This window comes from Aricia agestis, chromosome 6 (assembly GCF_905147365.1).
Source record: "Aricia agestis chromosome 6, ilAriAges1.1, whole genome shotgun sequence".
NCBI lineage: Eukaryota > Metazoa > Arthropoda > Insecta > Lepidoptera > Lycaenidae > Aricia > Aricia agestis.
In genome coordinates, this window is record NC_056411.1 from 8,195,841 (window position 1) to 8,253,490 (window position 57,650).

The following is a 57,650-nucleotide window of genomic DNA, read 5'->3' on the forward strand; positions in this document are numbered from 1 at the left end:
CTGGAACCTTGAATGAAGGTTGACGCCGAGGCCGGCTACGTATTCGCTCGAAAGATTAGTTAATTATGATTATGTTATTGTTACGATATGTTACGTAAAAGTGACGCGTCGTGCGGAAGTGTTTCGCGCAGCATACGTCAGCGAATGGATTATATTATATTGTCATCACTCTGAACTCTGATGTTAAGCCAGAGTTGCGATTACTTTACTGTTGAGTGTTGTCGCTATCTTTTAACTGGATGTGTTATATTATTACATCAATATAAAGTAGAGAAAGATTAGAGGAAAACATTTTAGAGGTTTAAGTGCAAGAGTAATCAATCCTTTTTGCACTTTTGCAAAAATAGTAACTTGTTTTTTTTTTTCAATAAATACTCGTGACTTTTTATACTGCTCTAGCCTCTATGTTCTCTACTTTCTCTATATGTATAAAATTTTATTATTAATATTATAGCGTGATAAAAGATAATAATTATTTATTTTTTATTTTATAGTACCTAGTGACTAGTGTAGTTAGGAGTAATGACGGGTATTATAAAGGGGATTAAAAATAACCACTCAGAAAGCGACAACGTCCCACGCCTCTTCCGAAGAAGAGGTGAACGATCATCGAGGGCTAACGGTAGTGGAACCATCGCCCGCCTCACGCTCAGGACGCCGCGCCACCTCTCATCTTCGTGGCTAGTGGTGATCTCACATAGTGTGATGATCTCGTGAAGAGCTTACTATAGAAATGATCCTATGAAGTAAGGTCTTGTCGTATTATCGCAACTCAGACTATATATCCAATACAGAAATGTTTTCGATAGCGCGATCTAGAGCCCGGATAGTGACATCTGTTGGAGCACAATGTAACTAATTTACAAGTCTCTACATTGCTCTACATTCATACAGTTACGTTATTGTGTTGTAGAGTTAAGAGCTCACCTGACTCTAAAAATCAAACATCGTCCTTCTCTCTTCACACTCACGCCCGTCTTTCATATGCCAGGTGAAAAAGCACGGCGCGGAATCATCGCCGAGTTAGTTTTACTTGAATAAAAAACGAACTATAATGATTATGAAAAAAGTGTTTTGAGCAAATTTAGGTTTTATCAATACCTTTTTAGATATTAAAAAATATTAAAGAAAAAACAGCAAACTTCGAAGAGAAGAAGAGAATAAAAAAATCAGTTTTCTAGACCTTACAGATTTTGAGATCTAGGTTAATGTATGTAGTCAAGTTAGGGTCATAATATGGGCTCTTAAATCTACGAATAATAAAAACTAACTGCCGCACTCAGAGTGGAACATTATTAACTTAATTGTAATTAATTCAAAATTTTGACATAAGCCCCATACATTATCGTTTATCTGTCAAACTCTTCATTAAATTCAAGGTTAATCGTAATTAAATGTCTCTGAGTACGGCGCGGCGGTAAGTTATTATTGTTCGTAGATTTATTATTAGGAATTATTATGTTCATAGGGCTGGTAAAATTTTCGAATCCAAAGGGAATTATTATGTTCATAGGGCTGGTAAAATTTTCGAATTCAAAGGGTATGTAAAAAAATAGCATTTTATAAACATTTAATTTAAAAATTCATAAAAAAAAAACATTTTATCTGTCCTTAAAATAACGAGCATTTTGATGGTAACTTTTGTTACAATTTTTTATATTATATTAAGCCTAAATTAGGCGCAGAAAAAATATAAAAAATAAATAAGTATTAATTAGTGAACAATTAAATATTTATACAAAGACTAGATTAAAGTAAGTATATAAGAAAGTAAAAAAAATCATCGTTAATAGTAAAAACTATTTTATAGCAAGAAAGGTCAATAATAATTTTATTTTGAAAGTAAAAATAGCATTAGAAGCTTAGAAGTAATAAAACATCACAATAAAGAACAAGGAAAGTTGTCAATTAGAATGAAGAAAAGTCAAATTCCAAGCCAAATATCAAAACACTTCTTTGCAGAAGTTGAAGCCGAATTGATCGCATTTGACCCTCAGTATCCGGGCGAGTTGGGGGGGTCCGCAGTAGAAGACCGTGACCTTGCCCTTCCTCTGCTCCTGAAGCCGCTGGAACACCTTGTCCCAGTTGGGACGACCAGCGTTCGTTCTGGTCTTCAAGCCGGTGATCAAGTCGCGTTTCTCCTGTGGTCAGAAATTCTTTATTGTTACATGGATTATGAGATATTGCTTGTATGTGTATTCAGGGGGCGATTTATTCAATAAGTTATTGAATTGAAACAAACGCTACACTTAGCATAAACTTAAAAGATTAACAATACTGTCAATAACTATTATAAGTATATATTTTCAGTTCATTCATGGCATTTAGCTAACAGCTCTTACGTATACGTATAATATCATAATTCATAATAACTCCAACCCTCCTAAGTATATTCCACCAACCTTTTGATGCAACAGATCCAAAGCCAGCTGAAGGCCAACAGCACGCATGTCGGCTCGCTGTAGCGCACTGGTCACGAACATGTGCAGCTCCAGGAACCGCTCCCCGCCCCCCTCCGCCTGCTCCATCTCCAGCTGCGAGAGGAGGGACACGAACCACTCGAACGAGCGCTGCTCCCGGTTTATCCAGAAGAAATCCACCTGAAAGATCACTTGGGTGAGTTGGCCAGGTCTAGTATTGTAATTGCTGGATAAAAACCTTTGCTGGATGGTACATAGGCCACGCCCACGGAGCAAAAACAAATGTTTACCTCCGTATTTAAGATTGCTCGGCAAAACTGTAAGGCGCTCAAGTTCAATGTCAACCAATACCGTACAGCATCTACTATAACATGTCAAGATCTTATTGTGATCTAGATTCTAGACCATAATAATAATAATAATAAGATTCTAGACAATACTTATGACTAATTGATCTATGTTTAATGTTACGAATAACGAATCCCTATACGCGAGCACCCGATCCGTTAGTAAATGGACTACTTGTCCCACTAAACCTAAAAATCGAACACATTTGCAGTTTGCCTGTAATACGAGTTTATTAGATATTGTCTGAATTTAGATGCTTAAGAAAAGTTTTTGATCGTGTCTAAAATATGAAGAGGGTCCACGAATCCAAGGTCTTCAACTAACGTTTTAATTAACGATAAGATTTCCCGTACAAAATTTTACCTTCCGCAAACTCATATTATGATGTGGCAGCTCCTTAGTCCAGGAGTGCTCGCACTTGGGGCAGGTGGAGCGTGCGCTCCTGTACCGGAACATGATGGCCTGTAACACCGACGCGAAGGGCGTCACACCGATACCAGCCGCTATGAGCACCGCGTGCTGCGCCCGGAACATCCTGGAGGATGCTGCACCGTAAGGACCGTCGAGGTAGATCTGTGAAGATGAAAAGTTATGGCTATAGTAGGTAAAGTAAAGGGTCCCATTGACTTTCGCATCAATAACCAAAAAGCAAACCTTTATAGTTTACACCACGGCCATGTTTAGCTAGAGGGGGGCATTGGGGGGCAATGCCCTACCTTAAAATCATAATGCCCGACCTTAAAAATACCAAAACCCAAGAAATCAATAAATTATGATTATTTTTTTGTACTTCTGCCCTACCTGTAACCAATGCTGCCCTACCTCAAATCTGACTGTAGCTACAGCCCTGGTTTACACCTTATATAATATTGGAAATCTGATGCCCGTATGCTCTGTTTTCTTATACATCCTTAGCAGATGAAATATTGAAAGTAGATGTTGCTCTCAAGTCGCAACTATTCACTCGAACTTCACAGAAATTCGTATATCAAACAGAATCTTACCATCCCGGAAGATCTCCACATGCATTAAAAATTGGTTAAGCGATTTGTGCGTAAAGACAAAAGAAAAGAACAGAATTAAAATCTTAGTATGGATATTAATTATATAAATTGAATTATGAAGGTTACCTCTAGTGGTCTTCCGACGGGATAGTCTAGATGTTCGTCACTGGTGGACTCTATTATCGCAGGGTCCGGAGCTACTACTACTGACTCCACATCCTTTTCCGGTGTCAAGCCTTTCGATAGACGACGTCTAGCTGCAACACAAAATTGATGTAATCAAAACGCCTCCATACTCTGATATTAGGCATTAATGTCTTTTACTGTCCTTTATTGAGCCTAAATATAGCATCCAAAATACCATACCAGCCTGAAATCTTTAATTACCTATGCTCAATATACTCTCATTAGACCGGCGTCGTATCTCAGGTACTGGGGGTGCGAAGTCCAACACGGTGGGCTTGGTCCTCATGTATCGGAAGCTCTGAGCCAGCGCCCCCTCTCCCCCGCGCGCCACCCGCCGCCCCCGCCGTGGTTCCACCAGCTCGCGCTCAGATTCCCACCGGTGACACTCAGCTAGGCTGTGGGGAAGATGAAGAAGTTAAACAGGTACCGCGTTGTAAAGAAAGTTTATGAAAGCAGGAGCTAAGTTGCTTTTTGCGTGATATTCAGCTACATATCATTGACTCCCGATCATAGGCTTCGACTCCTGTCGATTCTGAGGCTTAACGATATTTCTTTAAATTGAATGCACAATAATATGAGAGTTATAAAATAACTGTATAGGTTCAAAGGGAATGCCTTTTTACTCTCATTTGCACGTAGCAGAGGTAGGCTCTGATAGTTCTAAAGTCGAAAGTCGAAACGTATCTAAGTAATTGGTAATAAATTATGATAGAAGCTTACGTAAGTTTATTTTCTGATTTTTTTATGTTCTTCCTCATATCGGGCACTGAGCGAGATTTTTCTAGTATTCTCAACGGAGACAGAAATGCAGATCGCGCTGGCTTCGCAGGAGTGTCTGAAAAAATAATATTTACAGTTATTTTTTTAATTACATAATATATGCCTGTTCCTATGTCCCTGACAGCATAGTATCCAGTACTTGCTATGTAACTGAAGTGGGGTGCTATTGTGGGACGCCTTCGTGGTCCAGTGGTTCAGAGCATCACTCTTGACTCGGAAGTCGTGGGTTCGATTCCCGCGTTGGAATCATGCTATTTCCAAGTTAGGTTAGGACAATGCACAATGCAGGCTGATCTATTGATGATTGTCTGACAAGTAAGATGATCCATGCGTCGGATGGGCATGTAAAAAGTCGGTCCTGCGCGTGATCTCTTGCCAGCCGTGTCGGTCTTCCGTCCCACTGGGTTATGAGAGTGAAAAGAATAGAGAGTGAAGAGCAATGCTGCGCACACACTTGAGCACTATAAAATTACTCCTGCGTAACCGGCCTGGTTTCAATAACTGGCCACCGTCACCGAAACCGGTGTGGGGAGTATGATATTATTGTTGAATTCCACTTTTCAGAAGCACTCAGTATTGTGCTCGCCTCTATTTTACGAAGCTACGTCAGTGATAGAGAGACAGGACCTATGTATTTCCAAGCCTTTAAAATATTACCTGACGCCTCCATGGGTTTTTCATCTTCCATATTGAATGCTGTGTTAGTGAACGATACTGGTGAGAACTCCACCGATCTCTTCTTGGCGCTTGCTATGGATCCATTCCGCTTGCTCTTATTGCTCTGATTGGATATGGTCTTCACCAAGTTCCTGTTGATTAGTTGTAGTCAATTATAAGATCAAACAAAACAAATAAAGATACATTGATTAATCAATAAGGTAGATCATCACTCACGCATGTTCTTCTTCATTGCCATGTAGACGTTGCTGTTGTTCTTCAAAGTATGAATAAAGCCGATTCGTCCACTCTCCAACCCCACGAATGTGCAGCCATAGGTAATCTGCAATCAATATGCCCAGAATTTAGACTCCTTTATCCCAAGATTTTATCCTTTATTTCGAGACGAATAAATTAAAATAAAATGCTAGCTTACTACTACATTTTTTATATGCTTTTAAAGAAAACGTTTAATTTAATGTAGTGGCACATTTTTATAACGAAGACGAAGTTGGTAAGCAATTGTTTGACTAAATTGCTGAAGTTAGGTAAGGACTATGGACAATCCATATTAATATTTTAAATGCGAAAGTGTGTCTGTATATCCGTCTGTCCGTCTGTTACCTCTTCACGCCCAAACCATTGAACCGATTTTTCTGAAATTTAATATGTTGCCTATGTAGTTGCCTTGAGTTTTAAGAAAAACTGCGGTAGCCTTAACCATCGCAAAGTAATAGTAACCTTCTTGCTCCGGCGCACTGCTGATGGTAAAGGGATGCCACTCGTACACCGCGATGGCGGGAATGTTGACGAACACATAGTCTCCTGCCTGGAAGTCGAACAGCGGAGGTCGCTTGATGACCAGGTGAGTGACTCGAGAAGGCAGGAGTATGCCTGATGCGATATAGGTTTTGCCCTTTTCTGATCTGTAATTTTTTACAACTTACAATTTATTTTCAATAATAGTCCAGGAAAGATAATTTGTTTGTACCCAGCGCCCAGCGGGAACTGCGCGGTTTGGATTCGTGCGTTTTAACCGTTTACAGCTTATTGCAAAGGCGTTGTATAACCGCTCGGTTTCTAAACGGAAAACGTGCAGTTCCCGCCGTGTCTGAACAAGCACTTAACACCAAAGCATAAACAGTAGTTTATGATTAAAAAAATAAACACTGCTATTACATTCACGATATTATTGAAAGGCAACATTTTTTTTTTGGATTTAATCCATATTTAAAATTCGGGATTTACCTCATCCAGTTAAGCCTGACGATCCTCTCGATGATGTAAATAGTCCCAGGTCCGATGAACCACTTCCAGAAGTTCGGAGCGTGTATGATGAGAATCACATAGAAAGGGATGTACAGAAGATGGGTGAAATAGAACACCTGCAATGAAAAATATACTAGTGCTACAAAAATCATGAAGATGCAATTTGCATTAACAAAGCAGTTATTTAATTATATAGAGAATGTAACAAAACTAAGTGATAATACTTCAGGGTATGAATGTGTCCCTTATATAAAGTTCACTGTGAAAGTAACAGCGCTAAAAGAGCAAAATTTTTCTTTGCGATTTGTATGAGCAAGCGCTCCGCGTAAGCGTAATGAACTTTTCCATACAAAAGCAAAAAAGAAGTAACTCTTTTTCAGCGATGCTACTTTCACAGCGAATTCTTTATACACCCTTAAATATTATCTTACTTACTTACTTGTAACACCCTCTATAGCCAGTCAACAAACACAAGCTATGCCAAACACCATGCATATTACATGGGTGTTATGTATGTTTGATCACAGATTAATAATTATTTCTAATCTGTAATACGCCCGAAGCGTGCACTCCCCCGCGCGCCCGCGCACCCCCGCGTGGCAGAGCGCCGATACGTTGTCCCAATAAATGACAGTGCGAAATTGACCACCTGTTTCATTAGACGCGTCCTAAACCCTAATTGCCCGCTTCCGTACGTAACACGTGGCGACGAGGCAACCCGCGAGTGCAAAGTTTAATTATTTACCATGTCGACAGTTTTCGGAGTTTTATCTTCGTTCGATCATCGTTCTCAAGAATGGAGTAGCTACAAATCACGGATAAATCAGTGGTTTATAGCCAATAACATCGATGATGAGACTGACAAAATGGCGGTCAAGCGGCGGGCGATTTTATTGAGCGCTATGAGTGAACAAACATTCATGTTGGTCAGGGATTTGGCTTTGCCGAATAAGGTGGAGGAGATCACCTTTACAGCAGTCATCGAGCTACTGGACGGGCACTTCACTCCAAAAAGGTTCGGCTTTGCTGAGAAGTCCATATTCTACGCGGCAGTGCAGCACCCTGGGGAAACTCACGCGCAGTGGGCGGCCAGGCTCCGAGGACTAGCAGCGCACTGCGCATTCAAGAATAAGGCGGAAGCGCGGAAACGCGTATGGTTCCCGGGGCTAGACGCGGCGTTGGAGCGACTGGCGGCGGGGTGCGGGGTGTGCGCGCAGCTGCGCCCCGCTCCGCCGCACGCCCCGCTCCACCCGTGGCCGCTCCCGCCGCCGCGCCGTGCCCGTTCTATAGGTTGCATCTGGATTTTTTAGGGCCGTTCAGCAATATGATGTTTTTTATCGTCGTGGACGCATATAGCAAATGGGTCGAGGTTTATGATGTATCCTTAACGTACAACACTAGAGCGGTTATCACAAATTTATGTGAGTTCATGTCGCGGTTCGGAATTCCGAGCGTAGTAGTGACCGACAATGGGACTTCATTCGCTTCTAAGGAATTTAATGAGTTTTGTTTAATTAACGGTATAAAACACGTTTCTTCCCCGGCATATCACCCTGCCAGCAACGGACAGGCTGAAAGTTTCGTGAAAATTGTTAAAAAAGGGTTAAATAGTTTATTTTTAGAGGGTTGCAACAAAAAGAATATTCGCGAAAAAATGACAAAATTTTTATTCGACTACAGGAACTCTAAGAACAGTACCACGGACAAGTCACCCGCGGAATTAGTATTCGGGCGCGCTCTGCGCTCGCGGCTAGACCTATTACGCACCGTCACACCGCCTGCGTCGCCGTCGTCCGCAGCGCTCGCCTCAGCGGTGGACCACAAACAGTGCTTGCAGAGTAAGAACTATAAAGGTGTGGAGAGACCGATTTTTAAAGACAATGACCCGGTATGGGTGATTAAAAATGCGAGTGCTAAAAGAATATGTTGGGTAGAGGGCATAGTTTTAAGTAAAATAGGAAACGTTATATATAAAATTTTTGTACCGTGCTGGGAGGCCGAGATCACCCGACATGTGGATCATATGAGACCGAGACGCTTGAGTGACAATTTCACTTCGAGTGGTAATCGCTGGGATCTAGACCTGGTGCCTGATGTGGCGCCTGACATTTATTCCGCAGCGCCGCCCGACACAGGGATTGCCTCCGACTCAGAGGGGGGACAGGAGGCTGAACTAGAGAGTCCGAGGTCGTCTGAACGAGTTGTCGGCGGCCGGCGACGTGAGATAAGTCCCGTGTTTTCCACACCACCGTCACGGTCTCAAGATTAGTCGTAAGGTTATGTTCTTAGGTTAAGTTGTAGAGTTAAGTTAGTTAGATACTTCACTTGTGTTAACTCGTATATATCACTTACTAAAAGGGGGAGAGATGTTATGTATGTTTGATCACAGATTAATAATTATTTCTAATCTGTAATACGCCCGAAGCGTGCACTCCCCCGCGCGCCCGCGCACCCCCGCGTGGCAGAGCGCCGATACGTTGTCCCAATAAATGACAGTGCGAAATTGACCACCTGTTTCATTAGACGCGTCCTAAACCCTAATTGCCCGCTTCCGTACGTAACACGTGGCGACGAGGCAACCCGCGAGTGCAAAGTTTAATTATTTACCATGTCGACAGTTTTCGGAGTTTTATCTTCGTTCGATCATCGTTCTCAAGAATGGAGTAGCTACAAATCACGGATAAATCAGTGGTTTATAGCCAATAACATCGATGATGAGACTGACAAAATGGCGGTCAAGCGGCGGGCGATTTTATTGAGCGCTATGAGTGAACAAACATTCATGTTGGTCAGGGATTTGGCTTTGCCGAATAAGGTGGAGGAGATCACCTTTACAGCAGTCATCGAGCTACTGGACGGGCACTTCACTCCAAAAAGGTTCGGCTTTGCTGAGAAGTCCATATTCTACGCGGCAGTGCAGCACCCTGGGGAAACTCACGCGCAGTGGGCGGCCAGGCTCCGAGGACTAGCAGCGCACTGCGCATTCAAGAATTTGGAGGAAGCACTACTAGACCGGTTCATCATGGGTATGGCCGCAGGTCACGAAAGGGACAAACTGTTCACGCAGAACCAAGAGGATTTAACCCTGGCGAAGGCTATAGATCTGGCGGAAAGCGTCAAAAGCGCGCGCCAGGCGTCTTCTGTGGCTTCACCGGGGGCGAGCAGCGGCATCGGCACGGCTTCAGGAGCAGAAGGAGTTTTCCATATCGACAAGAAGGATAAGTGCAGAGTGTGTGGACTCGCAAATCATAAATCAAGCCAGTGTCGGTATAAAAACTACAAGTGCAAAAAGTGTGGTGAAAAAGGTCACTTGCGTAAAATGTGTTCAGGAAGTGCGACAAAGGTCAACTTTGTGGTGAGTGGTGCGGACGATGGAGATGATGGTAAGTGCTTTAATATACGGTGCGTAAAGGGCAGGCCTATGACAGAAAGTGTAAAAATGGGTCAAATGTTCTTAGAGTTTCTAATAGATAGCGGTTCGGCAGTCAGTTTAATACCTGAAAAAATATATTGTTCGAAATTCAAGGAATTTAAGTTAACGTTGACCGGTAAAAAGTTATTTAGCTACACAGGGGAACGTATCAAATGTTTAGGCACAATTTTTGTACCGATAACATACAAAGGGGTTACGCGGGAATTAGCGGTGTATGTTGTTCAAAATGGCGGACCGCCGCTCCTAGGGCGAAATTTTATTCGCGAATTTAATTTAGAGCTGGCCCCCGCCGCCTCGGAAAATTATGTCCGAGCCATTTTTACGGAGTCGCAAGAATATAAAAATGTAACGGAGAAAATTTTAAATAAATTTCCGAGAGTGTTTTCTAATCAATTAGGATTATTTAATAAATATACGGTCGAGTTGCGGGTAAAACCTGAATCGAAGCCTATTTTCTTTAAAGCTAGACCCGTGCCGTACGCGATAAAAGAGAAGTTAGATAAGGAACTGGATCGGTTATTAAGTTTAAGTATCATTAAACCCGTCGAACATTCGCAATATGCATCACCTATAGTGCCGGTTTTAAAAAAAGACGGCAATATAAGGTTGTGTGCCGATTACTCGGTGACTATTAATAAACAATTAATAGTAGATCAATACCCCCTTCCTACAGTGAATGATTTACTTTCAAAATTACACGGAGGCATTAGGTTTAGTAAAATTGATCTTTCGAGCGCCTATAATCAGCTGGTTCTAAATAAGGACTCACAAATGTTAACTTGCATAAATACCCACCGTGGGCTTTTCAAATTTACTAGGCTCGTGTTTGGTTTATCTAACGCGCCTGCAATGTTTCAACGGGCGATGGAGTGCCTTCTCGCCGGTATAGACGGGATTATATTTCTGTTAGATGATATATTGGTGACAGCGGCTGACACTGAAAAACACATAAGTCGATTGGTGACTGTGTTAGAGCGATTGAACGACGCGGGGCTCACGGTTCAGCGTAGTAAGTGCGAGTTCTTTAAAAGTGAAATATCGTATTTAGGTCACGTAATAGATAAAAATGGAGTTCGGAAACAACGCGTCTCTACTAGACTACAGCTAGTCTACTTATCTATAACGTATACCTCAAAATACCCTCCAGCTCTCAGCTTAGGTCTGCTAGCAGCTGCAAGCGCGATGAGGGCAGCCAGCAGCACAATGCCGCTGGGGTTGGCGCAGCCGCCGCACAGCCCGAACAGCCCCGGCCGCGAAGTGCACACCCACTCCCACGTCGTCCAGTTCCGAGCGTTCAGCACCGGGTCGTTCACTACTACGAGACCTGGAAGCAGGAGCGGCGTTTGAAGGGGTGGGGGGGGCAGTGGTAACGCTAGGCAACCGCCCAGGGCGCCCAACAAAAGGGGAACGGAAGGCGAACAATGGCGTTGGCAACCCTGGTTGCCGAAGAAATTTCGCCTAGAGTGCTCGTAGTGCTAAAACCGGCACTGCCTGGAAGTTTGAAGGTAAAGATGTTAGCTGGAGCTGTTCCAGGGGGCAAACAACAAACGGGCCAAATGATGGAAAGCAACTTCCGTCGCCCATGGACACTCGTAACATCAGAAAACTGCAGGTGCGTTGCCGGCCTTTTAAGAGGGCATAGGGAAATAGGGTAGGGGAGGGTAAGGAAGGGAATAGAGGAGGGGAGGGTACGGAAGGGAATAGGGTAGGAGAGGGTAAGGAAGGGAATAGGGTAGGGGATTGGGCCTCCGGTAAACACACTCACTCGGCGAAACAGGACTGTTTCACCATGTTTCACGCCTGTTTTCTGTGACCCCGTGGTATTTTTCCGGTCGAGCCGGCCCATTCGTGCCGAAGCTTGGCAGTATCAAAATCGGTTCAGTGGTCACTGGCCAGATAGACTTAAGGGCACACTTTCGCAAGTGCACTATTAAGTGTAGCTGATATGAAACTATGAATTTGTTGTTTTAGCAAAAACGCTTTGTCTGTAACAAATCTATTTAATTTTGCTTGCGACATATCTATATGTTAATACGTGAGAGAAAAACTTTGTAACCCTTTTTACGAAAAATGGGGAAACGTAGGTGCATGAAATTTCGCAGAGTTATAGTTTATATGGTGAAGGAGTGCATCGAGCTAATATTATTTTAAAATGATGCTTTTATCATATATATTTTTAACAAATAAACGTTACACACACAACGACACTACTACTAGGAAAAATGACAGATTTTTGAGTGACAAGCCTATATATACGAATTATACTCTTTCATTTATGGTTGAAGTCTGTTGACAACAAGTTGACAAATTGAAAATGGTCTATACCTATCCCATTTCCTACTTCTGTAAATATATTGCTAAGTTATAATAATAAACATGTATATATTTGTTTAAGTAAATACTTATCTATAAATAATATTAATATTTAATTTTTAAAGTTGTATTATATTATTACTCTTTTGTTTTTTAAATTTATGTTGTATTTTAAAAACTATAATAATTAACTTTTCCAAATTCCGTTCCTGTTATTCCTTCCGCTAGTTCCGTACCTTTTACTCGTCTGTGGCACAACATACGCAAAATTGTGTCAAGTAGCCAAGAAAAAAAAATTGAAAATGGATTATTGTTTTTTTTTTATTTAATTTTAGATGCTATTAGACAATGCTTAAACGGCCAGTCTGAGATCAGCTGAGTCCCAGAGACAAGATTGAAAAAAACTATGATGAAGTCAATATTTTTTACAAAATATGGATAGTAGTCCTAATGTCGTTGCAAGTAAGGTCGAATTTCGACCATTGGGCGATCTCTAGTTATTATTATTCTCGCAGAAATTACGTCACTATAATGATTAGAATAACATATTTCTTTGCAATGTATCAACTTGATTTTTTTTATTTACTTACTGAAGTTACACAAGTGCATGATAGTGTGTATCACACTGTAAATCACAATCAGGACTCCGGTGATCTTATGGAGGTAGACGTGGTGGTCCAGCGGCAGGACTTCCCCCAGCCCGCGCGTCCGGAGAGATGTGATACAACGCCTTAGCATCAGGACTAACGCCCATGTGCAGTTGAAGTTTAGACATTGACCTAGTAAAAGAAAAATAGAATCGATTTATTAAAACTGACTTATTACAGTGTACGACGGTAACAAAGTTTCTTTTTCGGGATGAAAAGTACTTCAAGTAAAAGGTGTTTTCATAAAACTTTGTATAGTCTGCCCAGCCCTAGATTTATAAAAAGGCCGCATAGGCCGCGGCCCGGGTCGGCAGCATCCTAAGGAAGCGGCTTAAAGCTCCTAGGGCACGCGCAGATTTCTTACAGGTGGTGGCGGAAATAAAAATATAATAAACTCATAAAAATGTAAATCTGGCACTGAGTCTGCCAAACAAGAGGTTTTCGTGCGGTACAGAACCGTTCTCTTATAATACGGAAAACGTAGGTAAAACACAAATAAAAGCCTCTTTAGACTAGGAGGAGTCCACATCGCCCTTTTTTTCCATACAAACGTTGTCCCCTGTTTCCTCCCTGGATAATGCTAGTAGAGTTATAATTTTTTTCCTGAATATCTACGGCCACTAATACAATGTCCCTATGTTTTCTTTATTTTTTTTTTCATAAATTAATTATTAAATAAAATATGAACGTTCAAAAACCCAAAAAAATTGCCAGATTTTTCGCTGTGTTCAAACATCCAGAAAACAGATTTGGCTGCTAGATTTTACGAAAAAAAAAATAAAACATAGGAACACAGCTCAAGCCTCTTTAATGAAAAAGTATTTAAATCGGTTAAGTTTTGGAGAAGGAATCAGGGGACAACGAATCGTTGATTTTCTGCAGTTGTCTCTATCGCGTTCTGCGGTATAGGCTTGAGGTAAGGGAGACAGCTATAGATATTATACGTACTTTTTTTCATTTCTCTAGCCCCTGGTGTATCCTCTTAAGCCAGAATCTAAACAAATTACATGAGCTATTTTTGATCAAAATCCATAAAACTGATTTTGCGTGAGCCGTGATCAAATAACGAATTGGCTTTTAAACTTTCCCCTTTTTAATATAATTAACATTCTTAAAATATATCACGACCACTTCGGCGCAGTCGCTTATAGAACTTACCACACGCTCTTGCAAAGATGACAAAAACATTGGAATTCCAGTACTCCACTATCCTCGCCACGAATAGACCGAAGTTGATGATGAAGAAGACAAATAAGTAGCTGACGAAGACGTAGTTGTTCCTGAAGTAAGGTAACGACAGTTGGTATGGCTTCATTTTGGCTAGCCTCTGGGGGAAGGATTTTGGCTTCGGTTTTGGCGGAGGTGGAACTAGCCAGCGATCTATACTGAAACAGAAATTAGGAAGTATTAAAATTGGTAAATTATACAAAATAAAATTCAGATAATCTTTTGTCCTTTCATGCCTATATCATAAACGAATACAAAAGTATTAAAAGCGCGGTTTGTGTTATCTCTGCTAATATAGTATTTGTGTCTGTCGCTGACCTCGTCGCTCTTTATCCCCTAAACAAATTTTAATTAAACTTGAAACGGAGATACTATAATGCCACCTGGAAAAGGATAGCTTTTAATAATTTTATCACTTCCTTCGTTCCTCTGAGATGTACGAATTTTCTGAGCAACTCAACTCCGTTGCAACATCTAGTTGTATATAAACCTACTAACGTTATCGAAAGGTTTTCAAGCAGTCCCTCGTGTTTGTTCAGTTGGTCCCTCAGCCCCTCGTACGTAATAGCACCCCGACCCTCAACGTCCGCGTCTTCGAACATCGCACCAGTGAGGTCCATGAGCTGGTCATCACTGAACTGCATGCCGTTCTCCTCCATGCACGCCCGCATCACGTGCTGTAGCTCTCGATGCTGGATTAACCCATCGCCTGTTTGAATAAAGTTAATATTCGATTTTCAAATAAATTCCAAATTCAAAATAAAATAGGAAAACAGCAAAGCTTTTATCGAGAGAAAATTTATAATTCCAAAGTTTTAGCAGCCATTAAATTAAAATAAGAAGCGACAAATATAAAGAAGAGAATAACAATATTACAAAGTAAAGATGCTTTAGGTAGCATTAAGATGAGACAAGTTAAAATTGAAAAACAAGAATAAGATAACTTTTTAAAAGTAAACAAGATGCAATAAAACAATAATTTTACAATACCATCTAAGTCATAAACTTTGAACAGGAACCGTATTTTGTCTTCAGGAGTCTGTCTTCCGAAGCGATGGACTGCCGCTATGAACTCCTGATGCGAGATTGTACCAGAGTTGTCTTCGTCGAAGATTTGAAATACTCTCTCCGTGAAAAATGGCTGAAATAAACATACCGTTGTAAGCCTAATTTTCATTATTTAAAGAGAAAATACTTTTTGTCCAATAAGATAAGTTTTTGCGTCCTCTACAATTTGGTCCATGATAGACCAATTCAAGTGATTATGGACGTGTCGAAAGGCATTTAATTAGTTTGTAATGGGCATTGTCCAAAAAAAATCACATGTACTTTTTACATTTTTTTTCGTTAAAATAGGGTATTTAAAGAATATGAATTAAATAATTTTGAAATTCATTGGCTAGTTTTTTCTCAATAAATTTTTAAAGTTTCGCTCTGACGTCATCATCGGCGGCCAATTGACCTCTGCACTATGTTTTAAATTTCCTTTCAATCTTATTTATAATGGCTGGTTCGTCAAATGCAAGTTCTCATTTATACTGATACGAGAAGCTTACCAAAAGTTCGAAACGTAATGTTGGTCGAATTTATTGCTAATTTAACGCCATTGAAGGTCAAACTAAGGTTAAACATATTTGTTCAAAAATATAAGTAACTAATAGGTATTTTTTTCGTTTATATACAGAAAAACGATCACTGACCTTATTCCTCGAAATGTTTTTGTAATGAGCAAAATTAAAAAAAAAATGGATAATCCCCATTGGGGGAATAAGAATATGTATGATACAGATAGGTTCATAATCATGGTGGTAATCATGATAATTCATCGTGGCCCAACCTGAAGACTGGCTTTAAACCTTACATTTTTAGAAACGACAATTTTCTGAAACTGCTCTCTTGTTATTTCCTTCTGGTCACCAACTGTCTGTTGAAACAGCTGCTCTAGTCTGTCTACACTCGGTTTGTCTATTCCCACTCGCGGTCTGAAAACATAAAGTGCGTTATAGTAAGTTCAACTGGATTTAATAAATTGAGTAATACAAAATAAATGAGAAAGATAAATGTTTTTAAAGAGAGTGTTTCGAGTAAATCAATATTATAGGCCGTGAACAACTTAAAGATCACTTAGCGAAACTGGAGGGGACGAAAGGCGCACGTGACCAATATCAGCTAACAATAACATGACATCTAATCTCGATGTTGCGCTTTTACAATTTTGTCGAGAGATCTCAAAGTTGTGCGAGACCTACCTGCAACTGGAAATCGCTGATATGAACTCCATGATATCGTCAGCTGTGACAGAGCCGTCACCTCCTGTGTCCACCACTCGTAGCAACTTATTCGTAACCTGAAAACATGATGATTGCTGGAAGGTATATTTTTACCCTAAGTCGATGGTAAACAAAATATTTTTAAGAAGTACTTAGTTTTTTTAATTAGTCTATTAACGTGAATAACGTGATAGAACGTGACACACAGAAATTCATGAAATCTTGAAGGATATGTACCCTTAATGGCCGCTAGGGGAACACTTAGCGTTAGGAGACCGTTGCATTGGTGAAAACAGGCATTAAAGTTTTTTACAAAGTACGTAGTCCTAGACAAACTTGGAATTTTAAGAGATCAAATCGTAAGTGTACAAAGCGGGAGGGCAGACAAGACAGACCTCCAAAATTAAAACTTTTCATACCACTTTGTTCTTTAGTATCAGTTGAAAACTTTCAACTGTGATAACATTCTCTCCGCAGACCACATAGGCCACGCTTTCAATTTGCTCCACGAAGTCTTGTTGCTTCTCATCTCTGAAAAAGTATATTACCGTGAGTAAACAGCACTGAATAATATATTTTCATAAAATTAAAATAAAATTTGCATAAAAACAAATAGCCTGCTGTATTTCATACGAACTAGGTATTTGTTTCTTTAGTCAAAAGGATGCTATAAATTCTATCCTTGAGTATGATAACAAGTACTAAATAACTTACGTTAACCTCTCCTTTAGGAACTCAATCCAGTCCTCCTGCACCAGAAAATCTTGTCTTTCCACGTCAAATAAACGAAATATCCTCTCGAGAAGATCCTGAAACGAACAAATAGGTAGGTAAATAACAATGACCTACCACAACAACTTTTCTAATGTTTCTGTAACCAAACAAATATAGCAGTATCAGTAAAGACATAATTAGTTGATCAATTAATTTACCATTAGCTGGTTCTTAACTGCAATTCTTGTCGAGGAAGATAAGCAATAAAAAAGTATCAACAAAGTTGGCACTAGACCAGGCATGAGTTGAATCGCTTACTGGCCAGTTTATGTTATTCCAGTGATCCAATACAGCGCTGAGTTGCTACTCAAATAGTGTAAACGGGCGCTGGAACGCATAGATGTAATAATACGATTACGTATACGAATCAAACTTCAATCACATTAAAAATTAATATGTTTTGAGGTGTCCTAGTTCAAGCCCAAACTTTTTAAGGACCTGTCGAGCAGCACTTGTCGATATCATACATAATATTAGGAGTAATTCAATGCTAACAGTAAATTTTTACCTGTGTAATACCTAAATTATTGTGTACTTTAAATATTCTAATTTCTACTTTCATCAAACATAATTAAACCTTAAACTGATATTAATTAGTTTTATAAGAAATCCATCAAATTTCACATCACATTGACACAAACTTCTCTTCAAGTGACACTTATTATTGTATTCAACTACCCTCATCAGAAATGTATTGTGCAAAGCTGCAGTACAGATTATTATTATACAATAGAAAAAGTAAACGACACCCATGTAGATGACTACATGGGTGTCGTTTACTTTTAAACTCAAGTTTTTTTTAATGTTGACTAGACATGAGTCTAGTCAACATTAAAAAAAAATGGAGTTTTTAACGCTCAGGAACGGCTACGACGTAATATTTTGAGAAAGGCTTCTTAAAATTGGCCCAAATTAACCACCCCAAACGTGATTTTCAAGCGACCTTTTTTGTTTATCGTACTACTTACATCTTTGAACTCAGCAGTACTTGGGAACAAGTAGTTCTTTTTAGCAACATTCTTACGTTAAAACCACCTTTTATAATTCAGTACTTTGTTTGCTAGCCATATTAGGGAAATAAATAAGTATGGCGACCAAAACCATCATTAGTGAGCCTAACAAGGCGTCCTGTGGAGCAGCCTTTAGGTATTTGCCGGTTATTCCCATATAAGGCATGGCCCAGCATACTTCTCAGTCGGTTCCCTATAAACTTTTTAAGATTTATGGCCAAGGAGACTGGATTTACCAGCACAGTGAATGCGATTTTAGGTTATGATAGGTGTCAGGTAAGCCGTAAGACCGATTTTAATGCAGTAACATAATTAAGCTGCTCAAAGGTATTTTACGGAACAAAAAAAGTCACTAATCTGTGTTCAGACAATGGTCCATTCATGCAACATAAGCTGACAAGCTGAAAAACCCCTTAAGATGCTATGTGTCAGAATAATAAAATTCTTAAGCTATTTTGAGGCCGACATTGATTTTCCGTTAAAGAGTTGTGGCTTAGAAACTGTTAGGTAATAATGACACTTATCGCTTGAAATTTAATCAAAATTTAATCATAAATCGTCATTAAATTTCATAATAATAGCTTGCTAATTGTCGGTACCTATTAATTAAATATTCGACTGAAAACCAAGTCAAGAACACAATTATAGCAAAGAAATACGGCATCTATACTTCTTCGTTGACTTGAGTAACCAACCTTCTCAAACTAATGGGCATTAAATCTAAATTAGTATACGTTGTGTTGAAGGAATCAATCATGTCTGCAGTAGCTGACACAGGCTGACGGCAACCATTAGGCTGATCGCTCGATAGCTGCACTAGTTATAACGATGCTTTCGAAATCAACACAATGTGAGCTTTGAATGTTTTTCATATTGCTAGTGATGTAGTGTGTCGATGTTTTAGACTAAAATATTTCTACTTATAATTATTGTTTAAATAGAGTCTAAGGAAGCATTTGAGCCATTTACGTTCAGGCTTTATTTACGGCGGTTCCCAATATTTGATCTATCTCTGGTTTGGCCCTACTAGAGATAGGAATAGCTCACATTAGACATTAGAGACATATATTTTAAATTATTATGTCAATTGTGAGCTATTCCTATCTCTAGTAGGGCAAAGCCAGAGATAGATCAAATATTGGGAACGGCCGTTAAACTGTTCATTGCAACTTTTTTGACGACCTCTACGGCTCAGTTGGTGGCGCGTCGGTAGCGCAAGTCGACGGTCGCGGGTTCGAATCCCGCCGACGGAACAAAATGTTTTCAATGTTCCTGGGTCTTGGATGTGTATTAAATATAATAAAATCTTAAATATATATGTATAATATAAAATATATTTCCGTTGTCTGGTACCCGTAACACAAGTCCTTCAGGTTATTAACACGGGGCCAGACTGAAGTGGTGTCCATAGATATAAAAAAAAACTTGCAATCAAAGATAAAAGATACGAAAACTTAAAACAAATTTCAATAAATACTTCTAAGTTGAATTTAACTTATCATTATAGTGATGTGAAAAATTATTAATTGCATTTAATATAGATGTATGTATACTAAGGTGCTATTAAATAATAATTTGTCGATAAATTCAAATCCTCTTAGAAATGTACGTCCTAAGTCCTTACCCCCTACTTTCTCTCTGAGCGTTGAAGCTTGAAGGTGAGAAGAACAATTTGTCACGTCAGTATGGTAATGCGGCGCTTGATGTAGTTGACGTATGAGTCACGGTGATCTCGTTATAATTACACCTGACACCGAAATCTCAAGGCCAAATAGGCCAAAAGTGATTGCACCAATTCAATACATTACATTTGCAGTGGGGCTAAAATGGTCGCTTTGAAGAATCATAACGTGATTCATTTTTCTAAAATCGCAAAATGCAACTCTGCTTGCAATTCATTTCTGTATTTTTGTACTGATTTGACATTTGTCAGTTTGATAGTTTTGACAATTCATTTGCTGAATTGATTGAGAGGAATTGCTAAATGTGACCATTGTAGCCCCGCTGTACAGTAAATATATTTGCATGCTAAAGCAACACGTGTGGTCGAATCTTTAGATTTTAGGAACATTTGAAATAAAATAACATGAAATAAAATAATTCGTCTGTCGTTATATCTGTCACCTCTTTACGCTCAAACCGCTAAGTTAATTATCTACTTAGTTAGGGGATGAAAATGATGGTGCTTTAAGGTCATATCAGAGCCAAAATAGAACAGAATATTTAACACAAATTATTTATATACAACCTTCCAAGAATTTTCAAAACTATTACAACATCTGATGATATAGCTGACTTATACTCACAGCACTTTATATTTGCACAGTCAGTCAAATTGTCAGCAAGTTGTAGCCTCGTATGAGAAGTATCAAGTCATTAATCGTAGTAGTAACTAGTAGGTCACCCCGCCTTCGTTGCTCAACAGACAGGCTGTTGTCTGCGATAATTGTATAATATACATTTGTTAAAAGCCAATTAAGAGTATGCAATTTATGATTTTGATTCAATCTTTGTGTATGATTAAATATTATGTAGTATCGGACTTAAGTAGCGCAATGCCCACCTACGTAGTAACGTGTATCGAAATAACCTGATTACAAGCGATACAGTTCTACCGCTTTTGCGGTCATGGTCACACAAAATCGGCCGACCTGTCTGGCTGTACCATAATGGAATGTTGACCAAAAATCATGTCCCAAAAGTGGATGGAGGATGGAAGACAATATTGGTTTCAGCTGTATCAATGTGAACATGCCCGGGTAGCTTCAAGCAGCTGAATATGTACAAGCAATAAACATGCTTCATTCCAGTGGAGCATACAGTACCTAATACGCTTCAACTCCCATACGGCCCAAGTGAGCCGCGAGAACAATAGATTTCCAAGAATCTGCGATCGAAGGAGTAATCTATATTAGTATCCCACCTATACCTTCTTCCAATTACTCCCAGACTTTACGTAGTTATTTTGGAAAAAAAATCACATATCTTTAAGAGAGTATAGCCTTCGAAGAAAAGGCTACTTCTCAGAACAAAATGAACGGTTTCGCGTGATTTTGCGAAATCTCTAGCATCTAGCCTCTATACGCTAACGTGTGGGCGTATACAAAAATATTGCAATAAGTTATATCAATGTAATATCAGTCTGTACCACCTATAGCAGTGCGGCCTCAACTGTCATTACACGGTGACCAATAGTCGGCCATTATCGACACAAGGCTGCTGGAATATGCATTCATAGCTGGTACGATTTATGGGATCACCGACGTTAGGACTAAACCACAAACAGCCTATCGATAACTCGGTTCGGACCGCACCACGAAAATGGTTCCGAACATTTCCGGTGTAGCATACATGCGATCGATGATCTTATTCCGATCCACCGGATATTATTATATAATAATATAATATTTTTGTAGGAGCTGCTTACTCGACTACCCCCTTTTTGTGCTATGATAGAATATGATTGTTGAATTAAAAGTCCTTGATATAAAATGATAATATATTGATTGAATGCTAATACTAGTAAATGAGTGCGCGATTGATGACGGCTAGTAGCGAACTGCCCGAGAGTATGCACTTGCCGGGACTACGGGAAAATTATGTAGGATCAGCAATGTACGTGCTAGCTCGTACATGCTCCCGGGCCACAAGATGATGATGGTGATACAAGGTGATAGTAAATAGGTCCTTAAACTAACTTAATGCTAATACATTATTTGTCGTCGATTGACACAAAAGAGTGAAGTACGGGTGAAGTGCCCCGACTTTGCCTGCTAGGGCCACACACTTTGTTATCACTAATAGTTTGCACTTTCTGAAGACACTGATCACTTTTTGATTGCTGAGGCATCACTATAATATTTCCGCGAGAAGTCATCTCTATTCCTTCAGCCTTCCTTTGCATTGGAGGTGCTGCTCTTACAACAAACGCTTTGCATTTCCATAGTAACAATGATCCAATAATCAATATTAACGCTGCAATGACATAAATAGCGGTATAATGATGAATGTCATGATACGAAAAGCTTTCCAGTGTTGGATCGTTCTGCTTTAAATCGTCTAGTTGCTTCTGTAAGGCATGTAACTGTTCTCTCTGTTCAGCTGACTCGTTATAATTAACTTCTGGTGATGATTCAGAGAACGACATGTTAAAAAGATGATTGATCGGAGCGATATCCCCGAAGGAAACCTGAGGGTTTACGTGTAACATACTTTGTGCGTCTTCTTTATGCGAGTGAACAGAAAAGTCCTTTGACTTAATCAAGCATCCTTGTTTGACGCTAAACAATCCTGACTGTGATAATTGTGCAGAGCTTATTTCATCGTCGCAAAGTATGTTTAAGGAGCAGTAGTCACAACAGAAATAGAAATATGTATTGATCCTGTGAGTGTCGATCCACATGTTATCACACCCATCGATGCTGTATAGACAACTTTTAGTCACTTTGTTTCTTCTGCATAAACTCTCGTTACCTTTAAGTTGATATTCCGCTTTACTGACGCGACATAACATATTTTCTGAATGTTGATTGAAACAAAGGAGCAACTCCGTTTCTGTCATGGTAATGAAAGTGTCCTTCTTCAAATTAATTGCTAAATATTTCCCAATGGGAGTGATGCTTTTCATCGCGTTATTTGCTTTACGGGGGATAGGATACAATTCGTACAACTCGTACGAGTCGCTGGCTATCAACGGGATAGTTATTTCAAATAACATATAATTAATGCTTATACGCGTTCTAACTTTAAGCAAGTGATATAATTGAGTTAAATCGGTATAAAAAGGAATAGCTAGATCTTTAGATAGTAAGGATGATATTTTCTGTAATTCTAATTTAAGCTGATCCGGTGTTAATATGTGAATATTAAATTTTCCATCGTACACATTAGTGATTGTATCCAGTAAATTGTTTTGTATGTAAGTTAAATGATGTATCAAGTTACTAGTCGTTATAGATGATAGGATAAAATCAGTTATATAGGACACATTTTGTATATTATCTTTTAAAACGCTTACAAAGCTATCGATGGCACCTATTTTCTTAAAAATAGACTTGTGTTGATTTTCCATTACAGACTCACTTCTTTTGATATAATTAAATTCTGCCTCCACTAAAGAGGTCTGATTCTTCCATAAGGAAGCTAAATGATTTTGATTCTGATGTATTATATTTATATCATGCTCGTATTTATCCGCAAAATTTTGATCTAAAATGCCAAATAAACTGTTCGCGATGTATCCTACGCCGTTAATAAGTCCCCGTCGTTGTCTGGTGCGCGCTACAAAATGTTGATTAATTAATAAGCTATTATAGTACTGCAGCTCATTAAAGGAGTGATTTAATTGTAACAAGATACTGGCGCAATATGATACAGAGCTTATCTCCGCGCACGCTTTCTCGAGATAAACAATATGCTTTTTGCACGCCGCGATGCCTTCCCAGAACGGCTTCATATCGTAGTAGACGACCAGGCGCCAATCGTCTCTAATTACATGCATGTTACTTATTTTATCAAAGTAGAGACCTTTAGTGTTTAAAGGAGTATCATTAAAAAATGAGCCTTGGGAAGAAGCAATAAGGGTCATAAAAAATAACAAAACAGCTGATATGATAGTAGGCAAATTATAGCGTTTTCTGGTGCTCCTTTTTGGTCTCTCCTCTATTTTTTGAGCTCGTTGCTCTGATGGATTGATAGAATTCGATTGATCACTTTGAGATTCTCCAACAGGTAGAATTGATAATTTTATTACAGGACGTTTCATGTAACCGTTCTTTGTTTTTAAGGTAACGACTCGAACGTACCCGTCGCTACCTGGGTGCAGTTCCACGACTCTACCTAACGCCCATTTGCCTGCTGGCAGGTTGTTGTCGTGGATGATAACCACATCATCAATTTTAATATTTTGCAAGGACTGCTGCCATTTACTGCGCGCTGATAAATTAACTAAATATTCGTGCTGCCACCTTTTCCACACGTCGTGAAAAATCTTTTGTGTAAAGTACCACCGAGTTCTTAAATCCTGTTCAGTTTCGTAAATTGTTAAGATCGGACCGGATGAAAGAAAATGAGACGGAGTTAAATAATTTAGGTCATCCGGGTCCTCGGTCATGGGACACAGAGGCCGGGAGTTGAGACACGCCTCCAGCTGGGTACAGAGAGTATAGTACTCCTCGTACGTCAACCTTTGGTCACCTATCACTCGTTTTAGGTGGTGCTTAAAGCTCTTGACCGCCGCTTCGCAGAGACCGCTGGCCTGTGGCCATGATGGGGCATTGAAATGCCAGCTTATACCCATTTCGGCAATTTCACTATAAAATGTATCATTAAATATTTTCTGCAACTCCGCGTATTCCTGCTGAAGTACCTTGCTGGCACCTAAGAAATTTGTACCGTTATCGCTAAAAATTTTGCTAGGTGTCCCTCTGCGAGCGGACATTCGGCGTAAAGCGGCTAAAAATGTCGAGGTGGTAAGGTCTGATACGACCTCGAGATGTACGGCCTTAGTTGCCATACATACAAAAACTGCAACGTAACCTTTACTGCTTTTAATTCCACGGCCTTTGCTACTCTTTATCATGATATGTCCGGTGTAATCCACCCCTACCGATTGAAAAGGTCTACAAGGGTTAACTCTAGCTGCGGGCAAGTCACCCATTAATTGCTGATGCTTGCTAGGGCTGTGTCTCCTACACGTGATACATAGCCTAAGGCGTTTTTTGGTAGCCCTATTGCCACCTATGACCCAATACTTCTTACGTATGAATGCGGACGTAAGACGAGGTCCACCGTGAAAGGTGCGCTCGTGGGCCTGGTCAATTATTAGATCTGCTAAGCGACTCTGATTGTGTATTATAATAGGATTTTTCATTTCGGGGTCTAAATTGGCATGTTTCAGCCGACCGCCTACTCTCAAAAGATTATTTTCATCTAAGAAAGGATTAAGACTTATAATTGTGCTACTAGATGAAATTTTCTTGTCATGCTTTAAATTATCAATTTCTTTGTTAAAACTTAAATATTGTATATTTCTTATGATAATGTTTTTTGCTTTGCTTAGCTCTGATAATGATAGGTGCTTTGCTTTTGTTTGTTGTTTTTTGCTTGATGTAAATCTTAACATATATGCTACTATTCTAACAACCTTAGCTAGAGAACTATGTTTTATAAGTAATTGTAATATGATACAATTGTCACGATATTCCTGTGTGACCAAGTTTACTAATGCGGAAACTTTAAGCTCTTGATCGGTAAAATATGTTTGATCTGTATGATCATGTTTAAAATTAGGAAGCCAGTTTGGACCCCGCCACCAGACAGGGTGGTCAATTAACTGAGACACATTCAGGCCACGACTTGCTGAGTCGGCTGGATTTTCTTCGGACTTAACATATCGCCAACATTCCGGTGGCATGATTGATGTGATTTCGTGAACTCTATTAGCCACGAAAACATTCCAACGAGTAGGGTTTCCATTTAACCAGCCTAAAACTATCATGGAGTCGACCCAACCGTATGTTTTTATGTCGTAACTGCTAAGACAATTTTTAACCTTATTTATTAATTTTGATAGTAAAAGTGCCCCGCACAACTCTAATCGAGGTAATGATACTGTTTTGCTACTCGGCACGAGCCTCGTCTTGCCTACTAATAATGCTATACGGGACCCTTCGGCCCGGTTGATACGACAATATACTACACCTGCGTACGCCTTTGTTGACGCATCACAGAAACCGTGTAACTCGATGCATTCGTTTTCTGTTGTACCTATCCACCGCGGTATATTTATTTTATTTATGTTACATAAATCGACCTTGATTTTAACCCACTCCGCATAAATATCGGCAGGTAGCTCGTCATCCCATTTGAGGCCTGCTAGCCATGTTTTTTGGAAAATGATTTTTAGTTTTGTCGATACGGGTGAGAGCCATCCTAGAGGGTCAAATAATTTGGAAACTTCTGAAAGTAATAACCGTTTTGTTGTTTTTCTAGAAATGTTAGAGTCGATCTTTGATTGAAAAGAAAAATTATCATGATTTGGGTTCCAACCTAACCCTAAAATTTTGCTCTGCTCTTGCTTAAAAAAGAAACCAGGAGTGGTTTCTGTATCGACATCTACTAATAATTCGGGTACATTTGACTTCCATTTGCGAAGGTGGAATCCTCCCGATTGTAACAATTTGATAAGGTCCAGCTGCAGCTTCCTCGCTACTGATAAATTATGATGACCGTGCACTAAATCGTCCATATAAAAGGAATCCATAAGAACAGACAGAGTCGCGCTGTTTAAGTAGTTTGATTTTTCGTCTGACGCTAGCCTTTTTAACGTCATCATCGCGAGGAACGGTGCGGCCTTGGTACCGTACGTCACCGTTTGTAACTGATACTCTTTGATAGGTTCGTGTGGAGCGTCTCTCCACACGATTTTTTGATACTTTTGATCATCATCATGGACCCGTATCATTCTAAACATTTTCTCGATGTCAGCAGTAAATCCGAATTGAAATTGTCTCCATTTAATGATAAGAGACTGGAGATCCTGCTGTAGATTGGGCCCGGACAGCATTAAATCATTAATACTTAAGCCCGAAGTAGTTTTACACGATGCATTGAAAACTACCCTAAAGCGTGTGCTCGTAGAGTCATCACGCTGAATACCGTGATGAGTGTTAAAATATGATGAAATAGAATTATCTGTTGACGGTACCATATGACCTAATTCTCGATATTCCTCCATAAATTTTTTATATTCCTGATGCATGTTACAGTTTTTCTTAAATTTTTTCTCCAAAGATAAAAACTGAGCCACGGCTTTGGGTTTTGACAACCCTAGCTTGTTTTCAAAATCGTCCTCGAAGGGCAACCTAACGACATAACGACCGTCTTTTTGGCGCGTCGTATTCTCATTATAATAATCTAAACATTTTTGATCGCTAACTGATAACTTTGAAGTTTCGGAAATATCTTCAATTTCCCAAAACTTTTCTATTTGACTTAAATCGGTTAAAACTACATTGCATTGAATAGTTTTTACGTTCCCTGTGAGAATCCAACCTAATGATGTGTTTTGGGCAATAGGCGTAAGATTATCTACCTTAAGCATACCGTCTAATAAAATAAGAGCGTATATGTCGGCTCCTAGCAACAGATCCACTGGGCGGCTTACGTTAAATTTAGGATCGGCTAACGAAATGTTCTGTAAAAATGGCCATGTTGGCTTATCGAATGAAAAACTAGGTAAATTTTTAACCAGACTCCGCATAATCAGCACGTCCGTTTCAAATTTAAAATCGTTATTTATTGCTGCACAATTAAGAGAAATAACACCCTTACAGCTGCTTTCCTTGGCTCCGACACCAGATACAACACCCTTGCATCTCTTTCGAGGCAAGTTCAGCAGTTGAGCTGCATGCTCAGTAATTAGAGATATTTGGGAACCTTGATCTATTAGAGCACGCAATTGAACGTATGTACCGTCTAATTTTTGCACGTTGATGATGGCTGTGGCCAAAAGGATTTCTGGAATCCCACACTGTAAAGATACGTGAGAGTTGTGAGAGTTTACTTGCGCTGGCTCGTATTTCGAAACCGTCGGTTGCGCTTGCGCATAAGCTTCGTGCAAAAGAGTGTTATGCTTTTCATTGCATTGTCTGCAACGTTTAGTAGAAAAGCAAGCCTTATTGTTATGAGAATAAAGGCAGTTTTGACATATGTCATGCTGTTTGACGATTTTGCGCTTTAGGTAATGTGGCATATCGATAAAGCGCTGGCAACTAAAAAGAGCGTGATCGCTCGTGTTACATACTGGACATTTATACAATTTCACCGTTGAAGCACTTTTATCCTGGGAAAAAGATTGCGATACCTTGTTTTGCGTTGGGAAAGATTGTTTTATGTTGAAGTTTTTGTGCATGTTATATTTAGAATTATGTACAAATGTATTCTTGTTAGTAGGTGTCACAAAACGATTAAACGATTTTGATGGACTATTATCATATTTACGTTTAGAGGACTCTAAAGTAGTAAACTTACTCTCTAAAAATTTTAAAAAATCTTCAAGTTTTGGTAATTCACGCGGATTTTTTACCGACGTCAAATATTCGCTATGCAACTCTGAATCTAATTTTTGCGACAAAAGATATACTAATAAAGGATCCCAGGATGCGATATCAATTTCTATGTTTTTGATAGCGTTTAAAGTTTCTAAAGCGGTATCGTGAATACGTTTAACATGATTTATTGATAAATGATGAGCTACTGGCATATTAAGTAAAATATCGACGTGAGAATTAAAAATCATTCTTTTGTTATTGTACCTTTGATTTAAAATATTCCAACACGTAGTGTAATTATCTGAGGAAATATTAAGATGCTGGATGAGGCTCGCTGCCTCCCCCCTAACTTTAGTTTTTAAGAACTGCATTTTTTGCGCACTAGACAATGACGGGTTACTATGTATCGTCTCTGTAAATAAATCTTTAAAAGAAGTCCACTGATTATAAGTGCCATTGAAAACTGGTATTTCTATTTGAGGGGTAACCTGCTCCCTATGAGAAGTTGACCATAACTTCCGGTTGATAGCCTTGACTACGTCATTGTACTCTGTTTCTGTCTGATAATATGTTTGCTCATATTCCGAATTCCTACCCCCTAGCTCACCGTCTAACTCCCAGTGTAGAGTGTCTATTGCTGTCCAGCGAGACTGAATATTCCGGAGTAAATGATCAAATTCCCATTTTTCGGAGATTAAATCAAGAACGATGTTTGCTATAGTGTGTCGAAAAGCCTTAAAATTACTGTTCTGACGTCTTAATAATTCGTCTGTTTTGCTGTTGGTACCGTGAGACTGAGTGCCGGGCAAGGGTGATGGCTGGCGGGACGCTGCTGCGTCTGCCAGAGGTGTCGCAGGCCTAATTAGCGGGGTGGACGGGCCAGCCCTCGCCGGAGCCAGCGGCTGATAATTTGCTATGGCAGATCGAATCTGCTGAAATCTCTCTTTTGCCGTCTCGAATTGATTGTTCTTAAAATAAGTAAACGACTGGGCATACTCATACGTACTCAATTTTTTATGGTTAATTTCGATTTCTGCCCAGTATTGATCTAAGGCGTCTAATTTCGCCTGAATGTAGTCCGGCGTCTTTCGGTCGGCGCCATCCTTCTTGAAATTAGTGTATGATTGCTCTACACGCGTCACCAGCTGCTGCTGGTTCGCCAATAGTTCCTCCACACTCGACATGGTTTGAATCGAGAAATGTGGTGTAAAATTAGAAAGATCTTACTTGAAATGCTTGATTACTGCTAGATGCTACGCTGCTGTGCTGCTGTGCTGACTGCTGTTGCTGGCTGCTGATGTTCACTGATGATAGGCACTGATAGTTCTGATAGTCACTGATAAAAGTCCTCACACGCGTATGATCCTGCTTTTGACCAAAACGCGGAAGGTCACAAAGCTCGAAGGACCAAAAAAGGGATGTAGGAGCTGCTTACTCGACTACCCCCTTTTTGTGCTATGATAGAATATGATTGTTGAATTAAAAGTCCTTGATATAAAATGATAATATATTGATTGAATGCTAATACTAGTAAATGAGTGCGCGATTGATGACGGCTAGTAGCGAACTGCCCGAGAGTATGCACTTGCCGGGACTACGGGAAAATTATGTAGGATCAGCAATGTACGTGCTAGCTCGTACAATTTTATTACCGCTATTAATATTATCCGCTTCACCAAATCAAGTTCGATCGTCTGTTTTAAAGCTCACAACACACGGCTTTATGCCACAGATATACAGGATATACTTAACAAAAATAAGAAATAATAATTTAGGGTATGTATGGGTATCCTGTATAGAGTTCGCTGTAAAACTAGCAGCGCTGAATGAGTAACTTTTTTTTCACCTTTGTATGTAAAATGACGTGGGGGCGTTTGCCTATAAAAATCGCAAAAAAATGTGTCCTCTCAGCGCTGCTACATTGACAGTGAACTCTTGTAGAACTCTTCATAATGCTGCATTGACAGTGAACTCTTCATGATGCTGCATTGACAGTGAACTCTTCATAATGCTGCATTGACAGTGAACTCTTCATAATGCTGCATTGACAGTGAACTCTTCATAATGCTGCATTGACAGTGAACTCTTTATAATGCTGCATTGACAGTGAACTCTTTATAATACACACCCTAAAGAATTATCACTTAGTTTTGTTACACTTCGTATATTAACACTAAAACGGATCGTACTCGTATCGCCTCGAGCGATGTTCAGCATTACATACGAGCAGCATACAAGACTATATATACAACTGACAATCTGACTGATATAAATATATCAGTCAGATTGTCAGTTGAATATAATTAATATATTCAAGAGGACTGGTAATCTCGCCTATGTAACATCTTCATGTGCAGACTAATGTGTGCGATATGCAGGTCGTCGATCAATATCTCGCTAACGGCTAACGAGCACCGCGCCGGTTTCCATAAAAAGTATATAGTTAAATCTATCAATCACTCCACACTTGGCCTGGGTGTAATAACAGACACTACACACTTGGGTCCGTTTCAGTATTATGTGGATGCGGATGTGGATTTTATGAGGCTTTCTTAGTCAAGATGATTTTGTAAAAAAAATACTTAATCAGAAGAATCCCAAGAAATCTTTAGCATGTTCCTTGGGGGGCTTCCATGAGATCATATCAAAGGGTTTTTGTGGTCGATTACAACAATTTACTGTTGATGCAGGTGACAGGAGTTACAGTGGTGGAAATGTGTAGTGGGCCATTTGCCCGTTAAAAAAGATGCTTTCGTTACTTTTATTGCTGAATTTGGAAAATGTATTTGACTTAAGGCATCGCAAATCACATTTTGACAGAAATAATGCTAAGTCTCATACATTTAGGAATTCTAACACTCATCTTGAAGTTAAAGAAATCTTTTACGTAAAAATGAAAACTGTGAAATACGCGAGTAGTCTTTCGTCCCATAAACGTTCGTTTCGGTGGGACGAATGGCTAGTAGCTAATTTTTTATTTTTGTCATCCAAGGTGTCCAAGGTCCATGTCATTCGCCCCACTTTTATATTCAATTTTTTTTTTTCTGACAAAAAATATTATAATAATAATCATTCATAACAATTTTGTTTAGTAAGGACTTCTTTAGCGGCGTTGTGCACTTCTTTGATAAGCCACCGAATAATGTTTGCTAAAAAAATATAGCAAATGAAGACGTGAGTTGAAGAGCACGATAAGTAACATTTTGTAACATACGGATGTACTCACACTTCCCATATAATATATGAACAAACCTTGTAATTGATCTACTTCATCATAACATAATAATAATAATTATTATTATTATATCTATGGACGCTTCACACCACGTCAGTCTGGCCCCGTGCTAAGTACCTAAAGGACTTGTGTGACAGGTACCAGACAACGGAAATATATTTAATACTTTTATACTATACATATATTTAAGATTTTTATGATATCATACACATATTTAATAAACATCCAGACCCAGGAACATTGAAAACTTTTTTTGTTCCGTCGGCGGGATTCGAACCCGCGACCCCCGGCTTGAGCTACCAACGCGCTCACCACTGAGCCACAGAGGTCGTCAGATATACATATATAACATCCACAGTTTTTTTTATTTCAAATCATTTTTTCCGGCCCTAAAGACTCCATATTTTATGCAAAAAAAAAGGCATTTTTACTGTTACTTATCGTACTCTACCACTCACGTCTTTAATTATAATTTGCAAGACTCAACACTCAACAGTCAATAATTATAATTGCTATTAAATTGCTATGTTGTTCCCGTCAAATATGCTCTACAGTCTACACCATACATCTACAACCCGTTCTTTTGTGAATAACGAAAGTATTCATCTAGCAGATGATAACTACCTGTCGATGGCGTTTTATTTTTTAATCGTTCTGTCGCATCTGCCGTAACTTGTCCTATGTAAACTCGCTTTAAGATATACGAGTACAGTTCGAAAAAAAAACAAATACAAACAAGTTTAAAAATAAGTCGTCAAACGCCCTCGTTAGCTCGTTTTAATTAGTGAATAACTGTCATTTATGAAATAATATTGCGTACTTTTTGTAACGAACCAGCTATATCATAGACATAATATATTATGTCTATGAGCTATATCATGTACGTTTGGCTCAAATAAATTGTATTAATTAGTAAAGTAGGATTTAAAGTGGAGCAAAAAATATTATTGATTTAAAGCTGACTGCTGACGTCTAATGTCAACGTCGAGCTTGGGACAGTCTGGTCGAAATTCTTTTGGCGCGTGTTGTAAGTTACAACTAACGCCTAAACGAGAATTATTTTTGTAAAATGTAATTATTATAAAATAGAAGGCCGGGTTTTCCACACTTTAAAGCCTGTCACAGACTTAGCTATAATATATATTAATATACCGTACTATAATATATATTATAGTAGCTACCTGAAATATATATTATAGCTGAGTGTGCGGTCACGCGAAAATTAGTATAGAAAATATATAGTAATATGCCTAGCTATAAAAATATTAATATACATATATTATAGCTAAGTTTGTGACGGGATTTAATCCTGATAATGTTATCATTTTGCATGTGGCCAAACATTTTTCATCAACCTACACTAAACAAAGCTATATTCAAGAAGTTTTAATAATGAAAAGGAACCTTAATTTATATTTCTTCTACTTTTCTACAACGTTATAGGCTAAAGATTGTCGTGATGCCATATATCGAAAAGAAAGAAACCGCAACCGGACTCCCTACTATGTCCTTTTCAGTATAAAAAGATAAATGATCATTAGAATACCAGTGTTTCACAAACGGTGCGTATCATTGATATACATATAACATCTAGATAAATCAGCTCTCAGCAGATTTTTGTGTCACGAATATATTGCAGATTCGGCGCAAAGACAATATTTTTCTTGTTCTGTGGCAAAGATTTTTAATCTGCTTTATTTCTCGCAACATTCGAACACAAGAATTAGTCGTAACCACGGCGGACGTAATTGAACGTCGCGTCGTATTTTCACTTGATTATTTTTTTAATTTAAGCAAAATTTGTTGAGTGGTTCGGGAGTGAAGAAGTAACAGACAGACTAACTTACGCATTAAAAATATTAGTATAGATGTAAACAAATCGTAACGACTGCAGTAGGTATCGTATTTTCACTTCATTATTTTCTTAGTCCATAATATTATTCTCTAGTCCTCTTTGTATCAATGCCTTTTATCGGGGCAAATAAAAAAGACGGCATGTCGATGTGATTGTCTACGATAGTGTCGCCGACTGTCACTGTCACTGCTTGACAGTGACAACTGAGACACGTGTAATTAATAATAACCGGACGGGACCTGGTACCACTGGATTGGTGCAAACGAGCAACTAACTATCGCTACCACCAGCCAGACACTAACTAAGCCATTTAAATCTTTCTACTCAGCCACATTTCATATCTGTAAAATGTTATAAAATTGGGACACAAAAATGAAAATATAAATGACGGTCAAATCTTACATAGCGTTTTATTTGGGCTACCCAGCAATCACGTTATTGGTCGCTCGTTTGCGTTGATCTGTATGATATTAATTATTATGTAACCCTACTTAACCATCTTCTAAATACTTTATTTTCTGTCAAAATTTTGCAACTTGTTGACGAGTTATAAAAACCAAATTAATTCTTTTTACATTTACACATTGACTTTGCACAAAACAATGTGCGTCTATGATTCAAGGTCCTCTATGTTTTTAAATTGACGGTGGATACTAGATAATTACACGGGTATGGACATGATTTGCATATTTATGTCTTTATCCAATATCCTGTATGTTATGGGATAGCGATTCGACTTAGATATATTACATCCAATTACAGTCATTGCTACATACGTCATAAATTAGATTCGCAGTTTTGTAACGCTCGAGTTAGCTACACATATTAATTGGTACCTTCTTATCATACATCAATAAATAAATCATCTACATTTATCTTGTTTAGTAACACAGAATCGTCAGGTCCGATATGTCTGGATCTGAATCTAATCTAACTGCCGCACTCAGAGTGGAACATTAATTACCTAAATGTAATTAATTCAAAATTTTGACATAAGCCCCATACATTATCTGTCAAACTCTTCATTAAATTGAAGGTTAATCTTAATTAAATGTCTCTGAGTACGACGGTTAGGACTTTAAAAAAACAATTTAATCAACGGACAATTATTTTTATTATACCTATACCACAGAATACATAATATTAGTTTAACAACCTATACGTAAAATTAAAAGTTCCAAAAGTTCTGTAATATTATACTACGTGACATTTTAATGGTTATTTTCCCGCAGTAAGTGTCACCGCAGACTTACAATTGAAAGTTGGCCGACTATCGTACAAACCACAGAAATAGATCAAGATAGAAGCGCCATGTCGCTCCAATTTCTATGAACACGAGCGTATGGCGCTTCTATCTTGATCTATTTCTGTGGTTTGTACGATAGTCGGTCAACTTTAAATTGTAAGTCTGCGAGGACTCTAAAATCATTCTATCTTAGTAGTTCAATAGATTTGTGAAGTTTATTTTATTCAAATCCATACTTAATATTATAAATGCGAAAGTGTGTCTGTCTGTCTGTCTGACTGTTACCTCTTCACGCCTAAGCGGCTGAACCGATTGGGCTTAAATTTGGTACAGAGATACTTTGAGTCCCAGGAAAGGATATGTCCTTTCCTGGGACTCAAAGTATCTCTGTACCAAATTTAAGCCCAATAGGATACTTTTTATCCCGAAAAAATATACGGTTCCCACGCTATAAACTAATTTTAGCGCAACGGAGTTGAGGGCGTCATCTAGTCATGAATAAAATTCGGCCGGGTCATTGCCGCTCGCGCCTATCGACATAAAGTTGCCATACCGTAGTCCGTCATATAAAATATTTTTTATTTTCAAAATATAACTTACATGTTTCGATAGTACTACTATAGGTGAATCGTTCTGCTGCAGGAAAACAACCACTAAAAATGTCACGTTACATGCCCTTTTGTTTTAAGATTACATCTTTATCTTCAAAATCCTCTAATGTATATAATACTAGATGACGCCCGCAACTCCGTTGTGCCAAAACTCGTTTATCGCGCGGGAACCGTACATTTTTCCGCGACGAAAAGTATCCTATGTCCCTTCCCGGGACTCAAAGTATCTCCATGCCAAATTTCAGCAAAATAAGTTCAGCGGTTTGGGCGTGAAGAGGTAACAGACAGACAGACGGACAGACAGACAGACACACTTTCGCATTTATAATATTAAGTATGCATTATTTACAAAGTAGATTATCCAGAAACTTTGTTTCTGCCACTCGGTAGACACCGGATAGGGCAGCGGCAAGCAACAGGCGGACCGCGGTCCGTTTGCAGACCGCGAAAGGTTGAATCTCGGACCGCGAAATATTGTATTATAATTTATACCAAGTATCAATTAAAACATAGATAAGGTATACGTATACCTTTATTAATTAAAATAATATTTTTAAGCTACATAGGACAAGTGTGTTTTTTTCTGGACATCGTTAAAATATTCCCACAGTCTCCGGAACCCACCTAAAATTACTTATAAACTCCTGGGATAGGGTATTCATCACTAGCCTTGCGAAACAGGTCCTAGCTTAATATTTTGAAAGTTTCTTGTGTGGTTTCTTGTGGCCGCGTCGAAAGGTGTGAGCGTCTTATTATGGTTATTCTTGCATAAAGTTCTGTCATTACGTGTTTTTGTGCTCCCGTTATGGCAGACTTATGTGACGGCTCGCGCGTCAGATGCACCGGGCTTTGATGTAATTAGCACTTTACGGCCTCTGACCATATATTAAATGGTCTTTTTATACCGCGACATGGTCCGAACCGATTCATAAATGTTCAAGAATTTCGCACAGCGCATTTACCGAACGTAATTGAAATCATTATGGTAGCCAAGAAGTATAAACTATCATAAAAGAAAATAATAAATATAATAACAACATCACTGTGTTCACGTGTATAGGCACACGTAAACACCTATTCTACATTTCGTAGCTAAGAGACGATTTTGTATTTCTCTTAAGGTGAATTTATGTATAACCTCAAACGCTAATAGACTGTAGAGCAAAGAACACTCTCTGAATTTGACTTTAATTATTTAAAAATTTGACATTTGGTAAAGTTGCATTCAATAATTTTGAAATCCTATACATTTCTGTTTCTTAACTGTCGGTATTAACAAAATAACTTGACTATAGGCACAGAATATATTATATTAGTAGTACCAACAGAATTCCCACTTGTGAAACCCGTTTAAAGAAATAACGACTCATGCTACGATACTATAAAGTTCAAATTCCGACCGCGCAGTGCTAGGTGGCTACAATTATATTTACCTACATGTCCGCTTTCTTTCTATCGCATAACTCGTACCTTTTCTGACGAAATCACGGTTTTCGCCTTTTAGAAAACAAAATAGCAAACCTTTTTAATGTAATATAAAATATTAGTAACACAACCTATATTTTATAGTAGTTTTATATAATATTCGATTATAGTGCAGGAAACTTTTACAATTTAAACATAGTAACTTGTGTTTATTTCTGTGTAGTTTGTGTGTTTCTTCGTATGAAATCGGTTTATTTGCTATATTTGTATAGTTTTTATTTAGTTTTTCTATTTAAATACCTTATTCAAATACATATTTCATTGGCCTTTATTAATTGTTCATTTTTAACGATTTTGTCACAGCGGTTAAATCAGTATCATGAATTAAATTCCTCTATAATAATCAGTAAACAGTAGACACACGACGAAAAATCTTGCGCGTGCGTCACCGCTCGCTTGTGAGTCCCTAGTGATTTGCCACCCGCGCACGAGTGAGACAGGCCTGCTATAGGCCTAGACAAGAGGGTATGCAATGCATATACTGCATATTATGCATAATAATTGTGCAGGCAAGTTTTGTTACGTTGCACTGCATCGCACATAGATCAAATTAATAATTCAAAAAACTAAAACACATAAAAAGCAAGACAGAGATCAAACAAAACAGAATATAGAATCAATCATCGAAACAAAACCTCCCAGGCAGGGTTAATTGTACGCTAAAGGGTCAATAGCGCCTGTCATTAGAACATGCCGCATCTAGCCATCATCTAGTGCACATCTGACAGCATGTTCCATCAATCAGGCCATAATTACATCATCCCGGACAGCCTGGACAGGCTGACTGATGCCTCCAGCGGGAATCTTCATGGCCAATTATGGCCTTTAATCAATATTTAATCTGTAAACCTTGTAAGGGATTAAAGATTAAACAAAAAGTCGTCGTAAGCTCTTCTCGGCTCACATTTTTTTTTGTTTAGGGTGAAGCCAAGCGAGCGTAATTTGTTAGTTGTGAGTTGCAGAATTTCGGCTGGCAGAAATTTTGCTGCATTCAGTTTCACACAAAAAGTCCTGTTTGATTCACACGAGCGTAATTTTGTGAGTCATGATTTGTATGAAAAGATATTATTTACGCGACCGAATTTCTGCTATTCACAAATTACGCTCAAACGAGCGTAATTTGTGAGTTGTGAGTCGCAGAATTGTTGGCTGTGTGAATTTTTTTTTATAATTTTCTAATTGAATTTAGCAATATTGTATGTATTTTGGGATTGCTAAGCTGATGTAAATCTCGAGATGACAAGATGACAATTACAAAATAAACGTTTTAATTTTAATACGTTCATTAATAATTCAATTAAGTAATAATTCAATGTGTCTAAATTTTTAGACACATTAAATTATTACTTATCTTTATCTTAAATTAGATTTTGACCTAAGCTCTAGATATAATATTTTTCTGTTAAAGTACAATGATGCGCTTTGCGCGGTGACTTGTTTCCGTTGTCATTTTCTGATGGTGTGACTTGCAGTACATTGCCTCTAGGGTTGTGCCTTTTCAAAAATGGACGTCGGCCAGAAATTCACTGTTATGATGGCTTAGTTATATAGATGTTGTCTTAGTTACAGAACTACTTTTTTAAGAATTAACCTATCTTCTTTCTTAATACATGCCCATATCAAGCAAATTATTAATAGCTGTAACATGCCGCTAGCTAATATGTCGGTAATTACATGTCCCAGCTTTAGGTATGTTATTTAGCGATATGTTATTAATCAAAGTAAACAGTTGCTATATAAGGATGGGTAGGTATGGTGGCCCAAGTGGGTCAAACACTGGTCATTGGTCAGGCGACCACTATGACTAGCCAATAGAAAACCTGTACTCCAATGTCAGTTTAGATCGATAATTTCATTACATCACTACACGACCTGCTCCAGCTCCGGGCTGTAGACGAGGTCGTCTATTCGATTCCTGTCACGGACAACGATATGGATCATATGATCCATATCGCATATTAACTTATGTCGTCACCGTCATAAATACTTCGGAGTAATTAGTAAATTATTTTATTTTAACCAAAAATCGAACTCGACTTCCAAGGTGAAAACAATATTCTTAAAATGATCTAAAAAGTATGAAATAATTCATAATCTTCGACTAAAATTCGACTAAACCTCAACTTATTCTGCACAAAATTTTCATTCTTTTGAAGTCGGTACCGGCTAAGTTCTATGTCAAATATCTCAGTTCTAGCACAGGTTCTAGGCTGGTATCGACTTGAAAAAAATGAAAATTGAGTACAGATTAGTCTGTACTTGAGGTTTAGTCGAATTTTGAAAAAGGCACTAATGAAGAATAAAAATTATTTCATACTTTTTAGATCATTTTAAGAATATTGTTTTTTACCTTGGAAGTCGGGTTAAATTTTTTAATAAAAAATTATAATTGTATCACTCAATCGAACTAACCAATATTAGCGGCGTGTAAGCGGTTAGGGGAGCACCACTTGTTCATTCACATTAGCATACAGCCGAACTCCTTTTTGGAAGTCGGTCAAAAAATCAAGCGAATTGTTTGAAAGCAAGAGTGACACTACCTGCAAAGATCCCGATCCGATTTTGATCACGGGCGAATATGCCGAATTTAGGAATAAATTTAATTCAGATTAAGGAAAGCTTAGGGATGAATAACTTTGATCTTATGACTTTAGGACCTTACGATAAACTTCGATACACCTAGGAACCCTTGGAAATCAGACGTGACATTTTGGACGTTTATCCGTCTAAACATCAGCGTCCAGACATATTTAGATAATTAAGAACCACGATTGGATATTTCCAATCTAAAATCTAAATGTTACAACAAACGTAACACAATATACTTATCTTCTCTTACAAAGAGATTAGCATCCGTAGCATAAGTGGCCTACTGTCATAAAAGCCTATCGATTTCTACAACTTATAATTACTTATGATATAGAATATATATTGAATGAAAGCGTACAAGTCTGATCCGCTTAAGAACATGGGCGAACATCTGGGCCGTCGATAAGCTGCTACAAATTATAGGATTGATTAATCGACTCCGTTACAGCTAGCATTAAATGATGCTTAACGTATAATAGTAGATACAGCATTACCCACGGAAAATATGGAATGCATACTCGTACAAGTCTAAGCTGTCGTGCTGCTGCTGACGAATGGAAATGACGCTCAATTTTTTTCAAACCAGATTCGTGAGTCACTTTGCCTATGAATTGATTCTAAGAAGCTGGTTTGAAATGCAATGTTTTTCGAAATGAACCTTTAAATATTGCAATAGCCAGTCCAATATTTGACAATTTCAATGTCTGTCAATTTATAGCTAGTTCACGTTGAGTTAAGGTGCCTCCTCATCTGAGGAGTAATTATAGGAAAATAATTAATATAAGTACGAGTTCCTATGAGCGTTGTAACTTGTTTCATGGCTCAAGTTGGTTGTCACACAAATTAACTTTTTTGCATAGAATTTAAAATTGACTTTACTTATGGTAGAATGTCTGATTGCGTGAGTTATTATTTATAATTATCCCTTATATGCATGTCGACTCGATTCAGCAAACGTACAGAATCTTATAAAGATTGGTCTTAATATTTTCCTTGCAACGTTAAACTTAAAACGTTAAAGAATCTTAGAAGAAAAAAGAGGAGCTTAGAGCAACTCCCTGAGGTATGCTCGCGAATTTATGATAGGCAAAACTGAGCAGAAATTGTATACAATATATATTTACATTTTACAATGGTTGCTAAATAAAAATGTTTTGGTACATTTCGTAACGACTAACGAAACGTGATTATTGGACATGTTATTTTATCATACGCTACCAAATTTTGTTTCGTTACACATTCAAAATTAAAACCTGACCGTAATTAGACTAGCGGAGTGAATTTTTTTAAGAATTCATTTGTGTTCTAGGGATAATACATCTATGGGGGCCGATATAATCGTGACGTTTAATATCATAACTCCGGCTCTGGCCGCTCGTCGATCACTGATCTGTAGATCATTAGGGTGTGATCGATATAACTGGTCGACTCATGTATAATTCACCACGTCAGAGAAATGTTAAATATTTGCTGATTAGCAATATTGCCTGTCAGGATAGCTTTTTATCAATTAATGTGATTTCCGTTGTTTAAAAGCGCAGGTTGCTTTGACTTTTTGTTTCTTTGTTTTGTAGAACCTGTAGTCATTAACTACTCCAGTAATAGCTCCCACACCGGTTTCGGTGACGGTGGCCGGTTTCATTGAAACCAGGCCAGCTACGCAGGAGTAATTTTTTATAGTGCCCAAGTGTGTGCGCAGTACACAAGAGCACTCTCTATTCCTTTACTCTCATAACCCAGTGGGACGGCAGACCGACACGACCGGCGAGAGATCAGTGGCAGGACCGACTTTTTACATGCCCATCCGACGCATGGATCATCTTACTTGTCAGACAATCAGGTGATCAGCGTGCATTGTCCTAACCAAACTTGGAAATAACATGTTTCCAACGCGGGAATCGAACCCACGACCTCCGAGTCAAGAGCCGCGCTCTGTACCACTAGACCACGGAGGCGTTGGTACAACTGTATACCTATGTGTACTCCAGTACACATAGGTATACAGTTGTATGTCCAGTTGCTATAGATTTGAAAATATACCAATTTTTGGGAATACCATAGCTTGTAAATAATGGCTGGTTTACACGTTGTAAGTTGATAAGTAGCTAACAAAATTTTAACTTAATTTTAAGTTGTTAATTGCATGTAAACACAAAATTTTGTGACAAGTAGCAAGTTAAAATTTTGTAAGTACTAAACTAGATGACAATTAGAATTTAGTTAAGTACTACTTATCTACTTAATACGTGTAAACCGGTCATAATTTTCAAAAGTAGCGGACCGTACTTGTATACGCATGTGCAACAAGTTTAGCTATAAAATCAAACCCCCATTTCTGTCTTCTTACGTCAGAATTGGTGTCACTGAAGGAAGGAAAAGATCTATGGGAAAAACTCTATGGAAAAATGTTAGTCCACTAAAATATACTTCTAATTGTTTAATATATCTTATGACAATAAACGCTATGTATTAAGCTTGGTAAATTGTGAGTACTAACAATTCACATAACCCAGTAGTCAGTACCTTGATTCTACTATTTTATCAGACATATTTTGGTAAAAAAATCAAGAGGTTGTAGTAAGGGTAAGTATTTCAACAAATTGGTTCCCCATCAGCATAATAATTAATATTATGTTGCGTGAACGCAACTCTGGTTTTTACTTTACCTACTGGTACACAGTGGGTCACAGCCTGGATCTAACATAGCACTTCGCTGCTTTAATATAATAAATTTGCAAATAGTAGAATCAAGGTACTGAAATCGATATTGACACCTTGACTGTCCATTAAAGGCATAATCTCCATGTGTCATGTAATTATAAAACCATGTCAACATGCACACGAGCGGCGTCAACCTCCCTATAATGTCGGAGTCGTGACGCGCGGCGCACGATCTGTATTAATACCCTTTATCTCTGATGTAATTTATACTTAATGATAAAGCTGTATTCACACGAGGCTGTATAGTATACCCTTGATCGGTAATCGGCGGTTTGCAAATTACCGTCTCAGTTATGACATTTTTTAAATTAAAACTACAAAGGTTGTGAATTTTTGTAGTCCATAGTTAGTCTATGTATATATGTGTAATGAAAATACATAATCTTATTTCGATTAGTGATAAGTGCAGGTGATTAGTAATCATGAGAAAGCAAGTGTTGACAGCGACTGATTAGTGCAAGGCCCTTATTTTCTCCTAATCACTAATCACCTGCACTCGCACTAATCAATGTGAATACAGGCCCATAGGAAAATTTCAGTTAAATCGGGCTAAAGTTTTCGACTTAAAATTTGAAAACAGCTTTGGCTCCCGTTGATGTCTTTTGTACGCAAGTTTCATAATATGCATTTTTTTCGTTTTCGTACTTAGGCATAGTCTAAGACTGTGACCAACACCTAAACACTGCTTTATTGCAACGAATTAACTTAATTCTTCTTAATTCTTCGTACTACATACATCCGATCGGACTGATCGCAGGCCAACCTGACTGGACTGGTATTGTGCAGTCACGTGTATATGTGCAACAGTCTGATCAGGTCGGCATGCGATCGGTCTGACCAGATTATTTAGCCTCGTAATATACGGTCCTCAAACTCTTCAATATTATAATTTTGTGCAGTCGATCATATCTCAAGAGCCAGCGACAACACCCCTACCCCCTTATTAATAAACGTTGTATAAGCTTTGAATAGTTACACGATGTTTTGTCTTCTACAATCCAATTAAAAATGTCACTTGTGTGACAGGAACAAAACACTGCATAACTATTCTAAGCTTATACAATGTTTATTAATAAGGGGGCTAAAGTTTAGATAATTAGATGAGAGGTGGTCTGAAAATTTATTTATTTTATAGACTTACCACACTTACACTAACAGCATTTGTGACATTTTAAATATTTTGTACATAAAATAAGTTCTAATGACAGGTGAAGTACAGCGTGCGTATGCGACAAAAATGAGATGAGATGAAATATGGTGATAAATGATAATAATAAAATATGCGTGTAACAAAAAAGATTTCTTATTTTATAAACAAATAATACTTTGAAATAAAACTAATACTAATATCACAAAAATTAAAATTGTAACTGTGACAGTACACCAAGTAGTTAATTATATTATCATTATAGTAGTTTCAACTTTACTTGACCGTGGGATAAAAATAGTGTTTAAGATTTCTCTTAAAATAACTAAGCTTATCAGAGAGTATACAGATGTCGGGATAGTCTGATATAGCAATGGGAAAGTCGGAAATGGGAAACAACTACCAAAAATGAAGAAAATAATATAAAGTAATAGAGCTTTATGCTTTAAAGATGGTTAGGCACCGAAACTCCATAATTTCTAGTGGTTCTTATCTCTACGGGAATCAAATACAGGAAAGCTTTCAGCTTTTATAAAATGACGACTTCGCTCGCGTTAAGAAGTATTATTATATACAAACTTTCATCCCCTATTACGGAACCCTAAAAAGATCAGATAGAGGAGTGGTATGTGTAGATTAGTCCGCTACACATAAAAAATCTTACCTCATCTTGAAAAGCCTTATGTAGCGCCTCCTTATTGTACTTCTGCTCTCTCTGTTTCAGAATGGCAGAGATCTGTTTTAGCAGATTCAATCGAGACTTCTCCTTGAAACTCTCCACCTCCATGAAGGAGAGGCGATGCCCAGTCCGCGGCACGCACAGCAGATCAGCTGATCCATTCATCTCTTCTCTCTTTCTGTCACCGTTTTCTTCTCTTTTCCTCCCACTCTCTCCTATTCCACTATTTTCACTGTTGTCTAGGCTCACTATTACTTTGTTTGCACTTTGAAAGTTATTGTCGCTTGCCATTTTTTAACATTTTGATCTGAAACTTGGATTATAGATTTGACCATAACCAGTTAAGCGTACATGTAAGCTAACATGTATGACAAAAAATATTTATTTTCACAAATGTCAAGAGCCCCAAAACTGGTCAATCCAGACGACCAAAACCGCCCATTTATCATTATTTTATGTATGGGTGACGTAACAACGGAATATTCGGCATGTCGCTATTGTATTTATAAGACTGGATATAACTTTGTAAAATAAAACGAACTTAAAAAAAAAAAGCCATTGCTAGAAGCCTAGAACTAGTATCATTTGTTATTAATTAATTTGTCATACAAAAGTGTCAAAAAAAATTAAGTAGTAAATTGTTTGGAGACAGTTGTCTCCAAACAATTTATTACTTATAATTTTATTCATACTGCATAGCAGTCCTAACTTTTTTAGAAGTTATCATTATTTTGAAAACATTTGATTTATTTCATCATTAAAAAAAATCAATAACGGTTTTAATTTACAATTACGGATTTTAGTTTACAGGATAACTTTAAAGGGACAGTATAGCTATAACTTTAGGCCCTATCATAGGTAAAACAACTATGAACGCACTGTAAACACATCACTTTACCAGCCAAAAAATACAAGAAGACAACGTTAATAACAAGAATCACTCTTCTATACCACTAACAAAAATATTTACTTGAAAAAGCTATACGTTTAGTTCCTGTCTGATACGTTGGAAAGTTATTTAACAGACGATGTCGTATAGCTTATGCTTTGTGTAAATTTTTATTATTATTACTTTTTGTGTTCCTAATACTTTAATATAATTTATAGATTTATATTTATATTTAATCCAACTGTGTTAAGGTTTTGTCACTTTAGGCTTTAAGCTCAGCGCGCGCGCCCGACCCGCGCCTGTTTAACACTACACCTGCGAAGCCTTTCTTACAACATGCTGATAAGTTTCATTAAAACGTGGTCAGTGCGAGTAGGCAGGTGGCAGGTAAAGAGTTCAAATCTTACAAGTTTAAATAAAGAACATTCACAAATCATAACACGAAAAGTGAAAACACAAAATATGAGCTTTTGTATGCTTATGAGTGATGAGCTTTCTACTTAACAAAATATCTAAACTCAGGTTACTCAGGAGAATTACTTTCATATTCGATATGAAGATTGTAGGTATCATCTATATATATAAAAATGGATTTTCAAATGTGTTAGTCGCGCTAAAACTCGAAAACGGCTGGACGGATTGGACTGATTTTAGTCTTAAAATATTCGTAGAAGTCCAGGGAAGGTTTTAAAGTGACACGAAGTTCACCGGGACAGCTAGTAACATATAAAATTCTCGTGTGACAGTGTTTGTGCGCGAACTCCTCCAAAACGGCTCAACCGATTTTAATGAAATTTTGTAACATTCGTTAGGCCTGAGAATAGGTTTTTATCTGCTTTTTATTTTGATACTAGAAATAATTTATGTGATAAAACAACATTGCCGGGACAGCTAATATTAAAAAAAAATATTATTTATGTATGAAGACGATTCAGAAAAGTTTGTGCCTAGTACCAAAGACGATATCTCTGGTAATCTCTGGTAAAATGGAATCTCTGTGGTAATTATTAGGACGTGCGGACTTATTTCAATTTCGATATTATTAAATCAATCAAACATGGGTGCAACTCCTAGTTTGTGCACTACTTCTATGTGACGTCGCTAAAAGACGAGGCGAAATCACAAACATAGTAGTTTAAAAGGGAAAAGTCTTTACAAATTTAAACCCAATTTGCGACAGACCTATTTGAAGCTGAAGCCTTTAGGACATACTCTGACACGTCTTAAAACGAGGTAAACGTATGTAAAACTCGAAACCTTAATTACTTATTGCTTAAACGTTAATCACTTATTGAAGAAGCAGGTTTAAAATAGCACAGCTCTGAATATCAAGGGCAAGATAATTTATTGGTACACATACATTTCGTTTACCGAGCATACATTTAATTTACTTTTGGAGTAATTAAAAACAAATTTTCTTGAGGTCATTCAGTTCACACCAGAACGATGCGCGACTTGACGAAGCAATGCCGCGGCGGCGCCGCCGGGGTCTATTCAGACCGCAACGCAACGAGGCGAGGCGCGGCGCGGCATACATTTGTATGGATTTGACAGATTTCAATGGGGATTGTCCATTTTTTTTTTAATTTTGCTCATTACAAAAACATTTCGAGGAATAAGGTCAGTGATCGTTTTTCTGTATATAAACGAAAAAAATACATTAGTTACATATATTTTTGAACAAATATGTTTAACCTTTGTTTGACCTTCAATGGCGTTAAATTAGCAATAAATTCAACCAACATGACGTTTCGAACTTTTGGTAAGCTTCTCGTATCAGCTTTCACATAATGAGAACTTGCATTTGACGAACCAGCCATTATAAATAAGATTGAAAGGAAAAAAACATACTGCAGAGGTCAATTATTGGCCGCCGATGATGACGTAAAAGCGAAACTTTAAAAATTTATTGAGAAAAAACTAGCCAATGAATTTCAAAATTATTTAATTTATATTCTTAAAATACCCTATTTTAACTAAAAAAAAATATAAAAAGTGCATGTGATTTTTTTTGGACAATGCCCTATGCAACTACGCGTCGCGTTGCGGTCTGATTCAACCCTAACATTAAGGCAGATTTACATTGAGTCAGTAACTGATGTCAATCCACTGACATGTCAGTGCTGATCTGGCACTGCTATAGTGTAAAAGCAGATTTACATTGAGTCAGTGGCTGTCGTCAGTGCACTGTGCTGACATGAAATCAAATTATACTATGGCAGTGGACTGACATCAGTTACTGACTGACTGCATGGGCGTACCCAGGTAGGGAGAAGATAAAATTAACTTAAATTTTCCTGGCAAGTGGAATTAAAAACGTGTTACTTACTCTGCGCCAAATGAAGTGAAGGTAACAAAACATATTTTCAGTCAGATTAATAAAAGTCAATTTTCATGATTCTGACTGTTTAATGTTCTGCTGTTTTGTGCAACGATTTGAATATATTAATATATACTCATATTAAAATGCGAAAGTATGTATATCTTATACTTCTTCTCTTTCTACAAAATTTTAATAACATTGAGTACGTAGTCTGAATCACGGGAAAGGACATAATACTTCGGATAGTTTTATTTAAAACTAGACAATGCCCGTAACTCCGTTGCGCTAAAATTGGTTTATCGCGCGAGAATCGTACATTTTTCCGGCATAAAAATTGTATCCTATTTAACTACTTTCCCGGGACTCAATGTATCTCCATACCCAATTTTAGCAAAATTGGTTCATCGGTTTAAACGCAAAGAGGTAACAGACACACAGACAGACAGTCACTCTTTCGCATTTATCAGTATAATCCCACAACTTTAGTGGTACACCTTACGGAAAACCTATCACGCCTATTCATTTGTGCTTTAACATAGTAATTTTTATTTATATGTAGAATGTAGATGTGTTATCATCGGTCAGTCAAGGTTTGGTTACTATTAAAATTAGAACTGCCTTAAGTCGCTCCCCCCACGGAGACTTTTTTAGAGACTCCTAATTTGAAAGCTACAAAATTATAATAAAAATACAGCAATAATCTTCAGCACATGCACATTCCTTTTTCCGATACTACGAGTAATTTCCTATTTTTGTTTATTATACTCATGATATCAGCTTCCAAAGTAATATCAATTTATTTAAATTCGTGCATACATTCAGTATCTCCCTAGGATTTACAAATTACGTTTATTTTAAACACAAGCCAATATATCGATCATCATTAACCACATATTTGCCGTTTGAATTTTTTTAGGTCAATTTTGAACTAAGTTAAGTAAAAAAATTGGATTTTGGTGCGATCTCGGCAATGCGGTAAATGTATAGTCAAAGTCGTTTTATTATCACGCAGAAAAACGACGCGAGCCCTCACAAAACTCGGCTTTTAGCAGGCCAACTAGGCCTGGATTTGTATCGCCAACGTATTTTCCAGGGATACTTGACAACAACCTGCGCGGCTTATAAAAAGCCGAAAAGGCCAAACGTGGATGATTTTTATAATAGTATTTTTAATACAGTCAAACGTCTCTGTATCGTATACAATATACATATTATATCGATGCATGTGACATACAAAATGACATGAATGGTTATAGTCTGAATGAGGGGACACCGGTTTGGGAGCGCGGTGTCGCAACCATGTTCATTGAGCGGAGATAGCCCGGGGGCGGAGGCCTGATGATAGTTGATGTTAAAAATCGGTTAAGCTGTTTCATAATTCTCGTGTACTATCAGTGAAATTGATTCATACGCATTTGTCTCGGACCTACGTTATTTATGTATACGTCGTATATACGTCGATGAATCGTCTGTCATGTGGCTGGCTTAACGTCACCCGACCAAGTTCAATTTTTGGTCTTTGCTGGCAAAAAACCGATCAAGGTGGATTTCGACCTTCTCATTTGAGGTGAAGGTTTTAACGTCTAAAAAATTTTGGAGTGACCGGAACAAATAATATAATCCGATGGTGCCAGGTCTAGAGAATATAGTAGATGTGGCAATACACAATTCTCTAATAATAAGCAATAATTTTCTTAAAAAGTTTACACTTGAATTATTCTATAACACCCAAGTCATAATAGGTATGTTCAATCTAGTGCCTATCTCGTATGATCTAGGTCTGAAATGATATTGTACATTATGTTATGTTCCACTAATTAATGTCAGCATGTTGCACAAGCATGTACGGTCAGCAAAAAAGTCACATAATTTACTTTCATAAAAACATTACATTACAAATCAATGTAAGCTGTAGGTGATTCTACTATTTAATGCAACAAACAGCTTCGTTACTAGTTCGATACTTCTTGTATATTGTTTAAAAATAATATTAAAAAAACACGATTTAGTAAGATCGCACTATTTAGAATTAAGGTATTCAGGTGCAGTATTCAGAATTGGGGTATGAAATAATACACAGACTCAAAATATAACTCACAAAATAGTCGCGAAAGTCAATATTTTAATTCCATACTTAGTATTATAAAAGAGAAAACGTGTGTCTGTGTATTATTACCTCTTAACGACCAAACCGCTGAACCGATTTTGCTGAAACTTTGGTATGTCCGGACAGTGCCGTAAATGGGGCGGTGCCACCGGTGCCCGGGCACAGGGCGTAGACTCTGGGGGGTCGCAAAAATCGTCAGACCAGGCAGGACTATTATTTTTTCGCTTTACTACCGATAAGTTCTCACTGCGCCCCTAGTGCTGCACAGTGTGGATGGTATAACAGGCGTATGGCTTACTTGATATCAGACGGCTCGCCTGCTTGTTTGCCCATATCAGTTCTTGAAAAAGAGTTTGTTTTTTAAAATTGTAGTACTTACTTATATATTATAATAATTGGTCTACCAACATTCAACACCATGTTTTATTTTATCACCCTGAATGATATAAAACAGACCTATACATAGCATAATTGCTCTGGGTACCTATAATACTTAGGTATCTAAAAAAAAACAAGGGCGCACTCGCACAGGGCGCAAAAATGCTATTTACGGCACTGTGTCCGGAAATACTGCTGGTGACAGTTGGTTCCAGAGTTTTACAGTGCGCGGTAGAATGTTACGCGAGAAACGCACGGTGGAAGACTGCCACTCATCAAGGTGATGAGGATGGTATATTTTTCGCGTGGGACGTTTGCGAAAAGTTACAGGTGGTATGATCCGAACAATTCCTCAGAGCACTCCCCGTGATACAACCGATAGAGGATGCAGAGTGAAGCTACATCTCGGCGTAATTCCAGGGGGTCCAAGCTGTTTGAAACACTATGGCAGTCAACAATTCGGTTGGTATTTTAGCACCCCTGCCCAGAGATGAGAATCAGAAATTCCATATGAGGCCGAACTTGCGCCTTGTAGAGACTAGAGTTGTAGTCGTTGGTACTGACTGAAGTACTGTCTCGCTCTGTTCAGAACACCAAGCTTTTTACTTCGGTAGTCGCGGCGAACATCCATACTTAGCTGTTCGCAAGTTAGTAAAAAAACCCCTAACAGCTAACTCACACTATATAAAGTTAAAAATTCAATGCCAAACTGTGAACTGGGTTGGCGTCGAGTCGGTGTAATGTGAGATGACCTTTTAGCTAGTAGATCGATGAATGATGAATTGATGAATCTCGATGCTAAAAAGTCTATTTGCTTTAAAGTCGTGAGTCATTATTTGATAAGAAAATCAAAAAGGTTATAAGTAATTAAATTATTTCAATGGACCGCGACTTACTAATTAGTAATTACGATACTCGTAAGTCGTAAGTGATACCTAAGTTTAATTATAAAAAAAAGTGTTTTTTGTTTTTCTAGCCTTACTTTTACACATATTATAATATGATTAATGCGAGATTAATACAAATCTGACCTCCACTATTTTTTAACGAACGTTTAATTTTGCAATATGAATGTCTACATTAACGTTATCAAATCTGATAAAATTATGAGGGTTTTCTGTTACAATTTTATCAGCAATACATGGTTCATACATAATATATTTTACTAATTCATCAAATAAACTATATTCTATAATAATATTATGTATAGTATAAAAATTGTTATTATGTCACTTACTTCGTTGTACTTTTTCGGCATTTCAAAATCCTCTAATCGTCATTACTCTTGCTCTTGTTTTAATTAGAAATAATTGAAAACTAGTATGTAATTTAAAACTACAGACAATTAAATAATTAGTGTTTACCATTCCAGTTTCATAATGTTTTAATAGGGTTTTAAAAAAGCCACTCAGAAAGCGACAACGTCCCACGCCTCTTCCGAAGAAGAGGTGAACGATCATCGAGGGCTGACGGTAATGGAACCATCGCCCGCCTCACGCTCAGGACGCCGCGCCACCTCTCATCTTCGTGGCTAGTGGTGATCTCACATAGTGTGATGATCTCGTGAAGAGCTTACTATAGAAATGATCCTATGAAGTAAGGTCTTGTCGAATCGTCGCAACTCAAACTATATATGCAACACGGACACGTTTTCGATAGCGCGATGTAGAAATCACGTTGCAAATGACAGTGGCATCTGTTAGAATACGGCGGAACTAACTTGAATTGACTTTACCCAACATCCCAGCGGATATACGCGCGAAGGTAACGCCATCTTAAGTGATCTACAGAAATCTTAAGACTTCTTTAACCAGAACGTAGATGGCGCTTATTGTAATTTAAAATAAAAATAGAAATGCAGCAAGTTACTTGAGGCAAAGATTTCAAAACGGATATTAGGTACGCGACATAATATATTTTATTAGTGATAAAGATTTTTTATTAAAATAAGTTAAATCTCACTTAATTTTTTAACAGATTTGAAATAGGTAGGTACGCCTATTACGCTCAAAAAGTATTGAAATACTATTTGAGCATAACAATGACTGTCAAAAACAAATTATTATACTCGATCTATGTATTATCAAATTTATAGGACAATAAATTTATTATATCAATGACGTCCTGTTTGTTTAAAGAAATATGTTTTTAAAGAAAACTGCACAACTGCACTAAAAATATTTATTCAAAATACAGTAAAAATGGAAACAATCATCTCTCATCCTCATTAAACTTACATAATATTATTAAAAGAGATGTAAATTTATATTTTAAACAAAAAACATTTTGTGATCTTTTAGAATAATTTATTCTATTTAAATTATTAACAAGATTATTATTAAAAGCTTTTACATTACTAATTTACTACCATAAGATAAAATATTATTTAAATCTAATAATTATTATCAATCGAAATATCATTTTTGTGCTTTATGAAAATATTTTTCAAATCTGGTTTTCTTAGAACTTCTTACTTTATGTATTTACATTCCATTAGTTGCTACTGGCTATAAATATTTCATTTGTAACTTAACTATATTCAATTATAATATCTACAAAATAGATGCGAACTCCGTTTTGTCGTTTGGTAATTTAGCTGCGGGTCAAAAATTCATTTGCAATCTTCTTCCAATCAGTAGGGTCGTCTTCTGGGTCGAGTTTAGTTTTCCTGATCTTCTTCAGCAGTTCCCAACCATTAGCCTTCTCAGTCGAAAGGATGTACTCGTTGTTTGGGTCATTCTGGATGGAGTAGGCGCCAATCGTCAGACTCTGCACCAGCCGTGCTGATATCAATGTCTGAAAATAGATTTTTTAAATTGAGATAGATTCATAATTATAGCTAGATAGGTTGTATAAGAGGTCTCAAACACATTTTAATTTATAACAAATCCATCATGCCTTGGACATTCAATAGGAATTCTAATTTTAAAAGGATTGACCTTTTGACTTAGAATAAGATAGTGGTAAATGGCAGATAATATCCATTACTGCATCCTCAAAAACTCTATCTGTCTTACCTTGTCTAGCCCTGTTTAAAACTCTAAATATCCTACTTCGTATAATCTTACCTTCAGCAGCATATACTCGTCGTCAGGTAGGCGGCGGTTGACGGTGTACCCGGCGAGCACGATGCCCCCAGTACGAGGGTCTCCGGTCTGCAGCATCATGTACGTCATGGTTATGGCCAGCTCGAAAACGTAGCACGAGTACTGCATGTCACCGAAGTCGATCACGCCGCCGATGCGGAAGTCGGTCTTGCTGGAAGTATGTAGAAGTTGGATTCAAATAAGTTTTATTAAGAGAATTAACTGTAATACAAGTATTAGAAAAGAAGAAACAGAATATTTTCATTCATTGAGATAGGCCTATGTACAACCGTGGATGGGTGCAGGCTGACTAGATAGAAATAAAATATAAGAAGTAGTAGAATGAAGAATTAGTAGAATATAAGAATTTTGAAGAATGTTACACAGCAAACAGCTTTATTGTAAGTTAAAACAAGCTGCAGTCGTGTAAGTGCACAGTGCAGAAAAAAATAATCCCAAACCAACAGAACAGAAAAAATACTTGGCTTACATCATAGTTTAACAGGTCTTGGGGAACGTAAAAATACATAGACAGCATGAAAGAAATCGTGATTAATTCTTAATATTTTTTTGATTTAAAGCAAATGCTGCAATTAGTGAATTTTTAATCACATCGTAGGCAGGCCCTTGTAAGCGTCTCCTTTACTTACATGGGCTTACCTCAACACTATGCCATTAAGAATTTGTCTGCATACTCTTAATACTGGTGGTGTAAGATGCCTGCAAGAAAACTCTTCATAATATTTTCTTGAAAATACGACAGTACGTTACAAACTACCAACCTGCCTTCCTTTGGTACGACAACGATGTTCATTTCATTGATGTCACCATGCAAGACACCCTTTTCTAATTCATCAATACGTGGTAAAATAGCATACTTGAATTCTTCAATAACCTGTAGGTAGGAATAATAATAATTAATCAAAAATTAAAGCAACTTAAAATGTTATAATGGGTGTGAATGTGGATTCGATTACACTGAAATGTTAGGAACCTGAAAGTAGTACTTTGTTCAGAACATTAATTGAGTGTCTTTAGTTTTCAGCATCATTAATAATTACACAGAGCTGAGGTAAAGCGTTCATCACAAAAAATAAACGAAGGCTAAAGTCAATTTGAAGTGAGTAGCCGTTTTAAAAATAAACGAACCTCCTCAACCAAGTCCAATTTTTCAGCATCTTTGATAGCAAACTTGAATTTGTCCAGCTCTGGCACTTTGTTCAACATCCAGATATGTTCGCGACTCATCAGACCAGAGTGGTTGAAATGCTGGAATAATAATAAAAAAACATACAGAAATATTTAGGAATAAGTAATTAAAAAAATATTTACAAGCAAATATGGAAACAGCGGACACCTTAATAAAATAGACGAATGATTTAAATTCTATTTTGGAATATTTGCACAGTGAAACATATTTGCCGACAAAAAAGAAATAAAAACAATAGTCAAAAGATTATACCTGTTAAAATAAAAAAATAGAACATAGCTTTAGACGAACCATTTAAAAAAGAATTGAACGTTACCTGCAGCTTATTGTCGATGTTGGCAACAAACTCGCCGAGCTGGTAGAACAGGGCGTCAGCCTTAGGGACGTCCTTCAGCAGTTCTCCTGGCACATACTCCAGCAGTCGCACCACGTGCTGCTTGCCGTTGATGGTCTCCAGGGAGTGGAGGTGGCCGTAGATGTTCCTAATAGGCTTGGGGCAGATTACACCCCTGGCTCCTGTAAAAAATAATAAAATGTTGCAGTTACTTTACCACTAAAATTGTTAAAATTTGTAAAAGTTACTGAACTACAGTCTACTTATAGTATAGGCCTCTTTTACAAACGCATAATAATTAGTTGATAGCTAATATAGGTAAGATTTTTGTCATTGTGATAGGAGTACGACAAGAGACATTACGAAAATAGTTGCATCTTGCATCTGTAGATAGTAATGTCGTACGTTCTTATAAATAAAAAGTCTGCTAACATTATAGAGTACATTCGTCTTTCTATTAACGATAAGTAAGTGGTGTGTGTTCCCGGTGTTAAAAAATTATTCACGACTTCGCACTGTTTCGTAAAAATATGATATCTTAACGTGATAATCAAATTATTATAAATATTTTCCTAGAGATTTCTAGTTCTCTTCATTGTTACGTTTTTCGATGCAAGATTATTTTATTCAAAACGTTTGTCAAAACAAAACAAGTGTCTTGTGGACTAAAGTAAAAAGGTTTTTTCGTCTTTATAACTTTACTTTGAAACTTAAACTCCTGACATAATATTATACAAGAAAATCAACTATTAACTTTTTTTTTAATGAAATAAGGGGGCAAACGAGCAAACGGGTCACCTGATGGAAAGCAACTTCCGTCGCCCATGGACACTCGCAGCATCAGAAGAGCTGCAAGTGCGTTGCCGACCTTTTAAGAGGGAATAGGGTAATAGGGGAGGGTAGGGAAGGGAAGGGAATAGTTGAGGGTAGGGAAGGGAATAGGGTAGGGGTTAGGGGATTGGGCCTCCGGTAAACTCACTCACTCGGCGAAACACAGCGCAAGCGCTGTTTCACGCCGGTTTTCTGTGAGAACGTGGTATTTATCCGGTTGAGCCGGCCCATTCGTGCCGAAGCATGGCTCTCCCACGTAAATTACGCTATCCGAATGCAGGATTCTGGAAGACAACCTTTTCGTCATTCTTAATTCAAACTTTTAACACTGACAAAAAGGCCTTACCTAAGAAATTCATCACTTCATTCTGCGCCTCCACAAAACCGGGATTCTGGGAGTCAATGGAGTTGAGGATCTTCAGGACGTAGCCATGCTCGCTGTGGTTAGTGATGAGGGGGTTCTTCATGTTTGGGTCTTCTATCAGCTTAAAGTTCCTGTCATCGTAGCCGTTCAGCTCCGTCAGCTCCAGCACGGAGATGCCGTACAGTCTCTCGGCCAGTAGCTTCACGCTCTCATGGTCAATGTTCGCCCTGATGATCTGACCGGGCTCTAGAATTGCTCCCGACATTTTGCTGTGAGAAATTGTTTTTTTTTACTCTCTGGATAATTGACCTAAAATAATCTATCAATAAGTTCTGTTATATTCGAAGTTTGCTGTCCAGCATCAAATTGAATATGCTGCAAATCCTTCATACATTTTATTTGTTTTTATTATTTTCAATTTAGAAAGTTATACAGAGTAAAAGTTTGGTAAAATTTTTTTCAGTGTTGGTTATTATTCGATCAAATTCGCATAAAGATTTGACCATGACTGAATTTTCTTAATCAATTTACTTTAAATATTATGATGTATTTCATTATAATATTGCTCACTATAGGTAGGCACTTAACAAGTTAGAAAATAGCTGTTACTAACTAACTAAGTATTAGTACAATTAGTTTTACAACACACTGTATATTTCAAGTGTCCTTGACAATGAATACTTTTTCAAGAATAAACTTCAAGTTACAAATCGAAGGCATAATATGCACCTAAATTGCAAGAGTTTATTTTTCCATTTTGCTCTTTTCTGTTAATAATTATAATTTAAATTGTTTTTAATGAATGAGTTTAACTAAGCTAGGCATCAGCGCCATCTTTGGGTGTAAATTTGAATCTCTTATCACATGATTGCGGCGGTCTTTGCCTCTTTTTATTTTATCTTTTTATTAAAAATATGTTAGAATGCAGAAATAAAATGCAATCTTTATGCATTCACATAATTTACACTCATTTTATGCATTACAATAAAATAATTACCGTGACAGCGTTACATCTTTAACGTAAAACAAAATTTAATTAAGTATTAGTGAACCGACGGGAATATTTAATTTTTAGGAAAGTTATTAAAATAATTACTGGTAAATAAATATAAGTACTTAATTAAATTTAAAAAATGAAAATTACGTGCATAGGTAATAATTTGAAAAATTAAATGAAATAGACGCACGGTCTGCTTTTAATCAGAATAAGTATATAAAAACTAAACACTTTTAAAATATGCATAAAAACAATAAAATAGAACAAAAACTTACCAAAAAAAACTAAAATAAAACAAACTGGTATGACACTCGACTTTACCGGCGTTTCACAATCGACTGATTCTGCGGCAAACAAACTGACGACGCGTTGACTGATAAACTCCTCCCGACTTGAGAAGTGTCAAATGACCGACATCTGTGCATTGTCCTTTAGTACCCTTTGTCAATAACAATAAGCAGCACGCATCTTCGGAATAATTATTGTGATCAAAACAATTGGTCACCCATCTTAAACATTGCTAATGCATATGTTGCATTCCTGTAAAAATTACCCCCCCCCCCCCCTCCCTATTTGTTAAGTAAAATAAAATTTGTTAAAAAAGTATAACTTAACCGATTTAAATTTTCAGACTAAGGTTGGGTTGCACGGTAGATGTATGTTGCGTTTATTTTTTTTATTGAAGCTACAGGTAACGGGAATGAGGGTATAAAAATTGAATTATCCGTAAAAATCGAGGTAAAACATAACACTGTAAAACATAGTAAATTTTCAGATATACGTATGAGCGGAGGTGAAATATGGTGTCCTTGATATGGACGCCATATTTAACTTTAACCAAAGATTTGACATTTTGCACTGCAGTTAAAGTTACAGTTATAGTTAAATTTAGTTGGTGCAACCCAACCTTAGACTTGACCTTGGAGAAGGATAATATTATAGGCTACGTTTACTACTACCGCAGGATAATGTAATAAAGGAATTTGATATCAGATTTTACATAAAGGCATATATAATACATTCTAGTCAATACAAAAAATATACTATTAATATTATAATTTATCGGTCATAATAACGTTTACAAAACATTTTACAAATATATGCATATTATGTTTATGAAGTTCCATATAGAAACGAAAAAAATATTGGTTTACTTTATTTTTACAGAAAAAA

The 57,650-nt window shown here is 37.5% G+C and overlaps 2 protein-coding genes and 2 non-coding genes across 5 annotated transcripts; all 4 read right to left on the minus strand.

Annotated features, from left to right (window-relative positions):
• Positions 1 to 553: 553 nt before the first annotated feature.
• Positions 554 to 756, minus strand: LOC121728483. The gene has a single exon (XR_006035820.1). It is a non-coding gene; the product is annotated as a small nucleolar RNA U3 (small nucleolar RNA).
• Positions 757 to 1,834: 1,078 nt separating this feature from the next.
• Positions 1,835 to 44,256, minus strand: LOC121728294 (NADPH oxidase 5). 2 transcript variants are annotated; one of them, XM_042116442.1, is made up of 20 exons: positions 43,944 to 44,256; positions 17,269 to 17,363; positions 16,974 to 17,085; positions 16,534 to 16,631; positions 16,146 to 16,266; positions 15,275 to 15,425; positions 14,783 to 14,993; positions 14,216 to 14,442; positions 13,001 to 13,189; positions 11,228 to 11,421; positions 6,644 to 6,780; positions 6,137 to 6,321; positions 5,633 to 5,738; positions 5,396 to 5,547; positions 4,679 to 4,793; positions 4,160 to 4,353; positions 3,899 to 4,029; positions 3,132 to 3,341; positions 2,403 to 2,600; positions 1,835 to 2,141 (listed from the first exon to the last, which is right to left on the minus strand). In XM_042116442.1, exons 1-20 carry the CDS (start codon positions 44,247 to 44,249, stop codon positions 1,944 to 1,946), a joined length of 3,330 nt encoding a protein of 1,109 aa, XP_041972376.1. In that variant the 5' UTR covers positions 44,250 to 44,256; the 3' UTR covers positions 1,835 to 1,943. The 2 variants fall into 2 exon arrangements, with proteins under 2 accessions (XP_041972376.1, XP_041972377.1); XM_042116443.1 differs by lacking the exon at positions 43,944 to 44,256 and adding an exon at positions 17,837 to 17,972.
• A 6,802-nt stretch (positions 44,257 to 51,058) lies between these two features.
• Positions 51,059 to 51,261, minus strand: LOC121728482. Its single transcript, XR_006035819.1, has one exon. It is a non-coding gene; the product is annotated as a small nucleolar RNA U3 (small nucleolar RNA).
• An 816-nt stretch (positions 51,262 to 52,077) lies between these two features.
• Positions 52,078 to 56,860, minus strand: LOC121728249 (hydroxylysine kinase). The gene is made up of 7 exons (XM_042116390.1): positions 56,753 to 56,860; positions 55,463 to 55,749; positions 54,268 to 54,467; positions 53,891 to 54,010; positions 53,524 to 53,636; positions 52,724 to 52,913; positions 52,078 to 52,451 (listed from the first exon to the last, which is right to left on the minus strand). Exons 2-7 carry the CDS (start codon positions 55,743 to 55,745, stop codon positions 52,248 to 52,250), a joined length of 1,110 nt encoding a protein of 369 aa, XP_041972324.1. The 5' UTR covers positions 55,746 to 55,749; positions 56,753 to 56,860; the 3' UTR covers positions 52,078 to 52,247.
• Positions 56,861 to 57,650: the final 790 nt, after the last annotated feature.

What these genes read in the sequence shown, in the direction of transcription:
- LOC121728294 (XM_042116442.1), bottom strand. Translation starts at nt 44,249, where the DNA reads ATGGCAAGCGACAATAACTTTCAAAGTGCAAACAAAGTAATAGTGAGC. An exon ending in CATCTTTGCAAGAGCGTGTG is followed by an intron (nt 13,190 to 14,215) that starts GTAAGTTCTATA and finishes TTCTTTTACTAG; the next exon opens with GTCAATGTCTAAACTTCAAC. An exon ending in GAGCTGGAGGGTATTTTGAG is followed by an intron (nt 6,781 to 11,227) that starts GTATACGTTATA and finishes TTTTCATTGCAG; the next exon opens with GTGTTCTATTTCACCCATCT.
- LOC121728249 (XM_042116390.1), bottom strand. Translation starts at nt 55,745, where the DNA reads ATGTCGGGAGCAATTCTAGAGCCCGGTCAGATCATCAGGGCGAACATT. An exon ending in TGAAGTGATGAATTTCTTAG is followed by an intron (nt 54,468 to 55,462) that starts GTAAGGCCTTTT and finishes TATTTTTTACAG; the next exon opens with GAGCCAGGGGTGTAATCTGC. An exon ending in GTCGTACCAAAGGAAGGCAG is followed by an intron (nt 52,914 to 53,523) that starts GTTGGTAGTTTG and finishes ACATACTTCCAG; the next exon opens with CAAGACCGACTTCCGCATCG.